At 41.0% G+C, this 72,089-nt stretch overlaps 1 protein-coding gene and 1 long non-coding RNA gene across 2 annotated transcripts in view; both read right to left on the reverse strand.

Annotated features, from left to right (window-relative positions):
* Window positions 1-26,051: 26,051 nt before the first annotated feature.
* On the reverse strand, window positions 26,052-37,288 carry LOC130264970 (uncharacterized). The gene is made up of 4 exons (XR_008842537.1): window positions 37,206-37,288; window positions 36,422-36,578; window positions 31,000-31,100; window positions 26,052-26,515 (listed from the first exon to the last, which is right to left on the reverse strand). It is a non-coding gene; the product is annotated as an uncharacterized LOC130264970 (long non-coding RNA).
* Window positions 37,289-50,002: 12,714 nt separating this feature from the next.
* The window catches only part of SNX18 (sorting nexin 18), a 22,414-nt gene continuing 327 nt past the window's right edge, over window positions 50,003-72,089 (reverse strand). The window contains exons 1-2 of the mRNA XM_056514063.1: window positions 70,776-72,089; window positions 50,003-53,879 (exon numbers count right to left, since the gene is read on the reverse strand). The exon at window positions 70,776-72,089 is cut by the window's right edge and continues 327 nt beyond it. Of these exons, the coding sequence (XP_056370038.1) occupies window positions 53,626-53,879; window positions 70,776-72,089 (1,568 nt within the window). The 3' untranslated portion in view covers window positions 50,003-53,625. The remainder of the gene's footprint in view (window positions 53,880-70,775) is intronic.

Genomic DNA, 72,089 nt, shown 5'->3' on the forward strand with positions numbered 1-72,089 from the left:
GTAAAATCTAACACATAGGGGATACATGGCTAAGTGTGTCTGCAAAAATTCCATGAGAGATCAGAGAATCGTGGAATGGTTTCAAGCTGGAAAGGACCTTAAATATCTCCCATTTCCTGTTTTGCCACCACAGGCAGGGATGTCACACTGTAGGTCAGGCTGCCCAGGGCCCAATCTAACCTGGTCTTGAACATTTCCAGGGATGGGGCATCCACAACTTCCCTGGCAACATGGTCCATTTCCTCACCACTGTCACAGTAAAGAATTTCTTCATAATATTTAATCCAAATCTCTCCTCTTTTGATTTAAAAACATTTCTCCTTGTTTAATCACTATCTGCCTATGTAAAAAGTTCCTCTTCCTTTTTCTTTCTTTTTTTTTTCATAAACACTTTAAGTACTGAAAGACCTCAACCAGGTGCCCCCAGAGCCTTCCCTCCTCCAGGCTGAGAAACCTCAACTCTCTCAGCCTGTCTTCATAGGAAAAATGTTCCAGCCCTCTGATCACATTGGTGATCTCATCCATCCCTTCTCGAATTGGCAGCCCCAGAGCAGGATACAGCACTCTGGGTGGGACCTCACAGGGGTAGAACAGAGGGCAGAACCCTCTCCTCCCCTGCTACCCGTGGATGCAGTGCGTGGGTGCTGAGGCTCTGGATGCAGCCCAGGACACGTTTGGCTCTCTGGGCTGTGAGTGCCATGGCTGGGGCATGTCCAGCCTCTCACCCACAGCACCCCCAAGTCCTGCTGGCCAGGGCTGCTCTCAGTGACTTCTCCAGTCTGTACTTATGTCTGGGATTGGCTCAACCCAGGTGCAGCACTTTGCACTTGGCCCTGTAAAACTTCATGAGGTCCTTGTTAGCCCGTTTCTAAGGTTTGTCCAGGTCATTCTGGATTGTGTCCTGTTCTGTTGTCAGCTGCACATCAGTTTGGTGTCATCTGCAAACTTGATGAAGATACACTTGATCCCAGTGCCTGTGGAATTGATAAAAATATCAAAAGGCTCCAGTCCCAAGCCAGAGGGACACCACCTATGACAAGCCCCCACCTGGGCACAGCTATTGAACACAGCTCTCTGTGTCCATCCAGACAATTCCTTATCCACCAGAGAGTCCACCTTTCAAACCCTGTCTCTGTCCCTTGGGACCATGTCAAAAGCCTTACAGAAGTTCAGGTAGATGGTGTTGTTTTGCCAATGGATGGTTGCTTTTTCGACTCACAAAAACACTGTTTCTGTTTTTCATATGTGTAAGGAATGATCTTCAATAACTGCAGGTAATTCTGTGTTGCCCAAAATATACACAGCAGTAGAGAACAGGAGAATCTCTCCTTATTTTCCTTCTTCACTTTTGAGGGCTTGTGACATAAGCTGGTTTTATTTAGGTCAGTGCAAAGATTTGTTCACAAATGGGTTGGTTAATTGCATGCTTTATGTTCATAAGAATGTCACAGTACTCTCTGACCAAGGAAAGCAGAACAGGAGCTGTCATGCTCCAAAACCTCTTTCATTTAAGCTTCTGCAAGTTTTTAACTAGAACATGTCACTCTCCTACCTATTTGGTTTCTGGCAAATATGTATTTCTGGTCAGAGTATTGAAAGTTGCAGAGTTTTCCTTTTAGAAATATAATTGTAGCAGTTTCCAAGGAAAGCATTTGCCCATAAAACTCATCAGGAAAAAGACAGTAGTACCTAATGTGTTTACACATCTTTCAGCCAGTGTCTGTATTAACAATTTGTTTTGAGGAGATTTTGTTTCTCTATTTACCATATGCTGTGCTTTTCCTCCAAGTTGTCCATGTGTTTATCAGATTTCCTTCAAATGGAATTAAGTCAGATGCTCCAGGCCACTGCCTGCTGGCATTATTAGGTTCCATATCCATACATGAGCCTTATCCCAAATAAAGTACACAAAGGCAACACTTCCATATCATCATCATAAATAATTTAATTTTTTTTTTGCTTGTGTTGCATATTTATAATTGTTAAAACACAAGTCTAGGCTTTTCTATTCTCAAAGACCATGTTTAGCCATGCATTTGAAGACTGGTGCTGGATCTGAATTTGTGTACAGCTCAGAACACTCAGACAAGTCTTAAGGTTCAGGAATAGCTTCAGATAAAATCAGTTTTTTGGAAGCTCAGCTGCTTTACAATGAAGTAGAATTAGCCCTGCTGTTTCTGGCATAGAAAGGGAAGAGTCATGTCCTTTCCTTTCTTGTTTTGCTCCTTTCCAACATTACTGCAATCCCTGAGCTTCCCAGAAACATCATGACTTCTTCCAAGCTCTGGCAGTGTGTGGTAGGGAAGCGTGCCAATTTTTGGTTTGTATGTGCAGGATAAGGAAGGCACCAAGACTCCATGAAACTGCCAGCATGACACACAGGAAGTTTGTTAGAGAGCTCTGAAACTAAAAGTTTATCTGCACAAGTAACTTAGAGAGCTCTGAAACTAAAAGTTTGTCTGCACAAGTAACTTATGTTAACATATATCTTTTATTTTTTTCACAGAGTCACAGAATCATCAGTGCTGTAGAAGAGCCTCAAGATGATCTATCCCACCATAATCACCCTAAACCCATGTGCCACATTCAGGCCTCTTGAAACACTTCTAGAGGTAGTGATTCCTCCACTTCTACACTAGCAGCCCAGGACAGATTTCTCATCCTTCAGTGGCTTCCCAGCTGATGTCAAAGGTACAGACAGCCTGTGGGCAGCAGTCTGTGTTTAGTGATTAAGCCAAACCACTTCTTGCCTACTTCAAGTATTGTAGAACAGGACCCAAAAAAAGCCCACGAACCTTGGCAAAAAAAAAACAAACCAAACCAAACCAAACCAATAAAAAGCAAAACAAAAACAATATGACAAAGCAGAAAAATTGTCTCTTTCTATCAGAACAGAAAATCAAGTTAAAAACATTAACTGGAGCCAAGCAATCTTCAGTATTGCCAGAGGATTTCAGTTCATCCTATGTGTTTCTGATAAATGTGAAAGACAGGGGGAAAAGGAAGTGAAATAAAAACAATACTCTGAAAGTAATTTTTTCTGTAAAGAAAAAAGAAGTCTTCTTCTTTTTGAGAAGACTCAAAACTTTATACAATAAACTTTTGAATTAATTAAAAAATTTGGTTTCTCATGAAACAGACAAAATTTTATTATTTGATGTTTGAAGAATATTAGTGTATAAAAGTGTACATATTGAAGAGAATGATTTTCAGTTTTCATCCTGAAGAAAACAAATTTCAACATAATCCTACAAAAAATGAAGTTACAGCAAAAGCAGAGCAGGACCTTCTCAGAAAGTGCCCAGCCAGAGCACAATGGGCAAAAAGCAAATATCCAAATGGCAATTGGCTTTAAAGGAACAAGAAATCCTCATAATGAGTCTGGCTAAGCACTGGAACACATTCTCAAAAAGGCCATGAAATTTATGTCCTCAGAGATTATTAAAACTCATCTGTAAAGCCTTACACTTTCAGAGATTTCCTTGCACCTGCATTAGCCTAGCCAGCACATTTTTATTTTTTAGACCTATTCGTGAATTCTCTGGTTACTCAAAGTAAGCCAACAGATGGAGGCAAGAATCAAGGCAGAGTATTTGGTATAACCCTGTGTTTACTGGATCCCCATCTTTGAAGAGTAGGGCTTGCCCTCATGCAAAACCTCCTCTGCTGCCAGGAGCTTGTGAATTACAGAGAAGAGCAGAGGGATATCTTTTCTGTGTGAATGTCTTATTTCTTACTTTTTTAAAAATTCTGTACATATTATAATTGTTCATGAGAAAATTAATTATATTTCAACAGTATCTTAGAGTTAATCTTTTGAGGAGAAAAAACAGCTTTGATTTGAAATAGTTTTTTTCTTTTGAGGCACAAAAAAAGTAAAAAAAGGAGATAAGCTGCATGACAAAACAGGTTTTTTTGTCAGTTTCAATTCAAAGACTGCTATATGCGCTTTTTACCTTCAATAACAAATACTTAAGATACTGCATATTTTAAACACATCTTCTAGCAGGAATAGGGAGGAAATTGAACTGGAAAGAGAGAAAGAGGCAAAAAAAAAAAAGAAAAAGAAATTAATAAAAAACCCAAGATATGATGATTTATTTTTTCCTGATATTTAAGAATTTCTTTTTTGCTAGGATACTTATACAACATATCCTTTTAAAGAATTACATTGTTTGTGAATATTTTATGAAAGGGGATCTTAGATTAAATCCTGTTGAAATATTCATTGGAAAGATATCAATCAGCTCTGACAAACAGCCTTTAGCTTCATAATGTTCATTAGAGTCTGTTTTGTTATCTAATCAGCAAAAGCAGTGAAACAGATTCCATTCACATGCCAGGAAGGCAAAGAGGGAATAATTCAGTGCTGGGACACTGAACACAAGAGCTGCCTGGAAACACATCTACAAAAGTAACTGGCTGAATTCATGGCCATGGTCTGTATTTTAAAATAAAGGGGGTTATCTCCTGTTACAAGCAACATTCATTTTCCTCTCAGAGGTCACTTATCAATGTATTTGGCCACACTCCCTGCTGTTCACCAGTAAATCTCTGGAAGAACGCTTGGGCAGGCCTTGGAATGGATGGTGTCTGTGCTCCCTGCTTCCTGCTTTTGTTAGGCTTAAAGCTAAACTGCTGCCAGACTCTTTCCAGTCACAGCATACTTACTATATTGTCCTGGCAGCACTCTAAGAACTTGTTTTAAAAGCCAGAAAAACTGGAAAGGATGACAGGCACCTGTTTAGGGGCAGATCTGACATCTGAAATCACTGGTACCACATTTCCGGGGAAAAAAATTTCAGGCCTCACTCAACCACAGATAAATACAGTTTAAAAAATCTTTTCCCTGCATGTATACTTGAGTTCTTTGTTTGGGTAGCAAACACTTCAATGAGTGCTTGGAATTGTGATAAAATACATTTCAGACAGATTCACATTCAGATAAAGATAGGTATAATCAAATATAATATTCTTCCTTATTATCTGTGTGATTAATGATTCAGGGATAAAATATTCTGTGACTTGAGTGATCCCTGAAGGAACTGAGAGACTTGCAGGAAACCAGCAAGGGAAATGTGCATCAGCTCTAAGCTATGCATGACGTTTCCCTCTGAATTAAATAGCTGAAAGTGTACTTGAAAGGGTTTTCCTTGGGGAATTTTCTGAATAAGAATGAAGGTCTTAGGCAGCTTATCTTAGAAGCAAAATACTCTGACCTGGACAGGAAGAAATAATATTTACTTTTACTTCTTTGGATTTGACACTCTGGTGCTTATTGACTTATTTCACTGGGAATTTTATTAAGCTTTCAACTGCAGGAAAACAATTTTACAGTTCGTACTAAGCATACATGGAATTTTAGAAAGGAAGGGTAATAGTTATTTCCTACCTCTGTACAAAATCCTTTTGAAGTCAGTCCTTCTCTCTGTTATATTCTTAAAGCTTTTCCTCTGAGATCATAAGCATTTTCTTGAAGGGACAGGCCTGCAGTTCTTCAGAGAGAATAAGAATACTAATTCTGTAACTGAAGTGCATCCAAATTTGAAGACATGTTCTTGGAGACCATTAAAAGGAAAGTCAGTATGCAAACCCTGGCTATGCATTAGGTTAGTAACCACTATTTTTGCACCATTGGTTTCATTCTGATAATAGCTGACACAGTTAAATCAACTCATCACTTCATTCTTACACTGTCAGTGTGAAAACTCAGTCAGTAAAAATAAAGTTTCAGCAGAATGATGGTCAATATGCCATCATATGAAATGTGAGGGTAGATCTCTTTTAACTGAATAACAGAAATCTCTACTCTAGAGGCAAAAAAAGATGTACAGTTAAATACAGTAAGTTAAACTATAGGTTCCAGGGTTCCAGCAAGGATGACTCCTTCTTTTTAATGCACATTTTATTAATGCTCCAAAATACACTGCAACTGTAAAGTTAATTGAGGAGGAAACTAAACACTCATCACATAATTTTAGTGTAGCTTGTTATCCAATTCTCCATCATTGCAGAATGGCTTTTGGAAAGCAGAAGACTTTGTAACAGTGTCCTGTGTTAGTTTCTGCAGTGGTGGAAATGAAATCCCAGAGAAATGTGCTTGAAAACATCCAGTGTTTTTTACTTCACATAGAAACATTATCAAGAGGAGAAAAAAATTGAGCACCTGCTGTTGTACTGCAGGAAGTACAACACTGCAGGAAATGCAACACTAAAGGAACAATCAGTGCATGAACCTTGGTGGAAAAGTAGTCATGGCAATGAAGTAGCAGATGACAGAATCAAATCAGGCTCAAATAGCTTGGATCTGTTGGCAAGGCATTGAGGTAGTTGTTTTGCTGGAGCTGATGTTCTAGATTGCTCCTCAAATCACACTCCTATTCCATGACAAATGTTTCCATTGCCAAACTAGAAACAGTCTTATGATTTCCCTGTGTAACACGTTATACATGCAGTGTTAATGCCTTTGTAGGAATTGTTAAAGTGACGGACTTTAAACCATTGAACTTTTAATGGAAATTCTAAATGGAGGGAAAAGTAACTGGTTTTTACAAATTATGCAATTCCTGCTGTTAAAATGAGTCAATGAAAGGCCTCAGGCACAGCAATTATCATATGCAGTCACTGGTGTTTGCTTCTGAACCTGGTAAGAGGCTATGCAGCAAATTGTACAAATTGAGATTTCTACGCACCCACAGAAGAGATATGGACACTTCTGCTTATTGTGAGCACACTGCCTGAAGACAAAACAAAAGGACATATGAAGGGCTCAGTGATTTCAAGCCCAATTGCTAAATGAATGCTAAAATGAAGGTCAGAATTTTTCATGGACTGTATGGTGTGGGTGTTTCACACAGTGGGTCTCTATAAAACTCAGCCTCTGGAAAACACAACTATATTTCCTCTTGTTCTCAAGGGGCATAAATTTAATGCCACAATGGATTTTAAATGGTATTTTTTGAAGCTGTCTGGTTTGGCTTTCACAAAACACAGCTTTGGAATTTAACAGGCAGAATTTTGCATCACACCAAAGCAATCAGCATTTGACTGTTTGTCAGCAATTCTCAATTAGATATGTATTTCTAGTACTCTGAAATCTCTAGAATCTCCTAAATGAAACTAACTACAGGTACTCAATACTGAAATGGAAAACTATGTACATTCCTAAATCATACTTAGATTCCTATTATTCCTCTTATTATTTCAGACCTCCAGAAGTTTCCTGCTGACAATGCAGAAATTCCCTTCCCTCAGCATCGAGCTGGGCTGCAATTTTCCATAGTACTTAACATGCTGCTACATATTCTCATTTTTCTACAAGTACATGCTCTGGGTTTCAAGTGCTTGTTAAACACAGCCACAGTAAATTTGTGGGGAAGCATCCCAGGAGGACCTCTGGAAGCTTGAAACAAAGAATTCAGTATACAATAGGCATCTCTCACATTTTCCCAGAATAATGAGCAGTACACATGACACAAAGGATTTCTGTGGTTTGAATGCTGCCTTTTTACCAGGAAGTGAGCTGGAAAAGGCTTGGCTTATTTATAAATAAAACTTAAATGTTTGGATGCTTCTGTGATCAACAGCATGACTTGCTCAAAGTACAAGGTCGGTTCAAATTCTCATTTCCCTCATACCGTAGAACAACACTTATAATGTCAGCATTTATAACATTTTTAAAGTTTTGAAAGAAAGATGGGATCAATATCATGTCTTTCAAGATAGGATGTTGCTTAATGGTGATGTCCTATTCTGGCTTCTGCTATCCCTTAAATAATGTTGACAATAGTGTCTTTGTTTTTTTTTTAAATACCCCAATTTTTGCTGGCATTAACAAATTGAATGAAAAGGAAAAAAATACATAAAATGTGTGGGCCTGGTTCTTCTCTCCCTTCTCTCATTTTTACTGACCTGGAGGAACTGATCTCACTGACTTACTCTGCAGCTAGCTCTGACTCAGCCAAGCCTAACTTCCATTACACAGGAGAACCCCTTCCTGTACACAAATTAAACTATAAGTCCCACTAGAGGCCCAGGCAGGTAGGAACCAGAAGTTATTAGGGTGTCAGAAATGAATCCAGGGAAGGATAAGCAGAGCACTGCTACACACCAACACATCATTGGGAGTCATAAACCCACTTCCTTTATCTACAATCACAGGGGTGATTTTTGCTGTGAAACAGATAGTGCAGGGGAAATATCGTGTTCCCTTTTCCTCCTATTAGCATTCTTGATTTTCAGGAAAACTGAGGTATCCAAGGCCCTGATTCCTGCTCCTGAAGGCTTACAGGACCATGCTTGAGGCAGCAGAGTAGCTCACTGGGAGGGAAGCATGTCCAGCCCTCACATCTTGGCCACAGGACAGCAGTGCAGGGAGGCAGATGCTTCACCTCACCAGACCTAGGGTGCTTTGTGCTTGGTGTGTTCTGTTCTCTGACTGAGGACTCCAGGCACTATTTCCTCTCTCCACTTCTGCCAAGGTTTTAGCCAGTTACGAGTCACTGTCTGCCTCCAGCGGGAGAAGCTTCCTACAGATTAACACCCTCTGCTTCTCCAAAGTCCTTCACCTTGCTCTAGCCCTGCTCTTCACTGAAAGATAACCTCTATGCCATGGCTTACAGTGCCATTGCCTACAAACCTTTATGGGTTTGAGCCAAGTATACTGCAGACTAAACTGCTTTTACCCCAGCCAGCAAGGGAAGTTCTCATGCTGATTGTGCTGCAGTTTGAACATTTTGTAATTAAATCAGCATGAAACACCATGTAAACAAAAGCTGGGAGAGGCCTGGGTATAGTTCACATATCTGAGCCTGGGTGGATTCAGCATTTGGCAAAATTTTAGCTGTGGTGTGTCAGGTACTTTAATTGTATATGGGCAAGTGCTGATGTAATCCAGAACAAGAGATTATGTACAGAACAAGCAGTTATTATTTTACCAGTGTATGCTCGACTGGCTTCTATAAATACAGTAACAAACTTTAGGACACTATTTCTCCACCTTGTTTACAGTGGTTTCTTTTTTTAGTCATATCCAATAAATTAAACAGAAAATATAACATTTAACTCAAGCTGAACTACCAACAACCGCCTCTGTGGGAAAATACTTCAGAACAGATACTGTGATTCATACAGAAGCCACTTCCTTCTGTAATCAGAAAGCATTTTGACCAGCAAAGATTTAGGTCCATACAGCACATGGTCCTCGTCCTTGCTGGGGCTCCCATGGGTTTGCCTGAGAGACCACAGCACAATTCCCTTCTGGGGCAAGAGGGAGGACACACCTTCATCCTGCCCAGGTATAGGCTTGGGATGCAGCTGGGTCACATCTCCAGGAATACAGGCACTCATTGTCCCAGCATAGGCATGAAAGGAAACAGGAGTGGAGGAAAAGGAAAGGTCCAGGAAAAGGATAGAAAAACATATAGCCTGGGAGAGAGAGAAGTAGCAAATAAACATGAAGTATGCAGGCACAGAGTCCAAGCTGAACAAGATCTGTTCACATGTCTTTTTTGGGTTGAAACCACAGCTGGCCTCAGGAAAGAGCCAGTCTTGAGAGAAACAAACTATTTTAAACTGCCCTCGTGCTCCTGTCCTTTCACAGTGAGTCATGCTCTTCTGCATGCTGCCAGCTTCAAGGCTCAGTTCCCTGCTAGGACTTTGGTTGAAAATGTCTTGTGGTCTGTATATATCTGCTGACAGTGTGTCCACCTTGGCTCCTAGAGAAATTGGAGGCTGGGAACGATTGGAATATCGCAAACAATTGGGGAAAAAAGTCCTTGAATAAGGAAAAAATAAAACAGAAATCACAGGGTTGCTAGGAAGTGCAAAGTGCAATGTCAGCACTGTTTGCCTATTGGGCCAGCAGAGGTAGGGGATGAGAATGACTCCAAGCCACAGTGGGAGTTTTTACTGAAACTGTGAATGGTGTAGTTAGAGTGGACCCTGAAAATGAGCCAGCTTTTTAAAGAGCAGTACCACCCAGAGAAAAACAAAGACCAGACCTTATCTCTGGAGTTCTTTTCATGGTGTGTATCTGGGTAGAGGACAATTTGAAGTCAGATTTCACATCATCCCTTACATTATAAAGTATTTTTCAGTTAAGTCCTGAATGGGGCAGGATCAGTCACATGGTTAGTTCCAGTCAGAGCATTTGTTCTGAAATAATCTCCTGTAGAAATGTTGGTGCATAAAGAGCTGAAGAATGGGTTTGCCAAAAAGCAAGAAAATAAATGTCCTGACTCCTATGGTACAGCTGCCTTTGCATGCAGTCAGTCCCTGCCAGTTTATACAGTTGACACTGTTAAATCATCTTTTAAATTCTGTCAGTTTTTGTACAAATCTGACCTCATCCTTGTCCCCTGCCAGCACCAAAGAGCTTCTCTATTTACCCTCTGCTGATGCAATATCTAAAGTCAAAAGGTTTACAGTAAGAGATTTAAGATGGAGGGAGAATAAAAACCAGTGCTAGTACAGCAACTTATGCCCCAAACATAGTTTAAGGCAGTTTGCCACTTTAAATAAAAATCAATACCCCTTTGGATGGTGTAATCAACTTTTGGAAACGTTCAAGGTGTGCCAGAGCCCGGGGCTAGGATCAGGGAGGGTGCAGCTAGCCCTTCCCTAACCATTGACTTGCAGAATTAGTCCTGCTGCTCACAGGTCCATAGTGTCACACAGCCAGGAGGCACAAGGAAAGGCTTTTGAGCTGTGTGTAAATACAGAATAAATGCAGGCTCTGCAACACTCCTTTTACATTTATATGTTTAATTAGAATGTGCAGTTGCGTCTTGGGGAGTGCAGGGAGGAAACCCTGCACAGGAGGGACAGAACATCAGAGAGGTCATAATGGATCTAAGGTCTTTATGAAGTCCTTAATTTTTCCATGATTTTTAGATTTCAGGATGCTTGTGTAAGTATCCCTCTTTGAAGATTATGACCAAGAGCTCAGTATGATGTGACCATGTGACCATTTCTTTCAGAAGTAATCTCTGAGTAGTAAGTGGGTGTCTTTTTTTCTTTAAATTTTTTTTTTTTTTTTTTAATTTTTGCTGCCAGGGTTGCTTGGTTCCAGCCATATAATTTTCTTTGGGAGCTGGCACACTGGAAATACATCACACTTCAGGATAAACACAATAAATGAAATAACATAACTGGTTTCATATGTGTGTAATATGTGGCAGCTTTCATTAAGAGGGTGTGGCTGAGCAGCAGGGCATCTGGCTGCTCTGTTTGCCCAGTTTTAGCTCCACTTCATAAATTCAGATAAAATCATGGAGTGGAAGCAAAGCATGCCTGGAGAGCTGGGGGAACCCAGGATCCACTGCAGCAGTGGCAGAGGCCTTTTTGGGTCACAGCAAGGCAGTGCCAAGCCTCAGAGATATCCATGGAACAAGCAGACCTCCTCAAGGAGCCAAGAGAGGCTCTGTGCAGTTTATTAGAAAGCCAAACTGCTGGAAGTCCTTAGAGCAAGAGCAGAAAAAAAGGGATAAGCACTGCACTGTTGCCGTGCATGGGAAGAGGGGGAGTAGTGGTAGGGATACTTGTTTTCAGCTGCTCATGCTGGATTTAAAAGCCTTTTATTTTAATGTGCAATTTTTAGTGCTTTTGGAGACAAGACAAATGCTTTTTGTCTCTATATTGATGGTGTTACTGTAATTATATTTGCACATGGGGTTTACAATAACAATGTAACATTCTGAATATTCTAATGGGTTTAAATTAACTTGTAATACTTGGAAGTATGAGAGAAATCTCTTTTTGAGGTTCCTGTGCTTCCAAGAGCTGGAAAGAAGATGGTGATGAGAGATGAATAGTGCTCCAATGTGCCTCTCCCTGCCCCAAACTGGATCCAGTGTGCATTTTTCAGACCATTTGATTAACTTTCACTCCATCCAGACCCTTAATTCCCAGATCACCAAGGCTGCAATTCTGCAGCCCCTCCCACCCCAGGAGTAAGGCTGCACCACTCAGCCCTCTTTGCCCCCAAGCCTTCTTCCATACTCTGCCCCAGTTAAGTCTGTCCCAAGTCCTAGCCTGGCTGCAGCTTTTGGGTTTCCCCGCTGCTGCCTACCAAGATGCATCTGGTGAGCTGCCCCAACCAAGTTTGCACAGAGAAGGTTCCAAGAACAAAAGGTAGAATACAGGCAGAAAAAGGAAAATGCTAATTTTAGTCATGTCAGTTGTGGAAAGGTTTATAGCAGGTTCTTTATAAAGCTTTGAGATTTCCTGAAACTTTTAAAATTTCTTCTTTGAGCTACACCTTTCACAAAATGAACGATCTTTCTGCAACCATTTATGTATCAATCATATGCCAACCACCTATCTTAGTCTGGCAAACTTTTCCTGCAGTGCAACTTCCAGTAAAACTTCATGTTAAACAGAACAGAAAATGTTTTATAGATGTCATAAACCCCCTACTTTTTTACTTTAAGCCAAACCACAGTAACTTCATAAAATGAATTATTTTTCCATAATGCATCAAAGATACAGATATCAATAGAGTGGAAAATAATCTGATATGCTAATTGCAAAAAAAATAGAGTGCATGTAATCTGTCTGATATGTAGCACAAAATTTGTTGTGTGTCAAAAATTTTGAAGTAAAAAATGACATTGTCTGCACCACAAACAGTATGTGAATCTAACAAAAGCCATAATGTGTATTTGGTAATTAATTTATGTCATTGTAGAGAAGTTTTTCTGTTGTTGCTGCCATTCTTATTATTATCTTCTTATTACATCAATGTAATACTTGGAGCATGTATATTTTCTGATCAGATCATCCTATTGCTCAAACATGTTTCTCACCAGCATCTTGTTGTAAGTCATTGAACTTTTTACTTGCTTTGACTCTTTTTAAGAGTGTAGGAATGATGAATAATTAACTTCCTTCTGATGTTATCTTACTCCACACAGGTCAAGTAGATTGTCAGATTTTTCTTTTCTCCCTCCTAACAAGGAAGTAAAAGGGAAGGGAAGGGAAGGGAAGGGAAGGGAAGGGAAGGGAAGGGAAGGGAAGGGAAGGGAAGGGAAGGGAAGGGAAGGGAAGGGAAGGGAAGGGAAGGGAAGGGAAGGGAAGGGAAGGGAAGGGAAGGGAAGGGAAGGGAAGGGAAGGGAAGGGAAGGGAAGGGAAGGGAAGGGAAGGGAAGGGAAGGGAAGGGAAGGGAAGGGAAGGGAAGGGAAGGGAAGGGAAGGGAAGGGAAGGGAAGGGAAGGGAAGGGAAGGGAAGGGAAGGGAAGGGAAGGGAAGGGAAGGGAAGGGAAGGGAAGGGAAGTTTCAGGGAAGGGAAGTTTCAGGGAAGTTTCAGGGAAGGGAAGGGAAGGGAAGGGAAGGGAAGGGAAGGGAAGGGAAGGGAAGGGAAGGGAAGTTTCAGGGAAGGGAAGGGAAGGGAAGGGAAGGGAAGGGAAGGGAAGGGAAGGGAAGGGAAGGGAAGGGAAGGGAAGGGAAGGGAAGAATACTTTCAAAATATTTTTAAAACCCTTTGTGGCTGAATTGCAAAATAGTGAAAAATTCTGATCTCTTTTCTGAGAAAATTGGCTTAGCAAAGTAAAGGTAAAAAATTCAGCAGAAATCATGATTTACACTGAAAGAAGAGGTACAAAATGCTCACATGAGAAACTTTTCAAATCTGCCTTGTTACCCAGGCCTTCCAGTGATTTTGTTTGATTTTTGTTGTCGTTCATAAATCTGTGAAAGACATTTATTAGTTAGTATAAAATCCTTCTGAAATTTCTCTCCTTCCTCTGCAGATTGGCGGCTGCACAAAAATGTGCCAGTGATCTTCATCACCCATTAATCAAGTGCATTAGCCACAGCTGTTCATGACACTCCAGCCCTTCACCAGTGCCACACATGAGTTTTACCTTGGGTCTAATCCCCCAGTTCACCCCTCAGTAACTGCTTCTGCAAATGTGCTGGAGCAGAGCAGAGCCAGACACCCTGCAGGCACAGCAGAGTTGTTATGCTGTGCCCCAAGCTGTTTCTCACTGATGCAACCACTGACCTGCTCTTCAGAAATATACAAACCACAGCCTTTCCCAACTCTTCATTCTAGGTAGAAATATGTTAGCACACACTGGCTGGGTGTTGTTCCCTGGAAAACAAAAGGCTCCAGGGATCTTCTTTCTCAGCTCCCTCTAGTGTGTCACCAGATTGTAGAGATGAAGTCAGTAAGTTTTTCATATTCTTAGCCCTAAAAACCTCAGCACAGCTGAACTTTGCCCTGTCTTAAAATGCTTTTTCTCTCCTTGGAGCTTTTAACATACTAAGCCTTTCAGTTTTACACCAAACCTTGCCTGGACTCATAACAGTGCTCCTTCAATGAACTCCTTGGCTCAGCTGGAGTCAATGACCTAAGTCCTCTGGCCTGCAGGAAAGGCAGGATTTCAACTCTCATTCTTGCAAACTTTCTTCATTTTCACTGTATCCCTTCATCTTTATTTTTCATGTCCTATTGCTATTTCCTAAACCTCCTTCATTACTGATTCATATAAATTTGCCTCAAATTTTCTATTTCCTTGGCATTTGTTGCTCTTCAGATGCTCCAGTTATAAATTTTGTATATGTGCTTGCTGTGAGTGTCTGTGTCCTGTATTAAATGAAATCAACAGAGCCTTTTTGCTGGCTGAGTACATCTAATGCAAAGTTTCACTTCAAATGTGTGTGTTTGCTCAGCTCCCTGAACAGGCTGACTGTTTGTTTTTAACACCATGCCATGCCCATGCTCATATTCTTGCTTGAATGTTGACTTGGGATTTAGGCCATTTCAGGATAGAACATGGAGTAATGGGCACAAACTAAGAGGAGTGGGAAGATTTAGGCTAAATATAGGAATAAATTCTTTACTGTGAGGGTAGTGAGACACCAGAACTGGTTGCCCAGAGAAGTTGTGGATGCCCCATCCCTAACAGTGGCAAGGCTGGGTTCGACTGGGAGTTGAGCAATGTGGTCTAATGGGAAACATGGGTCCCCCCATAGCAGGAGTTGGAGCTGGATGATCTTTAAGGTCCTTTCCAACTCCTTATATTCTGTGACTCTATCTTTTCTAAAATATTCTTGCTTATGAATGCAAACAATTCAGGGAATTTTCCTTCTGAATGAAAACTGAGCTTCTGATAGCTGGACCCACTCACATTTGCGGTCCTTGCTGGCCAAGTGATGCAACAGGCACAGTCTCACAGAGTGACCTTTCTCTGTTGGGAGGATGCCTATGTCTCCTCTTCTTCATGGCCCTTCAACTGGAGATGATTAAGACACCATGATTTTGAGAGGACTGTTTGATGTGTGAATTGTTTGACAGGCTATCCACAGGATGACAGTATGTGTCCTTAGTGACTGCTCCCTGGATCTAATGTGTTTAAAGCAGCAGCTTGCAGCTGTGCTCCGGAATGCTAACAAGTAACAACGGAAGAGAAATACTGCCAGCCTGAATGGTCTCCTGCTGTCTCCCCTGACAGGGCAGAGGTACAATACAGAAAGAAAGATTGATTCAATCAGTCTACTGGCTGCTGGGCTGGGCTGTAAGCAGCTCCTTCTCTAGATGTAGAAAAGATGCTAATGGCCATTTCCACTTAGAATGTACTTGTTATCTTGAAAACTGCCAAGCTGGGAAGCACTGCCCTTCCTGTTTTTTCTACATGAATTTACACCATAGTGAGGTCCTAAAATTTCTTTGAAATGCAACTAAAAAGTTTCTCTGTATTGAATCTGTGTTCTGAGTCTTTGAAGGTTCACAATCACCACTCCTTTGGATAAGGAACTTGCTAACACTGGTACTCTTTGAAACTTGAGCCTTCAGATTGTTGACTCATACAGCAGTTGGCTTAAAAGAAAAGGCAGTTCTGTAAACTGTGGGTTTTAGTTACAAAAATATCCCCTCCCTCCTTGCAGGGATTAGGAAGAAGGTTTCTCACTACCCTTCCTCACCAACATTAGTGTTCAGCAGAATGGTCCCCATTCAATTCACTTCATACCTGCTGTTTTTGCAGAGTTCTGATGCTGTTAGCATCTCTTCCAGCCTTTCTAAATGCAGTGGTAGAAAGCAATGGTTTTCTTTGGGGCATGGGATGTAATAACCAGAACTGAGCTGCTGTCTGAAAGCACAGTTAGAAAATGGAATTTGCAAATGTTGTCTCTTGTGGATGGAGTTACGACAACATTATTTTGAATCCAGCCTCTCAGTATCAAATAACATCTTGAAAACCAAGAGCTGGATGAAGGATCTTTTGGAGGATATATGCCATACCTGTCATGCATTCTTAAGACACATTGTTCTAAAAATATCTCAGGTCTAGATGATTTTATCCTAAACCTGTGGGTAAATGTACATGCATCCAAAAAGGAATAATGAGAAATCTAATTTTAATTTTCCTTTGAGAATAAATATTATCAGTGATAAACCAGTCACTAGCAATTAACAATTCATTAAAATTTAATCCCCTTGAGTAGATGGTAAGATACTAGATATGACTTAGGATAACCATATCTAGACTAAGAAGCATAATCTTCTTTACTCCTTCCCTGTCAGGTGTGTTTGACAGCTCATATCAGATTTTGTAACATCACTTTGGCTGTTTTTAAGCTTCCCCTCTGCTTCCAAATTGGAACTGGCAAAGACTGGACGTGAACAAATATTCCAGCATTGCTGTGGATTGCAGTGCCAGTGGTTCTTGAACAATAGAGTTCCCTGCTGAAGAGCTAACACAATTGCTTGGTGTCTCTCAAGTCCTGTTTAACTGGTCTTTTGGGAGTGGTCCTTGTGGTCAGCCACCTCCCTAGTGGTCCAAGCCCTGCTTAGGAGGGAGCAGGCTGGAGGAGCCTGAGCAGAGCTGAGAGGCAGCAGCTGATCAGCACAGCAGCCACGCCAGCAGCCTCAGACTGACGCCTGGCCCTCCTGCACTTGGCAGAGAGGCTCAGCCTTTGACTCATCTTGTGACAACGTCCAACGGCTCATGTGGTTTGTTTGTGCAGCTCTGATACTTAAAATCAGTTTAATAACACAAAATCTGTATCCTTCCATCCAGACTGACCTCTCCATGGGAACTGGAAGGGTGTTTGAAGAATACAGCTCTTGCTGTGGACCAGGGGTTGGTGAGGTCACATCTGGAGCCCTGTGTGCCCCCCAGGGCTCCTGGGCATGGGAAAGGCACCAACCTGCCTGCAGCAGGGTCCAGCAAAGGGCAGTGAAGGTGGCTGAAGAGCCAGAACATCTGATGAGCAAGGCAAAGCTGACAGAGCTGGGGCTGTTCAGCCTGGAGGAGAGAAGTCTCAAGAGGGATTTTAACAGTGTGGATAAAAATCTGATGGGGGAATCAAGGCGTTGAGTTCCCAGCTCCTCTCAGCAAAGCTCAGTGAAAGACAAGAGGCAACAGACAGGATCTAAAGTGCATTAATTTCTATTTAAATACAAGAAAATAACTTATTTAACCAGAAGGGGGTCAAGCACTGTAACAAGTTATTGAGAGATGTTGTGAGTCTCCACCTTTGGAGGTACTCTGAGCCTTTCTGAACAGGGCCCTGGACAACCTGTGACCTTTTCCAGAGCAAGGGGTTGAACAGAAAAATTGCCAGAGATATCTTCTAGACTCAAGTATTGCTTACAAAACACATGATCAAAACAGGAAATCTACGATATTTTTAACTTATTGGACAGACAAGGATATTTGCTGTCTTATGTATAAACCTCTTAGATCCCTAAGTGGAAAAACACCCAATTTAGTTGTGCCTCTGAAAATTACATGTGTACAAAATACAAACATGGCACGTATTTTATTCTTTAAAATCAGTGTTAGCCATAAATCCTGTTTGGTTTCTATCTCTCTCTCTCTCTCTCTCTTTCTCTGTATCTCTGTCCTTGTGACAGAATTGCTCACTGTGACCACCATTTTCAACCTCAGAAGAAGCCACATCTCCCCTGCTGTGACAGGTGATGACAACTAACCTGTGGGACTTCTCTGCCCCAGCTTGACCTCTGCTCCCATGGCCAGCAGCAAAGAGTCCTGCCCAAATTGAAAGGGGCAACTTCTGCAGTGGGCAGCCCTTGTATCTTGAAACAGCAGCAAGTTTTACTTCTCCTAGTCTTAGCCAAATTTTCTCCAGTAAAAAACCCAGAAGATTTTGAAGGCTTTAACATGTGAGCACGTTTTAATAAATTAATATCTGGGGGACTGAAGCTGACTTGAGGTTGTCCCTCAGGTCATAGCTGAAGGTTATAAACTGAAGAGCTGCTGTGGTTGTCATGTACACAGGAATGAGTGACACAAAAGAGCAGGAGCTGCCAGGTCCAGAGAGATGGTCACAAGGAAAAACATAAATTGTATTCAGGAAAAAATACAAGCTATAGGAACTAGGAAGACTAATCCTGACATTAAAAACAATGCAGTTTTGTGTAGGAAAAGGGCGAGGATAGAAAATCTTTTAAATAAAAATCATGTGCTTTTTCTCTGTTTTCCCTAGAGGTGGTGGAGTATTTTCATAAATTTATGACTAATTTTTTAGTTCTGGATCTCAAGCCAACTTTTCAATTACCTAAACCTTTTAGTATTTTTAGTAAGATTACTATATGAATGTTTTCAGCCAAGTTTGTCACATGCATGAACTCTTTTTTTTTTTGTTTAACATCTATTATTCATGAAAGTTTACAAAGTATGGTTGAGGAGGCAAATAAGGAGTTAATAGTTCCTTCAATAACGAAAAAAAAAAAGTATAATTGATGTGATAGGTCAAATCTTACCCAGACTAGAACAGAAAATAAAAATTTCTTTTAGAAAAAAATGCCTATCTTTAGATTTCTAAAGATAGCCAAGTCTATTTTTAGACTTCTTCTGTAAAAACATTATGAAAGATGGGAGGGTTTTATGTAATTAACTGGTGGAGAGTAATGGGGCTGTTACTAAAGGGAAGTGACAGCATTCTGGTATTGCCTGGCTGAATGTGAATCTACTGAGTATGCCAGTTCTTTACTTAATGATGAACTACTAATACGACTTTGATATTAGTTATGTTGCATTTTAGATCAATTCTTTAATTTTTTAAGGTCATTTTTAGAAATTATAGAGTTCTTAGAGTTAATCCTGTGTTCTAATTTTCATCTTTTTTCTCTTCTTACTTCTTCAACTCCAAATAGTCATTTGGAGTCTTTTAAATCTATGAAGCTCTAAAAGCAACTTCTTCTCATATTCATATTGAAGTAACTCAGTTGTGTTGAATCTTGAAAGGTTTTATTGAGTATTGTAATAAATTAAAGTCTTGTCAGATGCACACAAATATTTTCCATAACACTAAGGATTGTTATGGTGTGTAATAAATAACCGTGAGTAAATAGTGAATTCTCACTCTGAAAAAAAAATCACTCTGTCATTAAAAACATTACTGGACAAAGCAGTAGTATCTTACAGTAGGCTGTATCTTGGCAAAGCTACTTTATGGGTTTAGTTGTTATGTAGCAGAGATTTATTAATTTCAGGCTTCTTGGTTCCCTGCTTTTCATTCTTTTTGGTATTTAATACTATTTCTAGCAAACCTATTTCCAATTAAAAGCAATAGTTACAAGGGAAGTTTCCAGTTCAGAATCTTCATAGGTACCTATTTCATTGCTTTTGTATAAAAAAACTATGCTTGAGGGCTGTAAAATTTGAACATCTTTAAACAAATTTAAAACTAATTTTATCTGTATTGTAGTAATATATGATCCTTATTTTTGATTGCACTCACAACTCATATATTTACTGTTAGGACATCCTATATTCCCTTGCTAAAATTCTTAGTGGGGAACTTATTGAACAACATGGTAATTCAGAAAACAGAAAAAATGTGGTAATATGTGAAGCCTTAGGTGTTGCTGGCTTTCTCAAATAGCCTCTGGGGACTATACATCTTGGGGCAATCCTCTCAGCTGTGTTTGATTCTCCCTCCAAATCTCCTTAAAACACAAACCATAAAGGAGAGTGGTGGGACCACTGAAGACATCTGTCTCCCTCACTCCCACATGATTAAATTGAAAGGACAGCCTTCTCAGCTTAGCTGTCAAGGGAAAGCATTTTGTATAATGAATTCAAGACCCTGGTATTTTTGCAATGTGAATAGATGCCTCACAGCAGGGAAAGGTTTTGCTTGATTATTTGTGTTTTTTCCTTGTTGACAGTGTTTCCAAAACCACACTGCTGTTTTGTTGATGGTCGTGTTCCAAGCCTATTAATTAATCCTCATGGTCCAGCAGTGCTGAGATGCTCCAGCCTTGTACATGGCTCCATACAAGCCCATAATAAAGAGCTGAAAGTCTTTTTTCCTCCTCTGAAATTACAATAAGTGAATAGGCCCAAAAGTTGGAAGGGCCCAAGGCAGAATAGGCAATAGATATGATTATGGCCTGTTCAAGCTTGAGCCCATTTTTGTGGGTAGCCAAGGCAGTGGAGAAGTGGTGGCATGTTTTTGGTACATGCCCAAAGGAATCACACCCCTCAGCCCCAGGTGGACATGCTGCCAGCAGGACCTGAAGTGTCACTGTGACATTGCTGTGGCTAGGTGGAGACAGTGTAGGTTTAGTATACATCATGGCTCTATCTTCATTTTGGTCCTGTAGACATACAAATTCAGGCTGCAAAATAAATTGGATGGATTTTGCATGCCAGCTGTCTAATACTTGCCAATATTTTGTCACCTTTGGTGGAGAGAGAATTTAAGGAGGAAAGCAAGGCAGGATGAGGAGAGTGATGGCTTGATTTTAATCACAGCTGCTTTCTCTCCACTGCCAGGTGCATTTGGCAGGTTAAATCCAGGGTGTTGAGCTGGCAGTGGTGCTGCAGCTGTGTAATTTGCTCTGCACAGAGCAGTAGGGCTGTGCCAGCAGCTGGGATGAAGGGAAGGTGGATTCAGAGGGGTTGAACCAGTAGCAGGGGTAGGAAGTTTAACCAGCAGGATGCAGTGATCCACTGTGAGTCTAAGCTCTAGAAAACAGAACATCTTAATTTACAAGGGAAAAATAAGTTAGTAAGTATATTAGAGATATTAATTGGATCACACCTTGTGTTGCTACACCCTGGGAGCAAGTCCCTCCTTTGCCAGCAAGGGATGAGCACCTTAACTCACATAGGGGTCCCTTCCTTTTGCAATTACTTGATTTACAGTGAGAGTTTGACTTATGCACTGCTTTGGTGTTAAAAGGTGTTTCTAGGATTTAATGCAAACAGAAAATTTCTTGCAACTTACAAAATCCTTAAAAAAAAAAGAAAACATTGCTTTTGCAAAGATTAATAGAAAAGAAATGATTAGTGATTCTTCCTTAACTAAAATGATCAGACTACAGAAGCCTTTTTTTTTTTTCTAACATTTTCTGTGGTAAACTGCATGTTTTCTTGAATATATTTTTGAATAAGGACTTTCATAAATTTGAGAAGATTAGGGATTGGTTGCCAAATGTCCTTTGCAAGGCGTAATATGGAGCCAGCTCTTCTAATGTCAGGTCAAACATTAGTATAAGGTTTTGCTTTTTTTGCCCATTTTTGTGGAAATGATCTCGTGGATGTGGAGTCTGTAAGAGAGAAATCATGTGGCCTGGGTCACCTTACCTTTGGCAAATGCTTTCTTAATATCTATTACCCTGAAAAATATATTTGGGATTCATGCTAATCAAATCATGCTAAGCCCTTATTATGTAGCTCTGCTGCATCATTTTGTGATTCATAATGTAACTGGCATAATAAAGATGGAAATTTTTAAAGTGCACCTCTCAAAAACAATTACTAGCACACTACACCCTCTCTCACTTGCATATTGGCCAGTTCATATAACTTCCACTTGAAGATAAAGCTCATTTTTCCTGGAATCCTCCAAGTTCCTGTGGACCACACAAGCTACTTGTAAGAATATACTAGTCCCAGAAGGCCATCTGTCTCTTCTTTCCCCCAGCCAATTCAGCCAGGTTTCCTGATAAAGGGTGTGTGAAGTGTCAGCAGGACCAGCTGGAAACCTGCATGACAGCATCAAGACTGGCTCACATGCTTATATTTTGCTTCTGTTGACAGTATGAGTGGGAGAGGGACTACAGGATTCTGGTTTTGGAAGTCAGCAGGAGAAGTGACTGAGTAAATGTTGGAGTCAGTGAGTCAGGGGTCTCTCTGAATTCTTCAGAGAGAAATCAAAGTGCAGGGATTGAATTAAAGTCTTTGGATGGATTGAAGTACATTAAGCCCCTCACACATAAAGTAGATGTTTAAGTAGAAATAAGTTAGTAACTTTTAGTATGAGCTGTAATGCTTTTAGTATGTGAAAGGTATAGATTCCACAGTAGCAGTACAAGTTCTAGTGAAGGCTGAGAAACATGCTGATGTTTTCAGCAAGAGGCTCCAGGCCAACAGTGGTAGACAGGACATAGACATAATAGAGCTATAGTAAGAATATTGCTTACACTTTTCAGATAGAACAAGATAAGTTGTATGCATAGTTGTATGGGTAACCTAGAATGTTAAGAAACTAGAATTCTAATAGGTTAAGGAGTGGTGATCTGAGTTTGCATCTTAGCTTGTTGGAAAAATCCTATATGAGTATGTACTGGGGGAGAGTTGGTGCTTTTAGCCATTCTGGCTTTTAGCCTTTGGCTTTTGCAAGGGCTTTTAGCCATTTGCTCTTGCCATTTGCCATTGCTTTGCTACTGCTTTGCTATTGCTTTCCTGCATGCTTTTGAGACTGATTGCTTTGTAATAAGATGTGCTTTTTAATAAATAATCTTTTTAACTATTAGGTGCTTTGCTTATTTAGGAGATAATCCCATGAAGTTGGAGCCAAGAGCTCAAAGTAGGAGCCCAAGAGCTCTGGAGTTGGTGCTCATGAGAGCACCAGAGGTCAAGAATCTCCACAAGTAAGGACTGTGGCAACTTGATTGAAGAACATCAGTTCTCAAATAAGTGTAGCAACTGATTGTGCTGTCCTTACTTTTCATTCACTAAAATGTCCTATAATTATAGACTATGCTGAGTTGGAAGGAATCCTCATGGATTATTGAGCTCTGGCCCTACACAGAACATTCAAAGAGTCACACTGTGTGCCTGAGGGCATTGTCCAAATGCTTCTTGAACTCTGTCAGGCTTGGTGCTGTGATCACTGTCCTGGGGAGCCTGATCCAGTGCCCAACCACCCTCTGGGTGAAGAATCTCTTCCTGATAACCAACCTAAATATCCCCCAACTCAGCTTCAGGCTGTTCCCTTGGATTCTGTCACTGGTCACTCAGAGATCTGTGCCCTCCTCTTCCCCTGGCAAGTTGCAACTGCAAGGAGGTCTTGCTCAGTCTCCACCCTGCTGAACAGACCAAGTGACCTCAGCTGCTCTCTTATGGCTTCCCCTCAAGGCCCTTTGTCTCTCTTGCCCTCCTTTGGATGCTGTCTGATACTTTAATAACTTTATTATCCTGTGGCACCCAAACTGTCCCCAGCACTGGAGGTGAGGCTGCCCCAGTGCAGAGCACAGCAGGACAATCCCCTCCCTTGCCTGGCTGGTGATGCTGTCCCTGATGCCCCCAGGACACTCTTGGCCCTCCTGGCTGCCAGGGCACTGCTGGCTCATGTTCAGCTTGCCATGGACCAGAACCCCAGGGCCCTTTCCATGGCACTGCTCTGCAGCCTCTCATTCCCCAGTCTGTCTGTACATCCAGGGCTGCCCCATCCCAGGTGCAGAATCTGGCACCAGCTCTTGGTGAATTTCATATGGTTGGTAATGGCCAATTCCTCTGATATTTAAGATGTCTCTGAAGGGCATCTTTGCCCTACAATTATGTGTCATTGTCAAACCTACTTAGAATTCCTTTGAGTCCTGTGTCCAATGTACAACATATTGGTATATATTTAATTTGATTTTTAAAATTGCTTCTTTTCAAAGGAAGAATATTTAATAACCTCAAGAACAAGAATGCCAGAACAATTTCTTTTATCTCCTACTGAATTCCTTGTCGGAGGAGCAAATTTTCTAAGGCAAGGTCTGGTTGTCAACCCATATGCTGCTTAGGAGCAAATCTCTCCATATAAAAATTAGTTCTGCATTAAATGCTTTACCTCAGAAGAGTTCTTGTTTCTTTTCAACTGCAATATTACAAATGAATCTTGAAGCAAACACCTAAGCCCTTGAGGAGTGCTGGAATTTCAGGTACATAGTTATTCCCAGTGATTTCAGTGCAGTAATTTCAGGCAGCTTCCAGCTCAGCATGACATGTTGCAGAATTGTTTGTCTGAGGTAGTTAACCTAGATTTGAAAAGGGGTCGGCTTGCAAACCAAAGCTTGAGACCTTATATTTTTTAAATATGTTTCTTCTCAGCATTGCTCTTTCTTCAGGACAAATAATGATGTGAAATGATTCTTACTTTTGATTTGGAGCCTAAAGGGGGAAACAGGAAATCATTCAGGTTGAAACGGCAGCATGATGGTGCGGCCACAGTGCAACACTCCTGTGTGACCTGCTGGGGTGGGCAAACCCGACTGCACAGGGCGAAAATCGGACTGGCCCTGGGCTTCCTGCCAGCCAGGGCAGCCTGGCTGCTCTTTGGGAGCAAGCACTAAAAACTGACTAATTTTGTTCCACTTTACAAGATGGTGCCCTTTCCTGACAAAGCAAAGTTCTCAGGAAAAGCATTTATTTACCTCTTAGGCAATTCCGTAAAGTAAGTGAGTTCTACAAACAGAATAAAACCTGTCACTGGGTGAGTGTTATTGAGCTAGTACTGTTACCATTGGTGTTGAACCCCTATTTACTAGTACTGTTACCATTGGTGTTGAACCCCTTTTTCCCCTTTTTCTTCCCCTAGCATTACTCCATCTCACCTTACTTGTTTTACGTATTAACTAAATTGATTAGTAGAGAAAGATTTGAGCCAGCTGGATTTTACTCTAACTGGATTACCTCACAGGAATGTGCAATCCATCAGACTGGCTAAAGTAAACACTATGCTGGGTCACAGTCTTCCTGCAGCCCAGCCCATCTAGAATCCTGCATGAGATCACTGAAATCTCTAAGCAGATTACATGCTTACCATGGTAATGCTGGGAGATGTTCTGGTAACAAAACGTTTGCATCCAGCAATCAGCCACTCTTGCCTCAGCCAGCCTTGCTGCTGGGAGGAGGAGGTGGTGTGGACTTGTGCTCTTTAGTGATTTAGAGCATTCTCTATCTAGAGGCAAGGCACATTTTGAAATGGGATACACCTTCTTTGGTTCTATGGACAGCTGTTTTATTGCTTTGAAATACTTTCAGGGATGAAGTTATTTTTTATTCTTCTGTCAACACAAGCCAAATGTCAAAGGTGTGAACGATGAAACAGCCACAGATATAACTATAGTGGAAATCTGTCAACATTGCACTAGCAACAGGTATTATCATCGTGGGTGCCAGTCCTGTCAAACCCTTCTGTTCAAGTATGGATCTCTGCTTGCCTCTGTGAGCCCTCTGACAGGAGCCCTTTGTGAAGCACCATCCTATTTTAGCTGGTTGATGGCCTGGGATTCTCACTCCAGTGGGGAAAATCCTGTTCTGGCCCTCCAGCTACACCAACCACTGTGAGTGAATTCATGTGAATCATTAGCCCTAATTCACTAAATTGCCCTTAAATAATTCCTACCAGCTGTACACTGCTCAGCATCACACCTCAGTGTCTGTGGAACAGACTGTCTGCTGTGGCATGGAGAGGGTCAGAAAGCCTCTGTGCCACATGGGGCTCTTGTGGCTGCAGTGGGGATTTGATCCTTTATTTCTGGTTGGAGACTGGATGTGCTGAGCCCAACTGGGACCATTCAATGGCAGTTCTCCTCTTCCTGCCTCTGGGGCTGTCAAGGCAGCAGCTTCTTTGTGTGGTAGAAATACAAATTATGCTTCTATTTCAGCCATCCAAAATATTCAAATATACTATACTGAAAGAAGACATTTCTATTTTATTAAAATAATTTTAAGAATTAATACTTTCCCCCTCCTCTTTAAATGTAGAGAACTACATTCGGAGTTAATCTGGAGCAATGAGAAGAGAGGCAGAAAATCTCTTTATATGTTGCTGGAGAGACTTCATGGAATCACTCTGAAATGTATAATTGTAACAAAATGGTTTATAACATTTATAACATGAACAGAGTACACAGGAACTGTTTAAAAATGGAAAAAATGTAACTTTCTAATTGTGTTTTGGAACAGCTTTCAACAAAGTATATTATATTGAAACCAAAGAGCCTGGAAAATGCTTTGGAATTTTATTCAGAAGAAAATTCAATTTTTTGACTTTTATCCAGCTTAAAATAATGTCATACTATAAAATGTGAAACACTTTTCTGAACTAGAATTTCCATCCTTTGTATGGCTGTTGTTGTATTGTCCATGCCCTATTTAAGTTCAGAAACAGGATGTGAAGACTGTTGCAAGGTCAGTTTTAGTTAACATGTACAAGGAGAGTTTATTCTTCCATGCATTCAAATTTCCTAGTCCTCTTCTTTTATTAGTTTTTCCAGCTGATGAGAGGTTTTCTTCTGATTTCCTGTTGGGAGGGAAATTCCACTTAAATGTGGAAAGAAGGAGGTCAGAATGGGAAGCCAATGCCAGAGTAAGGAATAGGTATCTTGTCAGTATTACACATGTGGCAGGGAAGGACTTCAGTTCTTCATAAGCAGCTGTTCCACTGGAGACATGGTGTCAAGCTCTATTCTTCCAAAATAATGTGTGTTTCGATGTGGGGCTTCAACACTGTGTGCCTTATCTTTCCTCTGCATGAAAGCCTTTGGATTCGTCTACTGTAGAATTTCAGCCTTGTGACACAATCTCAATTACATTTGGACAGGCAAAGAAGTGTCATAAAGCCTTACCCCAGTTTCTCCCCTTCTGAAACAGTCCTTGTGAAGGATGCCATGGTTGAACCTCAGCTGGTAACTCAGCCCCATGCAGCCACTTGCTCACTCCCCCCACAAGTGGGATGGGTGAGAGGACAGGAAGAGAAAAAGAGAATGAACTCATGGGTTAAGATACAGACAGTTTAACAGGGGAAGCAAAAGCTGCACAATTAATTCACTGCTTCCCATGGGCAGAAATATGTCCAGTCACCCCCATGACAGCAAGGCTCCAACATATATAGTGGTGACTTAGGAAAACAGACACTGTCATTCTGAGCTTCTCACCCCTTTCCTCCTCCTTCTCCCAGCTTCACATGCTGAGCATGCCACCATATGGAATGGGATACCCCTGCAGTCGTTTGTGAGCAGCTGTCCTGACTGCGTCCCCTCCCAAATTCTTGTGCCTCCCTTCCACCCCTGAAGCCTCCTGGCTGATAGGGTGCAGTGAGGGGCAGGAGAGTCCTCAATTACTGTGTGAACACTGCTCAGCAATGACTAAAACATCTCTGTGCTATCATCACTTTTTTCAGCACAAATCCATACAAGCCCCATACAAGCTACTGTGAAGGGAACAAACTCCATCCCAGTAATTAAAAGTAATCTGAAATTAAGATTTCTCTGACTCTCTTATCAGACTATACTTATGAGGTGTGTTTCAAAGCACACTCATCCTTGCATCTGTATTTCCTCACCTGGCAGCCTATTTCTATGGACATTGGTCATTGCAATTAATACATAATTCAAAATGAAGATATGCAACATCCTAATTCCTTACATTAATTGATACAAACTCCTTGGAGATGCCCCAATTCCTTCTGTCTTTCATTTAGTGCTCAAGCATTGTGTCACCTTTTTCTGCCCAGGTTTCCAACTATGGTTTCAGGCAGCCACACACCACCCCACTGCTGCTCCTGAGATGCTGCAGTGGCAATGGTGTAACACACACAGGAACCCTCTCCTGCCCCACTCCCCCTCCTCACACATCTCTCTCCACTGTGGAGGATGCCTGAGTGTAGATTCTACAGGGGCCTCTGCTACAGCAGCCTTCCAGGGTGCTTTTGGCAGCTGCTGTGCCTTAGAGCAGCCATACAGAGCAATCAAGTCTTCAGAGATACCGGGCGTGCAGCAGTGGGTTATCCAAGATGAAAGTGCTGCTGTGGAAAAGGTACCACTGCACATCTGGGTTTATGTAACAGGGTATTGTTTCTGAAGTTATACACTAAATGTGCTTGCAAACCTTTTGTATGATAAAGGTGGCTCCAGGGAAACAAATCTGTGTTCCACATCTTTTTAAATCTCCCTCTGTAGACTCTCAATTGATAGAGCATAAACACTTTTAATCTGCTCTGAAATGGAAAGCCCAGATTCCTCATCAGGATGATTTTCTGTTTGTGCTCTCTGCTGGTCTTTTTTCTCTTAGCTATTTTCTCCAATACCAATTCAATACATATTCTAAATTACATGGAAACTCTTCCCTCCCTGGACACCTCAAACATTCAACAAATAGTACACATAATCAACAACATACCATCCAATTGCCAAAAGCTGACTATTATTCTGCCTGATCAAATCACAAAATCCCCTGTGTCTGTCTCCTATCTGGGGCATGGATTTAAAAGGCAGCTGTATTCTGACTTCTATTCATTTGTTTGGAGGATTGCACAAGCCATGCTAACAATTACATAAATCAGCCTTTGTTTAATGTTAACTGATAGTCTTTATTGATCACTGGCCAAACTTCTTTTTGAATAATCTGTATTTAGTTCTGTATTTAATAACTCTTCTGGGTGCTATTATAAAAACCTGACCTATAAAGTCCTTTAAAAGAGTCATTTTACAATGTCCTTCCTCAAAATACAGCTCATTGCATTAATTTCCAAAACCACACAGAAACATTCTTTAAATTAGTATGAATCAGATGGAACATCAGGGCTTTTTTTGATCTTTGACTAATTTGGTACACTATGGGAACAGTGTACCCACTGACTCTCCCCATCACTGGGATAGCCTCAGTGCACACTGGTGCCCTTGCCAAGATAATTGCATGTCTTTGACCATGCTCTCCCATCAGGTTCTTTCTCCTGTTCCACCTTGTGGAACGCAGGAACAAGATGGATTAATGGCTCATCATTTTTACTATGGTTATTTATTGCTGCCTTGCTGTGTGGGCAAAACAGATGCAGAGAGATTTAGAGTACAAACACCAGCTAAGCCATGCAAAGCTGCTTGTGGATCCCTGAGTCAGCAGCATCCTGCTCTGTGTCTGGATGCAGGGGGAGAGAGCAGCCTTGCAGTCTGCTGACACATGGCTCCACAGCTCCGGGTCCACATGTGCTCTTGCTCCTTGGAGTGGTCCTGCTGCTGAGCTGGCAGCAGGGATGGAGTGGGAGACTGCTGCTAGGCCACCATTTATCCTGTCTGATGCACTGTCAGTTAAGTGATCTCAACCAAATATTGTAGAAAAACGGCTTTCACAGTCTGTGGGGAAATGGATCCCATCTGTCTTTGAGCAGTGACATGCCTCATCCTTGCTTATGAGATGGATTCTTTCTCATACCAGATGTTATGCTAGCTAGGCTTGCCAGCTAGAAACATTTTAGTGGTTTCAGAGGGACTGTCATAGCTCTTTGCTCAGCTGAATGGTTTTGTCTACCATAGGCAGGATTTAATTAGTGTTGAAGACATTAAAGAAGAACTAGGGAAATACTACCTTTATTCTTGCTCTATAGGAACAATCTGATACACGTTGGGTCTGCTGAGCTGTTTTAATGAGATTGCACTTGCATGTGAGATTTGATCCTAGGACACTCTTGATCCATCAGCTTTAAACTGGTAGCCAACAGCCAGTTACTCATAAAGATTAAAAGCTCTGGTTTATTCCAAGCCTGGAAATAAAGGAACTCCCTCCAATTTACTGTGTTTCCTCACTTCTTCCATCACTCATCTCTGGCAGAAGTGTTAGTGTCAAGACTCCATTGACATTTTCCATACCTCTGGTCACAGATGTCAGAACATTAGAGTTGTTTTGAGACAGTTTTGGTGAAAATATTTAGAACAGAATAGGAAAATTTACTTTGGGAAGCATCTTTAAGATCACTGAATCCAATCACTTATGTAGAACTTCCAAGGGCATCAGTAAACCATGTCCCTGGACTTTCAATATACATTTGTGAGAGTATTGATTTCCAGTGTATTCTCTGCTCTACATTGATATTTTCAAGGAATGGAACATTTCTGAATGACTGGGGTCTTCTATTCTTTTAAAGGAATTCTACATATGCCCCATTTAGACAAGGGTATGTTGGTTTTGGCACTCAGGTAGGATAGATTTGGTTAAGTCCAGTTTGTACCTCATTTATACTGATAAATGTTGATAAAAAGTTTGCTCACCTGAAGCAAATTTATTGATTGGCCAAGTTTGGCAATTAGCATGTCATAGTTTTCTGGAGCTATTGTGCAAGGCTGGGGGATGACATACAGACACAGAAAAAATTGTATTTCTTTCTTTCATTTCTTTGGGACATAAGCTAGGATCCAAATCCATCCCTGTGTATTAAACTTTCATGGCTTGTTGGAGTGTGTTTTGGAGATAGAAATCTGTGGCTTATCTTATACTGCAGATCCATTTCCCGTATCGATTGCTAAAGCTAAGAAACTGGGGAAAGAAATTATTTGTTCTTCCTATTCATACCTTTATGCTAAAGAGACAAGCAACTGTGCTAGCACTTGTTTGTGCAGGCGGTGCAGTCTCACCCTGCCTCTCTCTAAAGAGCACAGAGCAGCTCTGTGAGTGACGTGGAAGCACTCCTGGCAGCTGCATTTGTGAGCAGGTGTGCGAAAGGCACCTGCCAGACACCTCTGCAGGACTGTGCTGCCCCCAAACCTGGCTGCCCACTCCAGCTGCCGCTCCTCATGGGGAGAAGAATGCTGATGTGAGCAGGGGAAAATTGCCTGTCTGGCACCATTTTGACCAGCAGCTCCCGTAAGCTGGGCAGACTCCATTCTGACCTGCAGATCTGCTTGACTCCAACTCGCCTGCTTTGGAACCAGATTGTCACTGACCTACTTCTTCTCTGTCCATGGCTGCTTTCTTTACTGCTGCCATGCCCTGGCACCCCACAGCTGCCTTTCCATCTGCATGGTAACACAACTTACCCCACAACAACACATTCAGCTCGTAATAGTTATCAGCTCATTTCCTTTGTGGAAAGATCACCGTAATCCGATGTGCTCCCTCTGATATTTGGCAGCTTTACCTGGTCAAAAAAGCAGGGAGAGGAGTTAAGAGAGCATCTCTGACTACAAGGCCAGATATTTTTGCCTGTTGCATACAGTTTTCATTTCCCCCCGCTAATGCGGGAACCAGCCAAAAGAATTCCTTCTTATGCCAACTTGAGTGCATTAAGAAATCATTTAATGCAGTGTTCAAGTTTGGCCAGAGCTGTTTTGATTTAGTAATGTCTCTTAAAAATGCATGCCAAAGTATCTAGTTTTCTAGTAATAACTTTAGCCCTGGCAATATGACTTTTAGAACAAATAACAGGTTTTAAAATCTATCATGAATGTGTTTGCAATTAGTTCATTTTTATTTCAGATTTAAGAGGAGGATTTACTTAAAAGATACAACTAGGTTCTGGACAGGCAATAATTAGACCTATATAGCAAAATAGGGATTTGCAAATGAGAGAGAAAACAAGCAATTGTCTAATATAAGATATACAGAAATGTATCTGTCTTTATAGAAAAATTATTCTCTCTAGCACTTTTATTAAACTCACAATGTAGCTGAGCACTATCATCTTTCTGCTCGTCTAATTTGAAGTGATTCTTTAACACATTATTAGAGATTTAAAGTGTGAAAAGTTCAAGAAACATTCAGATTGGGATTTTGGCTAGGGAACTTTATTCTGAAAAATTCACGTTCAGATTCTCAGTTCCTGAACATTTAACTTTTTGGTTTTGGAGATATTGCCAGCTACTTCAACAAGGGAAGATTCCTACTTCTTTATTTTTATTTCTTCTTATTTCAGTGATTATACAGTAAGGAAAAAGTTTCAGGAAAACATTCTTTGTGGGAAGTAAGTAATGTCTGGCAAGAATAAAATGTGCTATCTTAACAGGCATTTTGGAGCAATGAAGTTATCCACCAGCCTATTAATATCTAACCTACTATCGCTGTGTCCTTGACGGTGGTTTTGGATAATGTCTGCCTTTGAATTGCTTTTTGTCTTTTTCTTTCTTTGCTTTCCTCCCTCCACCCCTGTGTGGTCACTTTCCAAATCATGCATAAATTCTCAGTCTAGGATACCAAGTCAAATCCATGTTTCATAAACAATACAACTCTTCAAGATTTTCCCTTTATTAGGGAAAAATTCGAGCCCCCTTAGTAGCTAACACACAAAATATAAATTCCTGCTGAAATAACTGTACATTCAGGAACCCAGCTTAGTTATTGCTGTGTCTGTGAATGTAATTTTCCCTCATACACTCTTGTCTGCTATTGTAACATGAACACTGCAAAGATTTGGGAAGGTGTTTCTTGACTACACTGTTTATTTAATTATTTAAATTTAATAATGAAAAATGAAGAATTTGCTGAGTACTCTCTTTAAAACAGTGTCTATTTTCACAGAGGAGCCTCAGTTTGGACAGCAGCCAGTCTATTAATGCAGGAAACTGGTCAGCTTGTATAGAATATTTGCAGTTCCTGCAAGATTCAAGTTCCACTAAAATGTTTCCAGTACATTGATTGCAATACTAGTGAAGACCTCACATTTTTCTCTTTCATTTAGTTGCCAAAAAGTACACATTTTAGTTGTCAGCAAAGCTTACAGTAAATGCATCACAGACTCTGCCTTAGTCTGCTATATCTGATTGTCTTGGTGTATTTGTTCTATTTACAGAAACCACAGATATTTCCAAGAAACACATAAAACAGGAAAAATATTGAAAGTGTATATTCTTGGTGGAAGTATCAAAAATGAGACATTTCACTGAGTAAATCAGCAATTAAATGTGTCTGGCAGTTTTCACACACTGTTAAGGACTGCTGGTGCTCAGCCTGCAAAGTGACCTCCCTTTCTTGCTCCAAATGCAAACCCTTGCTCCAAATGCAAACTTTATGTATTAAGAATCCTGTTACAGTTTTAACAATGATGTGAGTAACATGGTCTCTGCAATTCAAAGCATGTGGGATCATCTCAAATTTTCATTCAGTTATAATGCTCATTCACAGCTACTCTGCTGGAACTGGAGTCAGCTCATTATAAACCTGATCTCAAGCTCAATTCCCTTGCCAGGAGCAGACTTCTTATAGTGACTCATGGGAGAGCAAAATCAGGCTCCTTGAGCAGAGCCTGAGATTTCTGCATTTTTGAAGAAGCATCCCAATATTTGGGACTGCCTTAAGCCCAAGAAAACATTCTTCATTTCTGTGTTTGGCCCTGGAAACCCACTGTTTTTAAAGAGACCCTGCTTATGGATATGTGCAACAGGTCACTACTGAACTCTCAACTCCTTGATATCCACTGAGACATCCAGCTAGTACAAACCTTTCTGAATTTAAAGACAGGCTAGCTCAGCAATGCAAGGAAGTGCAATGCTAAAGCAAAATCTGTTTTCAGCGCAACATTCCATACATCTCAGCTGAATCTTTATGGAATGGCATATCAACTTTTCAATCCAGTATTTTATCCCACATAAAACTTGGACAATGCTGTCAGGCACATGGTGTGATTCTTGGATTCTTGGTGTTTGACTTCAATGATCTCTGTGGGGACCTTCCAACTCAGGCTATTCTTTGATTCTGTGATTTACTTGGTATTATCATGTGGTGGCAAGTCCCTGTCTTGTGCTTCAAAACAGACAAATTCTGTTCAAATTCTGTTCTGTTTTAGCTGGCATTCACATACTTTTACACCTAATAGAAACACTTTTTTACTGATAGATAACTTTTTGGGTAATAATTTTTCAGAAAATTAACAGGGTGTTAAAAAACTAATTTAAAAAAATTTAAAAAAACTAAAAGCAACTTTGAGATACAAGGAAGGAAGAGGTGAAAACTTCTATAAAATTAATGTAACTGGAGAAAAACACGTGCACTTCTGGGGATGCAACTGCCCCCATTATGCCCTGAAGAAGCACCTGAGAAAGATTTTTGATATCCCAAACCTTATGAGTTATTGTTCAGTTTCCTTTCTTCCAAGTGTTAGTTGCTGCATTTGTAACACTGATTCTTATCATTTTGGACCATCATGATAATAACTCCACTAGGCCCTCAAAATTTAGGATATGGGATGGGTCTTTCAAATCTAATGGAAATACATGGAAGATGCTTGTCCCAGAAGCCTTAAATTAGATTTGCAAAAAGGACAGAAGACATTTTTACCTCATTTTGTGTCTCTTGGTTAAATCACAAATTTAAATTCAGTGATTACTTATCTGTCCAGATAGAGAAATCACTAGTAGGCCCCATATAAAGGTAAATTTGGAGGGTTGTTGTTTCAGTAAGGAATCAAAAATACATCAGCCATAACAGAAAGGATTCTATGGCGGTCAATGGAAATAAATCCAGTTGGAAGCCAATCACTAGAGGTGTTCCCCAGGGGTTCAGTGCTGGGACCAGTCCTGTTTATTACTGCCATCAACCATCTGGACAAGGGCATTGAGTGCACCTTCAGTCAGTTTGCAGATGAGTTGGGCAGCAGTGTTGATCTGCTGTTGGGCAGGAAGGCTCTGCAGAGGGATCTGCACAGGCTGGATCATGGCTGAGGCCAATGGGGTGAGGTTCAACAAGGCCCAGTGCTGGGTCCTGCCCTTGGGTCACAACAACCCCAGGCAGTGCCACAGGCTGGGACAGAGTGGCTGAAAGGACCTGGGGGTGCTGGTGCCAGCAGCTGAACATGAGCCAGGGTGTGCCCAGGGGGCCAAGAAGGCCAATGGCATCCTGGCCTGGATCAGCGATGGTGTGGGCAGCAGGAGCAGGGCAGGGATTGTCCCCCTGTCCTGGGCACTGCTGAGGCCACAACTCAAATCCTGAGTTTAGGAAGGACATTGAGATGCTGGAGTGAGGGAAAGAGACCAGAAAAGGGCAATGGAGCTGGGGAAGGGTCTAGAAATTGAGTCTTATAAGGAGCTGCAGAAGCAGTTTGGGTTCTTTATCCTGAAAAAAAAAAAAGGCTCGGGGTGACCTTATCACTCTCCACAACTGCCTGGAAGGAGCTTATAGCCAAGTGGGGGTCCGTCTCTTATGCCATGTCTCAAGTGAAAGGATAAGAGTCTTAAATGTCTTTAAATTGCATCAGGGAAGGTGTGGGAAAATAACTGGGGCTAAAATTAGAGAAAACATGGAAGTCATATTCACATTCTAGCAGAAGTTATAACAGTGCAGAAATCATAGGGTGAAATGCAGATGCTACTTCCTGAATGGGATTATTCACTTCCCAAGTGCAACTGCTTCACAGTGAACATCATGCATGATGAGTCACTCAAGCCACCCTTAAATGCAAAAGCATTTGCAATGGGGAGAAGTAAAAGAAAACTCCATCATAACTTCTGGGATGAGTCAACAGGGTGAATCTGTCCTTTTCCCCATAGGGATGCCTATTGGGTAAGAATTGCACTTCATGCATGCTGAATTATTACCTGGACTTAATTTTTATTGGTGATCAGAGCTGGTCTGTGTGTTGCTTTGGGTATATTTTTACAGATAATTACAGACAATTACAAATCTTTGAACTTTATCATGCCGTAATCTTCTATTATATTAATAAAGAATGTATTCTGTAAACTGTGAGCATGAATCCTTCACAGGTTACAGCAGTTTCTGGCAGCAGGTAACACACTTGACTGGTGAGACCTGGGAGGGGGGGGTCTCTCTTGAGCTGTAATAGTGTGACCCTGAACAAGCTGAACTGCCCTCCAACCCAGGAGGAGTCACCATCTCTGGAAGTGTTCAAGAGATGCCTGGATGTGGCACCTGAAATTCAGAGACAAAACCTTTCAAAAGTCAGTACAGATGCAGATTACAAGTTTCAGGCTAGTTGGTATGTATTTTAGCCCTTTGCACCAAATCCCGAGGCAAATGGATTTTTTTTGAGAAATACATCAAAACCCACTATACTCAGAGCAGACTCTGAAGATACTGCTATAAATTCTGGCACTTTCTCAAAGCACTGTGCATACAAGATATGGCAACATACACGTTGTGTAATTAACTTCTGAATCTAGGAAACTGCAAATCAGTACAAAGTTAAACTGTGTGTACTTTTAAAGGCAAACAAATAGAAAATTTGTGCAGTGGATATGCTGCAGGACATTTCATTGTGAGCAGTAATCAGAATAGTGTGCGTCTTCTGGTGATAATTATTATGCATAAGAGTTTATTTTGCATGAGTAGCTATTTTCAAAGTACAGAGAATGAATGTGAATGTGTGGAAGTGTGTACACAGGCATTCATAACTTGAAATCATGGTCCTGATATTTCAGACAACAGAAAAAGCAATATAAAATAAAGGCTTATTCCATTGCAACCTTGTTCTGTTTCTGCTAACATCCTTGTGTGCTCATTTCTACATACCTACAGCAATCTGAGCTTATCTGTTTGAGTAAAGCCCTCATTTCTGCATGGTAGCACAGTTCCTCCTTTATGGCAAGTTGCTCAGTGTGTGGGACTCTCACAGGCACAGCAACTCTCAGCAGACAGCAATAGTAGTACTATTAGGCTGGAAACTTGCCTTTAAAAATATAAATATACAGTTATTTCCTGGTAAAACTACCATCAGATGGTATCTGTAATTAAAACCTCTCTTCCCACATCCATCCCCTTCTGCCAAAACCGTGAAGATTTTTCCAGTGTTTCCTGCCATTTCAAGCTGTTCCCTGGTCCTCTGATGTTTATGGCTGCAGAATAGTGATTTTCACAGTTAATCTCAGTTTAATATATAAACATATCATTTCCAGAAATGGAGATGCAAGCCTTTCAGACATGGTCGAAATTTCCTTTTGGTGACCCTAACATGACTTCAGCATGGTGCCTTTACTGGTAAGAAAGTTGTATTTTTACCTTGAGATACTATTGTGGGTACCAGCTCTTGAGGCAGAACCAGTGAAAAGACAAAACACGTTGTCCTCTGAGATTCAGGCCAGGTGTCTCCCACGGCTGTTTAATCTCTGCCCTCCCATTGACACGGTAATCATCATAATCTGCTTTCCTCATAAAATGATTGAAGTTAAATTTGTCCTTTTCTCCTGTGACTCTTACTCCAATATGGGCCAGGGTTGGTGGTCAGTGTTAGGGATGGCCCAGACAGACCTGGGCCAGAAAGGAGACAGGCAGAACTCAGCAGGAGGGAGGTGCTCACCCAAACGGAGCAACAGCCATGGCTTTCCAGAGAGGCTCTTGACTGGAAACACCTTGTTTCTTCAGGAGAGAGCGTCTGCAAAAGAATTTACAAATTGAAAATATGACCTAGCAAATCACTTTTAAAGGGTGCTAGCTTCAGTGTAGCCATGCAGTCAGTGTCAGTAGGGCAGTGAGCTCAGAGCACTGGCTTACCTTGTTTTAGGCAACCCCAAGTTGCCAACAAACATTTCACCACCTTCTGTGTGGGAAATAATACACCATTATGCTCAAAATCTTCTTTGTGGATTAAGAGAAAGCACAACACATATATAAATAAAGCCAAGTATTTATTGTTACTGCAACAAAAATCTTAATGGTCTACTGCAAGAATCACTAATTAATCTACAATTCAAGAATGTGGATGTTAATATTGCAGGGGAAGAGAGACCAAGAATGCAGTTAGAACAATTCTGCACAGTAACAATCTCAATCATAGCAATAATAAAATTTTCATGCATATATTTAATATTTTCTACCCCTTTCCTTGGACATATGCTCACCCTTCCCCTTTTCCCTGGACCTTCAGAAACTCTGGACCAACTGGAGAGGATAAGAGTGTCAACCATAGCCCCTGGAGTCACTCACTGTGAGGAATGTGATGGTCATTGCATTGGATTCTTCTTCCTTCCCCGATATGCACATGGGATAAGGGGTTTTTTTCATGTTTTCCAAAGCAGTCTTATACCTTTCTTTTGCTTTCCTGGTCTATGGCCTCACTTTACAAGTGTATTTACTGCACATAGTGCTATTTATGTATGTTAGATATTATTTCCTTGTTCCCTTTGTTAGCTGTAAAATTAGATTAGTCCAGATCAGGATTCATATTTCTAAAATGGAAAATTGGTGAGTCTCCAGTGCCAAGCCTGTGGTCCACCTCTTACTGTCCATCCCCCTAAACCTCTGTGATGCACTCTTATCTCTACTTCTCAAATCCTCTCCTGTTATACCACACCTCTATTTCTTTGCCCTATCTTGTGTGTTAGTCCTAGACATCTTATTTAACACAGCACCACTACTTGCTGCTGCCTGCTATATGAAACCATGATTGTATCCTGCAAAGATAGACACAAGTAGAGGGAACTAGCCATAGGCATCTGAGTAACTGGAGGCTAAACAAAGCAAAACAGAGCTGCAGGCAAGTCAAGAGGTATTGAGACAGAGCAGACCTGAGGACTCAGTCCTGAGGGCTTGGAAAGCCCCCGCAGAGTTCATGGGTTCCTGCTGGAAGGCAGTACTGCATTGCAGAGCCACAGGGTTACACAGCAGAGAGGTGTCTCTGCAGATATTTAGGTCTCCATAATCCCTGTCTAATAGCAGCACATTCACAAAGAACTCAAAACATTTCACAGTCATCTTCCAGCCATCATGTATGTACAGGAACTGGGAAAGCCTTGGTTTTCATTTAAAGCTGCTGGGTTGTAGGAGCAGCTGAGGTCACTTGGAGGAGACTGAGGGGAGATCTCACTGCAGTTACACCTTCTCTGCTCTGTGGTGACCAGCAACAGCACTGAAGGGAATGACTTGCAGTTGTGTCAGGGGAGGTTGAGGTGGGATATCAGGATATCAGAAAAGATTCTTCACCCTGAGGGCTTTTGGGCACTGATCAGACTCCCCAGGGCAGTGGTCACAGCACCAAACCTGACAGAGCTCAAGAGGAGTTTGGACAATGCTCTTGGGCACATGGTGTGACCCTTGGGGATGGTGCTGTGCAGGGCCTGGAGTTTGACTTGATGATCTTTGTGGGTTCTTTCCAACTCAAGATATTCTGTGATTCTGTGAAAACCCATGTGGTGAATTTCAGTGCTGTCTACAAAAGGTTAAGCACAACTTCTGTTGCCAGAATGACTGTGGGTTAAAATGACTCCTGCCACTGTTGTGCTCTCATGGTCTGGGATGTTTGTGGGGCTGAAATATCTGGTGTCCTAAGTTTACTTTAGATGTGTTTTCTATTTCTCAGTCACACGTCCTGCATATATATTTTGGCTATTGCTTTTTGATAAGTATTTTATTGTGGCTAAATAGAAATAATTTCAAAAGTTCTTTCATGTTGTTTCATCCTTAGCAAGGACAAGTTTCTATTTCCAGTGGTTTAGCATACGAAAGAAAATTCTATGACTTATTCAGAAATTATTAAGACTTTGCTTTTTCCCAGATTGTCTGATCAGTTTGACTGATCCAGTATATTTAGGGCACTTCATGTGAACAGGGTTTAAGAACTAGAGCTGGCCTTCCCATGAGATGGCAATCCTGTACCTCAGGGTACAGTCATTGCATCCTGTACCTAATGTCAGCCCAGCTCCCAGTGATTAGCCAGTTCTGTCTGGACAGCAGCACAGTCCATTTGCAGACTCCTGTAAGAGTTCCCCCAAGCTGGACTCTGCCTCCCAGTCCAGCCAGTGGCACTGCCTGGCACTGGGAGCTGCTGAGACCAGCAGCCAGACAAGGGGAGAGCAGGGTCTGTGCCCTGGGATGCCCATCACTGACTTCGTGGGCAGACAGCCAAAATACCCACTCTGTGTGTCTGGCCAATTCTCCTCTCCTCTTCAGTTCCTGTTTTAGAGGGATGGGATGGGATGGGATGGAATGGGATGGGATGGGATGGGATGGGATGGGATGGGATGGGATGGGATGGGATGGGATGGGATGGGATGGGATGGGATGGGATGGGATGGGATGGGATAATGGGATAGGATAGGATAGGATAGGATAGGATAGGATAGGATAGGATAGGATAGGATAGGATAGGATAGGATAGGATAGGATAGGATAGGATAGGATAGGATAGGATAGGATAGGATAGGATAGGATAGGATAGGATAGGATATAGGATAGGATAGGATAGGATAGGATAGGATAGGATAGGATAGGATAGGATAGGATAGGATAGGATAGGATAGGATAGGATAGGATAGGATAGGATAGGATAGGATAGGATAGGATAGGATAGGATAGGATAGGATAGGATAGGGCATCAAAAAGCACCTTGGAAAGGCATTTTCATGGCCTGTCCTGGCACTACAAAAACACTAAAGAAAGAGGAACTGCAGTGCTTTCCAAACCGATCCCCACCTCTATTCCTCTGCATCTTTGTCAAATGCAGAACCCAAGTTTGCAGAGAGTCCTTTACATGTCTTAATAATCTTTCAAAAATGTTTAAACAATTCCAACTCCAGCTGTACTTACAGTTGGCTTAGATTTTTTTTCATACCAAACATATTTAACAGAGGCTGCATTATTTTACAGCACATTGGAATTTCAAATAACCTTGATTCACTCTCAATTATTCCACTGCTTTTGATATATCTTATACATAAGTAATTCAGACATGCTGAACATCGTGCACTGTTGTTGAAAAGTAACATAAAGAAAGGGAAAAAAAAACATTATAAAGTATTCAAAGGCTTCACTTTTTAAATTACAACACAATATGTGAAAAGACCTCTAAAAAACTCACATTGTAACAGATTTGTATGTATTTAAACATCAGTTCATTAAAAAAATAATTCTATTATAGTCTCTTTATTCCACCTCAGGAGACTTTAAAAGGTTTCTTGCATTCTACAGTTGCCCTATAATCACATTTTCAAAAAATGAATTCAAGACTGAAAATATAATTTATTACCCTAGAGTCATATATAATGTGGTGATTCATCTCATCTAAAAGCAGCTGCTTTCTTTGTAACCTTTCTAAGTAGCATTCATTTCCCTGCCATGAGCACAATTTACAAATTCATCCCAAGGCTCAGATAGCATCATTAGCATATATTTAACAGTAGCAGACAGTGAGCAGCAGGTACAAATGGCTGGCTGATGAGCTAATATGCTTTGGGCACTCTTCCAGCTTGAATGATAAGAGAGAAAATACAGTACTTCAAAGTCTGTGAGTCACAAAACAATTAGCAGAAGAGAATGACAAAATGACCTAAATACTCAGCACTGAACACGGGGTATAGGTATACTGACATGATGTTTTTAATTCTAGTTAACACATGAAACTATAGCCTGGGTGAAGAGATGCATCAGTGTGTAGAGACTCATTTAAATATCTGTTTGTTTCTTCATGTGTTTGTGTGTTTTGTGGTTTTGTCTATTTTGCCTTTTTTTTTTTTTTCTTGTGGTTTGAGGTGTCAGTCGTGAAGAAGTAGGCATCATCAATGGAGACAATAAATATCCAACAGATCATAGTTAGAAGATACCACTGTCAACAGGATTTGAATATTTTCATTTTATTGAAGGGTGTCAGTTTCCTTATGTATGTAGATAAATTAATGTACAAGAACTAAGCAAGTGTGTTTGTTATAATTTATTTTCCTCCAGCCTGAAAGTAGATACCTGATATTGTTACTCACTGACACCCATGTCAGCAAGCACTGACACAGGCATAGAGTCCACTTCATGCTGACAGTTAACCTTCTAATATGTTACAAATACGTATCTTGAAGAAGATGAGAAAGACTGTGTTGCAGTTTACGGTTTACCCTAATTCAGCCTCATTTTCTAGTCATTGTGACAGTCAAAACCTCGTCACTGGTTTCAGAAGTGCTTCCTGCCTGAGCTAGCACCATGCAGGATCACCACAATTCATGTGAAATATTGGCTATTTTATCACAGCGGATCATTCAGCGGGACCTGGATAGGCTTGAGAGTTGGCTGGAGAGAACCCTAAGGAGGTTCAACAAGGGCAAGGGCAGGGTCCTGCACCTGGGGAGGAATAACCCCAAATATCAGCTCAGGCTGGGGCTGCCCCACAAAGAGCAGCTCTGCAGAGAAGGACCTGGGAGTCCTGGTGGGTGATAAGTTGACAATGATGCCGCTATGTGTCCTTGTGGCCAGGAAGCCCTGGGGGATCCTGGGGTGCATCTGGATGTGTGTGGCTGAGGGAGGTGATCCTGCCCCTTGCTATGCCCTGGTGAGGCCACATCTGGAGTCTCCTGTTCTCAGCACCAGACAGACAAGGAGCTACTGGAGAGGGTCCAGCAAAGGGCCACAAAGGTGATGAGGGATCTGGAGCATCTCCTTATGAGACTGAGGGAGCTGAGACTATTTGGAAAAGAGAAGAATGACTGAGATGCACATAAATCTAAGACTACAAAAGCACCTAAACATCACAAAGGCGAGTGCCAAGAGGATGGTGCCAGACTCTTTTTGGTGGTGCCCAGTGACAGGACAAGGAGCAGTGGCCAGGAACTAAAACACAGCAAGTTCCACCTCAAGATGAAGAAAGCTTCTTTACATTGAGGGTGACACTGTAGCAGACTGCCCAGGGAAGTCATGGAGTCCCCTTTGCTGTGTATGTTCTTGTGTCACCACTCTTGGTGACATTGCCTTGGCAGAGGGTTGGACTATATGATCTCCTGAGGTCCCTTCCAAGCCTAATAAATCTGTGATTCTGTGAAGGACAGTTTAAAGGAGAACAAATAGCCAGCATTTCCAAATGAGTCCAAGTTCAAATGCACCTTGCACTCTGAATTCCTAAAGAGAGACTCTCAGCTTAGCTGGTAAGTGTTGGGTCTCACCCTTGGCATGTAAGTGTTGGGACTCCACCCTCCGAAATCATGAACTCTCCTACCTGAGAAAAGCCTGCAGGATCAATCAGAAGTAATTGAACACAGTTTTAAGTTTTCAGTTTCTGGACACTGCACTTAGGAGGCAGATGCATAATCTAGACCTTGCTCTCCTTCAGGTAGCCTCTAGTAATACCATTATAACTCTAAGAAATTCAGGTAGAGCAAGGTCCAGAAAACCTGTGCTGATGAATTTTACATGCACCTTAAGCAATGAGGTATTTGACCTTACGAAGACCTGAGCAACCATAAGGGAGGTGCAAAGTGCATCTGCATTGCATCAGTTCCAAAACAAACATGAAAATGTAAGTAGTTATGGAATTGGGCACTTTCAGGATTGAGAGAGGGCTGATGAAGATATTTTAAATATATAATCTGAGAATTAGATGCCTCCTTGAATGCAGCCCCAAACTTTCTTCTTTTGCAGCTCATGGCAGCTGCTCATATGCTGGGTTCACTATACCCTGGGACACCTGCTTTGGCCTCCTCAGTGTTGTTCATCAGGACTCTGAGATAGGAAAAGCCCACTTAAATTATCTCCCCACTGATAGAGATCAGGTTCTGCTCACTGTCAGACTACGAAATTACAAATATTTGAGCAGGAATTAAAAATGAGCCAGAAAGAGTTCAAATTAACCACTGAAACAATATTTCAGTGACAGCTATTCACAAGAGAAAAAAACTATCTGACAGGTAAAATCTTGACAAAAGTTTCATGAATTTTAATACAAGTTCTAAGAATGGAGCCAGTCCAACTGACTCAATGTAGATTTCAATGTAGAAAGGATACAAAAGTTTATACAAAAATAGAGTTGTTTCAGATATACATGCCTGATGCACCAACAATAAAATAAGAAAATAAGAAAAAATTTGAGTCAGCCCTGTACATAAACATGTAGATAACATTGCCAATTAATACAGATCACAGACCCCACATAAGAGTTTAATTTTATCAACCTGTTTTTGCCTGATTTCCTTTGTTTTTCTTGTTTCTCCCTCGGGCAGCAGAGTCAGTGACTGGGTGGTGGGAATACAGTTCAGCAGAGGGTTGTGAGCAGAGGATAGCATGGTATGGTGTGATGTCATGAGGTGGTGACACCTGAGAACCATGCTGAGAACCACGTAGGCTCAAAAAGCCTTTTCTCACCCTGGCTTTTCTGGTTTTGGGATTCCTGTGGATAGGCAGCTGCAGCTCCTACTGGGAATCTGACTTATACTAGAGCAGTGTTAGCCTCTAATCCAGTTTAGAAAAGATGCTAGGAGTGAGAAAAATTGTTCAGATTTTGTATAAATTCCAGAATATACAGGAAATTATTTGGCATTTTTTCTGTGCAAAAATTTTCAGACTAGTTTGCATGTGTAAGCTACATATAGGAATTTAGGTATTAGAGCTGCATTCCTCCCTATGCAAACACTGGGCATTCTTGTTCAGTATTAATCTTAATTTTATTTACTTTATTTCAGTATGTGAGCAAATAAGGCTAAATGGGAATAGCATGAATCCTGAATAAGCACATGAAGATAAGGTTTTAATGTGGTTTAGCTGATCTACTTTAGATCTATTTTGAATGAAATTTTCTGACTATCCAAGCTGATAACTGTTTAACGTCCACAAAGAATGCAGATCCTGTAAACCTAGCTTAAGGTGCCTGGCTCATGGAGACGACTTCTGCATCATGCGACTTGACTCCCTGAACAATTTGCAAACACATTTCCCAAGGGGAGAAGCAAAAGAACATATAGAAGTAGTCAGTGGCTGGAATGAACACTGGGGTCATAAGCACACAGGCCCTTGAGAGCTTATGTTCTTCCTGTACAGCTTCAGATGAAAGTTTTTATAGCATGGGGACTAACATGCCCAAGTACCCCTTGGGAGGTGGGCACCTACAGTGTGTCCTGCTAAGGAACAAGGTAATGCTGAGCCCTGACTGATGCCAGTGTGAATGTCACTGCCTCCTACACAACATCCTGGAGAGCAGAGAAGTAGTTTCACCCCGTGTAAGGGAATCCCAGCTCCTTTGGCCTCAGAGATTCAGGAACATACGCCTCAGGAACAAGCGTCTGTGGTAAGTGTGTGCCATGGCTTGTCCTGCCCCACTTGTCTCCGTGCAAAAGAATGTGAGGGAAGTTGTGAGATGACTTTGAAGCCCTTTGAGCATTTACTGGCAGAGGTTCCTCCTGGCAGGGCTGCCCCTGGGTTTTAGACCAAGCAATAATGGTTCTAAAGAGAAAGTAGCCAGAACTGCCTTCTGCAGGATACTTCATCCATGGGGCATTCACAATTCAAAATGATCCAAAGAGAACCCTGCAGCATACTTCAGCTTCTCTCTCTTGTTGTCAACAAACAGCTCCACAGTCTGCACTTTGACTGTGAGGAAAGACACAATTATTCCCCCCTTTCTTCTCATCTTCCTGCCCCAACAAGTTCCAGACAGGCTTTCCTTACCACACTGAGCAATGTTGCAAGGTGCAGAGTCTGCCCTTTATCTGGTTCCTACTGTGAGCAGTTGAAATTCTTTCCTCCCCACTCCCAGGCACAGGGACTCATATTGCTCAACTCCTTCAACCAAATACACTCCTTAACTGTGGTTCAAAGTGTGAGCAACCGGTTCTTGAACTGAGACACACTTCCTTGTTGTTGCATATGCTGTGGGGGTATGGACAGCACAGCCCAGAAACTTACCTATTTGAGACACTGAGAGACTGAATTGTTGTTGCAGACAACCACCTGAGGGAAAAGACCAGCAGGATGGGACAATCTCACTACTAAGCTGCTCACCACTGCATGATGATGCATTGGCCACATTCTTATGCAAGGTCTAATCTGTATCATCGCAGCTTCATTTTTACATCTGACTTTCATGTCACTCAAAACAGAGCTTAAAGGCACCTTGCCACTCTATTTGCCCTAAAGCAGAGATAAAGCTGTCTTTCAGCTACAGCTTCTGAATGTATGTTGCCTATGGAATGGTTCAAGCTGTCTGAGAGCAACTGCCTAGATTTATTCACAAGTGACTCCCAGGGAAACAGCAGCAAGAAGAAAAGAAACTGCGTACACTACAAATTTGAAATTAAAGATACTGCCAGAGAAGGTAACTGAGCTTGAGAAGGCATGCTTTTCTTACCAACTAGCAATTCTTCATTAGCACATCCAGTCTGGTTTGCATTAATCTATTGGACAGACTGTTCCTGCACAGCAGTTACCCATGGGCACAGAGCAGACCTGGTACCACACTCTGACAGCAGGGCCCTTCCCTGTGATGAATTTGCTTCACAGGTGCAGAATAACGATGCAAGCAAACAAGGTTATCCCAACACTTACCAAAGTTCTGAAAAACTCTTTCTATATTTCTCACAGTTACATCTACCCTTGATAGATAAGCACTGGCACAGAGTTGATACAGCAATCGAATCAGCAGCATGGTCTTAAATTCCTTTGATTTAAAAACTGGGGTAGTCTTCTCGTCTGCAACATTTTGCAAAGCAAAGCAAAATGAAAAATATTGAATGTGGCAGCACCCTGCCAGAACAGCACTGGGGGACTCTGACAATTATTATTTTGCAAGTGCTGTTTTGCAACACTGTTCACATGTTTGCAACCAGAAATTGCCTAAGAAACTGAACTGCTGTTTGTGGCTCTTTCTTCAGTCACCTTAGGAAGCACTGGGGTGGAGGTGATGGGAATGGCAGCCCCCTGCAGGACAGGGAGCCAGTCAAGTGCCCCTCAAGGACAGTGAAAGAACTTAATGTCTCCGGCAACCCTTACCTGAGGGCTAGTGACTTACAACCTTATTTCATAATCTTCATATTTAATTAAAGAACTGACTCTTGTTTTTTTCCTAAAGAGAAAAAATAGCATGGGGTATACCAAAAGAAATACAGTCGCCCTAACTCATTAAACAAATCATCAAATAAAACTTTGTATTGCCTCACCTGTCTCTACAATTTTTTATGTATTTATGTCGTGTTCCTCCTGTGCAGCATTATTTTCTCCATAAAAAATTAATTGTTAATCCCAGTTAAAATGCTTGACAGAAAAGATGAAATTCAAAATTCCTGATTTTATCTTTTCACAGAAGGGTTTCATGATTCTTGGAAATGTATTTTAAAACCAAAGCAGTATAATTCTTCATTTCAAATGATAATGTCATATTCCCAAAAACAGGGGATGGGTTTTGATTAAAATTGCAGGATAGAGCTTTTTGACAGGCAACTTCAAAATTCTGTATGTTAGATTCAGTTGTAAATGAGCACAGGAGGGGAATACTCTGGGCTAAAAACTTCTCAGTTGATGGAGGGATGTAATTTCAACTCACTGAGCCTGATATTCTTCCCAGTGGAGTCAAGCAAAAAAATCCCATTGATTTCAAAGTGGAACTAAATTAAGTGCTTAGTTTTAAAATGAGTTGCCAAATGGCAAGCCTATCAGTCAATCAGTACAGGAGATGCCTCTTAACTTTAGAAAATTAGGAGTTTTACTGTATCTAAAAGTCATTCATATTTAAATTAACTCAGGATATGTCTGAGCTTTGCTGCCTACTCCATGAGTCTAAAGTATACTGAAATCACATTACTTACAGACATTACACAATTTACTTTTCTACGTATAATTCTACACTGCACTGTGTTACATTGAGAAATTACTGAATCACATAGCAGCATATCAAGCCTTAAGAAAAGCCAGAAGTAAGTTAGCCCATGTGCTAATTCAGCTTTCCTGTGAACATACATCCAAAATGTGCTCCAGTGACATGATTCTGTGATTCATCTGAGAAGGCCTTTATCGTTCCATTAGTGGAATGAACAGTACCTGAGAATCCTTGCTACTCTACATGTGGCCCAATCCCTTATTTCCTAAATAATATTCACACCTCCTTCTGAAGGCTAAATATTATTTTTTTTCTCAGGAGGGATTTTTTAAAACAGATCAATATCTAAAACCTAATTATACTTACATTTGCAACATTCCAACAATATGATCTGGGTTTACTATTCCTGTTTTGCTACTAATGGATTACAAATGTTCTCCAATTTGTGCTGGCCTGCCTAAAGAAATGAATACCTGATTATTTTTTTCCAGACATCTTTGCATTTTGAAGCATTTCCTTTATGCAATGCAGAATGTGCATAACCTTCAGTGAAAATTGTGAATTCCCAGCACTTCATTCAGTGTAAATCCTGGGTTTAAACTCAAGCCTACACAAAATGGTGAGGATATAAATGATTAATCTCACATGGCTTATATTGCATAGAGCCCAGGCAGAGACAGGGACAGTCGAGTTCTCTGAACACCATTCTGCAGGCTGACAGCCACCCGTACCTGATCTGCGCCGGTCTTTCTCACCACGCAGAGTACAACTGATTCTGCAAAAGAAGTATTGATCAGCCAGACAACAACCTCCCTGAAAGACCTTAAGATGATTAGGACAATGCTTTACATCATGTGCACTTAATCACGCAGTGAAACAGCGCAAAAAGTTCTTTAACCATGTCTCATGAGGTATCTTGATATACTATTTACCATTAACAACTTAAATTCTGATTTTTCTTTTTCTTTTTTTTTTTTTTACTGAATTATTGATCTTAGTATTCCTTAATACAGTGGGTTTTATGTGCACAATTTCCTAAGTTGATCTCTTCCCAAGAAAAAAGCACATGACAGAACATGTGAGGCTACACGGACACTCATGTGCTACCCGACTGGGCCTGAATTATGGCATCTCATTCAGCCCCGAAATCTACAGCTCTTCAACAGTTTTCAACTGCCCATGAGACCACCAAGAAAAGAAAGTAACTTCTAACGATGGAAACAAAACATTGCTGCCCTCATCACCAGCAGAACTAAAGTTACCCATTTTCTGCCTGCTCATGATGGTTATTTAGAAACAGCAAAACGCCTCAGATGCTTTGGAAGCCCAAGGTATTAATTAGGCACTGGAAGAACAGGCTTTTGTAGTCACAGGGCCTTCTCTCCTCACCATTTTCTTATCTTCCTGCTCCTCTTCAACTATCTCTGACATCCACCTTGTTGTAGCTGCCAGGCACAACATCAAACCTGTGTTCCAGCTGCCTAAAGCGCTGGCAGCACCGACAGCTTCTTTGCTCACTTTGTGGTCTGAGGGGTACAGCCCCACCAAATAAAGGGGAAAAAAACTACAGACAAAGCCTGTCACTGCTGATTTAAGGTTAGAATCAAGATTGCCTGGCACAAAGAGGAGCTACAGAAAATACGTCTGTCAAAACTGAGCACAGTAGAGCCCAGAGAAACTTAAGTATAACTCCAAAACAGATGGACAAATTTTCATAGGCTGTGCAGAAAGCACATATAAGGTTGTAACAGATGATGAGTCTGCCAAATATCAAGTCCTTTCTCCAAAGTATGAAAGAACTAAAGATTTCTAGCCAAATTGTTTACAGAATTTAAAATGAAAACTTACTTTTAAATCTTTTTATGAACTCCTTTTGAGAAATAGCCAAACAATTCTCACTTAAGCTTCCCAGAATTCAGGTTGCAGCAGACAACCAGAATGAAAGATGCTAGCTGGGATGGTGAAGGTCTGGCAAAATAATCAGGTACTGCCAACCAGGTCTTGCACCAAAAAGATACCTGTGCATCACTAAGTAATGTAGGTATTTTCAGTGCAGGAAGCTGATTAAAGTTTTCTAAAACCAAGCCAATTTTACTCACAACATATTCTTGTTTTTTTTTTTTTCCCCAGGTTCTGTTGGTGCTTGTCTTGTGTGTTTCATTACCACACAATTCTTCTAGTTACCCATCTAAGCTGTACAACACTTTGTACAACACTTACAAATGAAGCATACCATGCAACTGGACCCTGAAAGAAGGTAGCAAGAATGTAGAGAACATGAACAAATCATAGGGGCAACTCTCTTCTGCAAGTATCACAAAAGAAAAGGGATAGGAATCAAACACGTAATAATTTTAGTATGCTGTTAATTTCTAACTATAAACACTACAATTTGAACAGAAATATTATTCACACTCCACTTGCTGGTGATTCTACATAGATATATTACCCTGATGGGCTCATTTTAGTTTTCACAGGACTGAGCACTTTAACAATACCTTGGAGGATCTTCTTGCAGATATCAAACCCCAACAAGCATTCCTACTACTTATCAACACAAAAACTGTGATGAAACAAAAACAAAATCACATGAAACAAAAGTGTTTATGATACAGAGCAAATTTGCTTTCTTTCACATTTATTTATTTAAATGGTTAGATTTTCTTTGGTACTTCCATAGTCCCACACAATATACATTCACATTACTGTTAGAGTACACTTGGATCCCAGATCACACCACTCAGTAGTCAGTCAACCATAAGTGGTCAATGTCATACTCGATCCAAATACAATTAATACTGTAGTTATTGTATAGTGCAGTAAGCATTTATGGAGTTCAGGCTACCTACATAAAATCATAGAATATATGAGCTGGAAGACACTCATCAGGATCATCAGATTGAACTGCTGGCCCTGAGGAAACTGACTCCTGACAGGAATCCCCGAGTCACATCATATCCCCAAGAGCATTGTCCAAACATTTCTTGAACTCTGTCAGGCTTGGTGCTTGGACCACTTTTCTCAGAAGCCTGTTCCCATACCCAAACATCCTCTGGGTGAAAAGCCTTTTCCTAATATCCAACCCACATCTCCCCTGACACAACTTCAGACCATTTCCTTGGGTCATGTCACCAGTCACCAGAGAGACGAGATCAGTGCCTGTCCCTCCTCTTCCCCTCATGGGGATGCTGAAGAGCACAGTAAAGTCTCCCCTCAGTCTCCTCCAGGCTGCACAGACCAAGAGACCTCAGCTATCCTCCTATGGCTTCCCCTCCAGACCCTTCAACATCTTCACGGCTCTCCTCTGGGTATGTTCTCTAGCAGTTTATTGTCTTACATTGTAGCACCCAGAATTGCCCCCAGCACTGGAGGTGAGGCTGCCCCAGTGCAGAGCAGAGCAGGACAATCCCCTCCCTTGCCTGGCTGGTGATGCTGTCCCTGATGTCCCCAGGACACTCTTGGCCCTCCTGGCTGCCAGGGCACTGCTGGCTCATGTTCAGCTTGCCATGGACCAGAACCCCAGGGCCCTTTCCATGGCACTGCTCTGCAGCCTCTCATTCCCCAGTCTGTCTGTACATCCAGGGCTGCCCCATCCCAGGTGCAGAATCTGGCACCAGCCCCTGTTGAATTTCATATAGTTGGTGATTGCCCATCCACTAATTTGTCCATGTCTCTCTGTGGGGCTTCTGTGCCTTTAAGGGAGTTCATAGTCACTCCCAACTTAGTCTCATTATCAATAATACCCTTTGAGTTCTGTGTCCAAGTGATTTATGAAGGCCGTGAGGATCAAGCTCCACGGAACCCCACTGGTCACCAGTCTGATGCAACACCCTTTACTGTAACTCCTTGTGCTCTACCCATCAGCCAGTTCAACTTCAACTCTAATATCTGAGGAAAAGAGGAAAATGCTAATACAGATACAGACTTGAACCTTTCTGTACTCTGTAACAATTCAAACCAGGATTCCAGTCATCACTTTCTGGTACATCAAATTTAACGAATTACTATACCTACTTTTCCTGTGCCCAAATAAATTCACAAATGAAAAAGCAAGGTGAAGGCCATGACAGTTTATTAGGGAAAACTGTACCTGTCTGATAATGTTGTAAGAATACATATCACAGCTTAATTTCCTTCTGGATATGAACATGTCATTAATACTAATCTCTTAAAATAATTCAACTGAACCAAGATCAATTTCTGAACAGGTCTTAATACCTCCATGTAGAATCAGTTTGATTGTAACCTGATCTAATTACTGTAAAGACATTTACTAAAACAGTATCTGGCTTAAGCAAACATTAGCCATGGAAGTCAGCTCAAACCTAGCTCATCACTCTGTCACGTAATTAAATGACATATGGCAAAGCAGAACTACTGCTGGGAAGAGCTGTTAGGGGAAGTGGTGAATTTTGAATGTAGAATGAGACACCATGAGGAAGGTAAAGAGCAAGTCAGTCCTATGACTGTGGTCCTTATTTTATGGTCAATCTTGCTTGCAGAACTGTTTCAACAGGCTGGAAATGGAGTCTTTCCTCACTGATTGTCCTTTCTTTCACAAACACTTCATTATTCTGTGTTTTACTGCTTTATGTATACACTAGAAGCACCGCCAAACACAGCTTGTGCAAAACAGCTATCTCCAAACATTTGGGGATGAATCTTAGAACCAAAACTACATTCTTACATATTATTCCTCTGAAACAGAGGTGTAGGGTTAAACTACAGAAACTATACATTTCACTCACAGTGAAAGAACTGCACATTTCTGCTGCATAGGTGAGGAATGATTTGTACTTAACGGTAACTGTTGCTCAACTTCCTTTTCCAGGCTTTCATTTGTTTAAGCTATTTTTGATTAATTCAACTAAACATAAAAAGAAACATTTTGCTTCCTCACTAAGTTTTGTTATTTTTGTTTAGGAGAAAAAAGATAGGATAAACAAAACCTGTCTTTCATACTGACCTATAAGAAGGAAACCAATAGGTAAGAAATACAGACTTCAGACTTAATTCAAGGGAAATAAGCCATAAACCTCTTTAAAAGATAGTGTTTACATATATATAAATGCACCCTGCTTGTCAAAAATATTTATACAAAAATTAAGACAATTGTTAATTCTTGAGTGTTACAAACATAAAAGTGCCACCTGTTCTCCAAGTCAGTTCAGCCAAGACTTCAGACCATTTATATTACTGAAAATCCCCGAAAACTTTAAACTTAGTAAACTAATGAATCACAGTGGAGTTTCAACTCAGACAACTGGCAATGCAGATATAAGTCTGAAGCTAAACTGAATCAGCAACTGAACAAAGAGCAAATAATTTGAAACTTAAAAAAGACGTTGCAGCCACATAGCATGCATTAATATCCCCTTGATATATGCAATTTTTATTAGGCTAGCTCTTCAAATTTTCACTTACAGTAATGCTGTATACCAAAAAAAAAAAAAACAACAAAAAGAACAAACCAACAAACCCCACCCCTCACTGTATTATTTATTTCAGAAAGGGAATTAAGTGGTGTATTTTTGTACATGTGCTTAACATCCTAGTACATGTAACAAGTAGTCTCGATTTCAAGGGAAAGTGTGAATAAATTTAACTTTTCCCTTTTGAGCCAACATTTGTAATAAGAAAGTACTTGCTATGCAAAATGGATGGCAGCTGATTTTTTTCCAGTCAGTGTGAGGTTTCATCATCAGTTCTTGTCATAGGTATCAACCCTTCATTCATTTAATCATAAAAATGTGACTTACTAGAAAAGGAATAGAGTCTAAAGGCACAGAATCACATAGCTGCTCTAGTAGGAGTCTGTAAACAGAGAATTGTTTGAAGTTAGGAAATCCAAATCTAGGAAAGTAAAAAGGCATCTGAAGCAGGCTTCTACCTAGCCAACTTCCTTAAATACCCAAAGGGCTTTGAGGTCTACGAAGTATGCACTAAGATATTTCAAAAAGCAATAAGGCAAATAGTATACTCATTATTTCAAAAAAGTTACAATGGTGTAGGCATACACAGTATAACTTAGTTACAATGCATGGTACTGTTTCTACTACATAGCCCTATAACTGTTTCCTTTCTACATAATCGGAGATCAAACCCGGGTTCCAGGTGAACATAAACCCATCCTTGTACCGCCATTTACCACTGGCAACAGCTCTTCAGCAGCATTTGCTTTGCTGCCTGGGTCACGTTCTTGCTGAACAAGTCCACAAATCAGAGACTAAACACTGTCATACTTGTGAAGAGCTTCTTCTAGCTTTTGTGTCACTTTTTGAAAAAAGAGTATTTGCTGTTGTAGGAAATGCTGCATCTGTGATTTAAAGTCCCTCACACGAATTTTGTGGAAATGATTAATTTCTGCAAGGGTTGCAAAAGAAATAATGTTACAACGTTCTTGAATGCCCTCAGCTTTTTGGAGCTCCATCTTCCCCTCTTCCACGTGCCGCTTACTCTCCTTTACTTTGGTAAGGGCTCCTGTGTAAAGAACAAAATGAAACAGTTGAACTGTGAGGACTCAACTACTGAACTTTAACAAGTGATTTAATAACAACGATTTGTATAAGGCTTATTCTCAGTGTATTTATAGGTGTGCATATACATATGCGTGGATGAAAAGGAATTAAACAAAAGCTTTTTCATGTAAAAAAAATCACAAACCAGTGGATCCTGTTTAAAAAATAAAACTCAACACTTTTTTAAGGCTTGAGCATGCAAAAGTTACAGATGGTGTCTTTCAGAGAATAAGTAATCACTATACCAGCAGAAGAGTTAATGAAAGCATGACAAAACTAGTCAAATTAATTAAAGCCTACATAAATACCAGAAAAATAACCTTGTTAAGAACTGGACTGTGTGAAATATCCCTTTTCCCAATCCTTGTGAAACATCAAAATATCTTAATACACAACTCTCAATATATGTTTTTGCTTTTACACCAGAGGTACTCCAAAACTAATTACTGATTAATAGAGAATCTAAAAGTTTATCTCAAAATCACAGATGCCCAGGTAGACCTTACGCTTACACAGTGCTGTAAAAAGTAGTAGAAAAGCAGAGTTATAAAACTGACAATTCTCCCAAGCAAGTAGCTAATTGAGGCACCCACATCCTACAAAAGCAAAATATCATCCTAAAGAGACCTACCCAAAGCAGACCCATAAAATTACAGAATACCAAGATACATCTTAAGACATTCATATTCTTGGACTCGGAGCAACTTCTTTGCCTTAAATATTACATACTTACTTTATTCATATAACTAAACCAAATCAGACTAGTACAGCTTTTATCACCTCACTGGATTCTTGTCCCTTTAAATATTTGTAATGTCATAACTCTCCTTTCAGATTACACTTCTTTCATGTGACTACAGGGTGCTGCCTGAAGGCCAAGGGCAGTGCCTGTCTCAGGGGCTGCGGGGCAGAGGCAGTGTTCCTCACCTTCCTGGCTCCCATGGCATGACAGTGCTAAGAGCTTGGCACTGGTGGCTTCTGCTGACTGACCTCATCAACTCCTGGCCCCAAAAACACCACTGAAAAACGTTTTCCACATGCAGTGGTGGCAGCAGGGACACTGTGCCAGAAGATCTGTGTGTTGTCCACTAAGGAATAAGGAATCTGTGAGATAGCGTATGATCTGGAAAACACTTAATCTCTTCTGCAAAAAGAACACTTCTTTCAACAAATTTAGGCCTTGCAAAAAATTTTTCTGCGCTCTGTGGGCACAAGAGGAATCCATGCACAGCTGTGAAAAACTGAAATTTGGGACTTACTGGAAGCCAGATGTAGCTGGTTAAATAAACATGACAACTCTTCAGTTATGATGTGGGAAGCAGTTTTAGATGTTATTTCTATTTTCTATGACCAAACTGGAAAAGAAGTACTGAAATTCACATCAGCAGCTGAAAGCATAATTAAGCTCTGGAGCATGTATAATCTTTAGATTATTTTATACCAATAAAAACCATACATTACCAAACATGACTGCTCTCCAGAGAGAGGAGGGGAGAGGAGCGGAGAGGAGAGGGAGAGGGAGAGGGAAAGGGAAAGAATTTATAATTAGTGAAGGAATCCAGTGGGAAAGTACAGTACAATCATTAACACTACTTTATGAATGCATATGGATGGTACTGGTCCTGTAGTGGAATTTCCTTTAAAAACTGGACAGACTACAACCAGATGTCAGCAATAAATGACAAAGCTCCCACATACGCTTATGTATAAAGCTATACTTTCATACTGCTTGGGTTTTTTTTTTTTAAATGCCTTTAAATGAAGTTTTAATTATTAGTAATATAATTAACATTAAAATAGAGGGGAAATTTTATCTTATTTTAGGACAATCAAAGAATTCTCCCTAAACATACAGAAAAAAGCCACATGTTTTACTTCAAGAAGAAATTAATAATTTGTTTTAAAATGTCATTTTTTAAGCTGTTCAGCATTGACTGAAGTTTGCAAGACTTAGTTTTGCAAATCCAAGTAAAAAAGTGATTAGTTTTCATGGCTTTGAGAGCAGATTAAGTAATAAAAAACTCCCAAATTTTGTCCAAACATCTTTCCATAATCTACATTTTTTGTATTTTAATCTATGTGAGCAAAACTCTGAGCTGGAACAGAGATGTACTGATGTAGAAGGTTCAGTGATTCAACCTATAGTAAGCAGGAGAACAGGGAACTGGGGACTAGAGAACAGCCTTTTGTGCACATCCCTCTTGAAGAGAAGGGTCTTGTGCAGAGATGCCTCACTAGGTGATGGCAACCCCTAACAACTCCCAGCTCATAACTCTGGACCTGCTGCACCCCAAGCTGTATGCCATGAACCCCTCCAACTCCATCCTCACAAATTGATCCATCACACTCAGTGCCTAATCCAGCACCCCACAGCTCCTGCTGCCACCCTTGTGGGATGCTGGGGTGAGCAAGGCCCACCAGTCTAGAAGTACATCTGCAGAAATTTCTCACAGTTTCCGATTTTAGTTATGTGAATATCTAGTATTGGCTTGGGCCATCAAAAAAAGCAAGAGGTATTTAAAAAAAAAAAGGCTGAATCATAGCAGTCCAAGAAAAGGCTAAAACATATTTTAGGAAAAAGAAACAGAAGGAGCCACCTCCCAATGTACATTAGCTCAAGGAAGCCTCCTGCAGAGTACATGCCTGGGATAAATATACACCAGTGCACTGTTCCCAGAGGGATGGAATACATAAAAATAAATTCTTGGGCTTTTTTTCAATCCAGACGTACAGATTCTGTTCAATCTTGCTCATGCCTTTAAAGACCTTCTGCCAGGAGTCACTTTTCAGTGATCAGGACTAGCTTTCAAACAAGCAAAGAGGGTCTGGATTAAAAATGATGCAAAAAACTGTGCTACATCTATTTCTGTTCTTAAAGATGGGGGAAAGCTTATATGAATGCTATTTGCCATTGCCCAAAGCCTTAGAGTAAACAGACTCCAATGCTCACTAAGAGTTTAAGAGACTCAGATTTCAGTCCCTGCTTTGAAATATGATACTTTTAACAAGGGACATTTGTGCTAGCAAAATTTGTACTAGTGTATTATACTAGAAGCCAAGAAAACAGGGACAATGTAGAGTTCTCAACAGAAATAAATAATTTCAAGCCATAAAACACAGTGTACTAACAGCAACTTAAATGGGTGCTGAGGAGTTATAAGGAAAAAAGAAAAGCATGACAGTAAGCTAGTCATGCAAACATGAGATTGCTGTAAGGTAGGAAGAATGATATACATTCAGGGGAAAAAAAAATTCTGAACCTGAAAGCACTAAGTTTGGGTCAAACAATCTATTTTAACATCATCCACAGTTTTATTCTAGCAACAAATGTTTTGAGATTGTATGAAATGTCAGCTAAGGATAGGTATGGACCCATACACTCATTCCCTCGACACAGGAAGTACATGTGTACTCCTATGAACCCATGCTGATGTTTATGTGTCTTCAAGTCCAAATCACAGCCTGCAATGTGGCCAGAAGGAAGAAGTTTTGGGCTTCCTCTCTTGCAGACTGCAATCCAGACTGCTTTTCACTCAACTCCTTAGTCTCCCTAGGAAGGCACACCTGCCCTGTGCCACAGGTGAAGCTGTGAAGAGGTGAAAAGGGGAGGATGGTACATCATTAGCAGGTATCTCTGCTCTCTTCACAAAACATCCAAACATCAGCTCTCGAGTGCTGCATGCAACCCACCCGAGTGAAAAATCAGCTGTGTCCAAAGCTACTTATCCACACAAAGACTAGTTCAGGGCAGGAGCCCTTTTTTTTGGCTCTCTATTGGCAGTGTTTACTACAATGACATCTGTTTCATGGCTGGGCTTGCTCCACTCTTAAAAAATACAACAGCACATTGCTGTAGCAGCAGCAATTTAACTGCGTACAGTAATGCTGCATATGGATGAAACATGAAGACATTCAACACTGCTGAACACAGCACCTGAAGCACTGGCAGGCACCTGTTGAAGTCACTGGGGTCTGAAATTCACAGTTTGTCTCAACAATCCTTAAGTCACCAATATATCAAAGTCTTCAGTATCTCACTTCAAAATATTCAACTTGAAAACTCACCCAGCTTGAAGGTGCCAGGTTATTTTTTTATATCCTATGATTGTAATGCCTTTATCATTGCAGCTATTAAAGTATGTATTCGCTTCAGTGATGAATTATACTAAAACAGAGCAAACACATTTTTTATGATCTCTCAGCAGCTGTACCTCAGAAATCTCGTGCAAATAAAATTATCTATGCAATAAATATTTCATCTTTCTATTATCAGCAAGTTACAAAATAACATTTTGTGCAATACCTAGTAGAAGGTAAAACAACATACATTTCTATACCATTCATCTGTCCAACATATTAACTACTCTAATAGGATGCATGATGTGTCCTTCAAAGCACCTTAATGAAGAGAGAGCTTTGAACTTTTAAAAAAAGTCCCTTTATTTTTCTTGTAAGAAAACTAAGAAACCATCTCTAATGGAAATGGAAAAAAACATATTCATGATGCTGCTTTCATAAAAAGATGCAAAACCAGATAATGTAAATATAAATATTTTCTTTTTCCTTATTTAATGATGAGATTATTTAACTACAGATCTTTGGTTAAAGATTTGAAAAAACAAACTCTGGGTAGCTCACGTGCATGGAAACATTATTTCTAATCCAGCAGAGTGCTGCCAGAACAAGTTGGTCTACATGGTTGTCTCGCTTACTCCAGATCTAGCAAAGATGTTGTTACAAGATGTCTCAAGTGACTAATCCAATAAAAGAATGCAAGTGGCCTGGGGAGAGAGATGATGCCTTAGCTTTATCAGTGGCTTAGCTATGTGATCCAGGTCAGCCCTGGGTTACACAATCATTAGCTCCAACACAGGGAAATTGCAGAAGCATTTCATGAGTGTCCTGGTTTCAGCTAGGGTAAAGTTAATTTCTTGTCAGTAGTTAGAGTGCTGTGTTTTGGATTCAGAATGAGAATAGTGTTGATAATACACTAATATTTGGGTTTTTGCTAAGGCGTGTTATTCCAAGTCAAGAACTTTATTTTCCTCCCTCCTAGTCTCATGCTCTGCCAGAGAGGAGGCGCACAAAAGAAAACTGTAAGGGAGAATAGTTGGGCAGGTGATTGGAAGTGACCAAAGGAATATTCCACACCACAGAAGTCATGCCCAGGTTATAAACTGGGGAGAGTGCCTTGGGGTGAGTTTATGATACTTGTATTCCCAACCGTCTCTTCTGTTGGCGTTGAATATTGAGTTCAGCAGCTTTAAAGACTGGTTCCAGGAATGAAGGGGAAAGAAAAGGTGCAGAGTTTGTTTTCAGATCCTGCACTTGCTCCCCCACATCCTAAACAGACTGTGTTGTCTGCAGTGGACAGAAGGAGAGAGCTCTCTTTTAGTCTTAGTTAGTTTCTGGCTAGCTGAGGCAAAAAGCTCCCTGAACTGTGGTTTTTTGGTTTTCGGGCATTTTTTGTTTGTTTGTTTGGTTGGTTGGGTTTTTTTTGTTTGTTTTTTGCTTTGGGGTTTTTTTAGTTTGGTTTTGATTTTGTTTTTTTTTTTCCTCCTTTCTCTTGGAATTGTCTGAACCTGCTCTGGACTGAAAAGCCAGAAGGGCACTGGGAGCTCACACCTGTGGGCCCACCAGGCATGGCCTGAGCCGTGGCATTTCCCAGCACGGGAGAGGACTGAGAACAGCTTGAGTGAGCTGGGCTGTGACCCACAGAAGGCACTCCTCTGAATCTGTCATCTCTTCACAGCAGCAAAAGGTTTTGTTGCTTAGTACTGTTCATTTTTGTGCTGGAAGGTGCTTTGTCCGTTCAATAAAAAGTCTTTTTTACACTTCTCTCCAAAGAAATATTTCCCCGAACAAATTAAAGAAGGAACTACTTTCCTAAAAAAACCTGTTCACAAGTTTTCTCCCAAATTTGCCCTAAACCAGAATACGGAAACACAGCAGATCTGGGCTTGGGAAGGGGAATCTGCCATTGGTGGTGAGCAGCTGCATTGTGCATCACCTGTTTGTTTCCTTTTTATAATCACTATTATTATTTACCATTATTATTGCATTTTCCATTAGTATAAATTATTAAACTGTTCTTATCTCAACATATAAGTTTTACTTCAAGTCGCCTCCCCATTTCACAGAGGTTGGAGTGGGGGGAAAGAGAGGAAGGGGTTGACCGAGCAGTTGCTCGGTGCCTAATTTCCAGCTGTGTCCAACCATGACAATGAGATAACACACAGCGTGAAATCCAACTCTGAAAAAATCCCCAAACTTCTCCCTCTCAACTGAAAGTGAAATAGTTTGCAACAGAGATTTTGCTACATTGACAGATTATTTTCTTAAGAATGCTCTGAGCACTGATTAACAAAAGAAGCCTACATTGAGATTCTGCAAATTCTTTACATTTTCTGGCCAAGATTTATAATGGAAAGCTGCATAATAGGAATCTGCCTGAAATTAAAACCAGAAGACTTTTACAGTAGAGACTGAACTAAAAGAAATGTCACAGGGAAAAAGTACCATTACAGTTATTAATATCGCAGTAAGTTGCTTTCTAAAAATCTGGTTTCACAGTTTTACACCAAAAAAGCAAGTGATTTTCAAAACCAAAGGCAAAATTCTGCCACTTGCTTTCTGTAAGTGCTAACACAATGGTTTTCAAACCCAGTCTTTGCATTTAAAAGATTATATTCTTCTCCCTAAGGGCACAAAACCATTTTAACAACATTCCCTTTTCCATAGTGAAATGTCAGAAGTATAAAACTTACATAAAACAAACTGCAATTACTTTGGTGTTATAGAGGTTTCTGTAGGTAAATGAAAATGGCTATAATGCTTTTAGAACTGCAGCCTAATCATAGTTAAAGAAGCTAACTTTGCTTTTCATTGTTTTGTTGCCCATTGCCCAAAAAAAGCCCAGAAAACATAACACTATCCTGTAAATTTAGGTGTCCCACCCCGAGGGTCTCTCTAGGCGTGAGACCTCCTCAGAGAGGACATTCAGGTGGTCAGGAGTCTGGCTTCTCTCGGAGTTCCCAGCAGGAAAGCTTCTCGAGATGACCTTGTGTTGTTGCAAGGCTATTTATTTGTCTTATCTTCTGAAAGGTTTCAGTCAGCCCGACACAGGTCTGCTCTGCAAGGCGATCATCACAGAACTGCCCACGGGTGGGCTGTGCCAAATCTTTTATACCTAAAACTACGTATACAATGTTTACAGACTCTTTCCAATGCCATGCAATCTCTTTACAATGTCCAGTTCTGTCCCCATACAATCTGTGGTTCCCAGGATGCATCCCCAACATGGATGACATGAAGAAGAAGGAAGAAGGAGCCCACCACACCCAGGTTCCTCCATCTTGACCACATGGCCCTTAATATAAACAATCCAAAAATCTACTTATTCTACATTCTAATATTCTAATTTACACTATGCTACCTCTGATGTTTTGTGATTCTTCCCTCAGTGTTGGCAAACTCTCCCAAGGAGCTATATCCAGCCCCTGCAGCTCTTGGGCACAATTTGGGGGTCTCAGAGGGGTCTGCCATGGGGGTTTTTGCATCCCCAAAGGAGTCAGGGAGATACCCTGGACTCCCACATTTAGGTTTATAAATTACAACACTCTGCTGACATCTAGATCAACACTGACTACTATTATTAAAATCAGACATAATTATTTCTTTTTTCAGTTATCCTGCTGCAAAGCTTATTGAAAGCTGACAATAAAAAACAACATTCTTCAGTTCAAAATGAAGTCACTTTTAAATCTATACAACTCAGGAGCTCACACATAAAACTGTCTTTGCTAGATATTTCAGAATGTTAACTAGGTGTAACCTCATCTGATGGTCTAAACTTAAAAATTTATTTAATTAACATAAACCAAATTAAGAATGATGCTAGAATGCATAGTGTAAAATGTCAGTTTTTCAAAACTATCAGAGTTACTGGGGGTCTAACTAATGTCTGATATTTTAAAAATTTTAAATAATATAATTATTAATATCTGACTAGACTCATGAGCATACATCTGTCAGTGTACACAAACAGAAGAAGAGCATATAGAACTGATTTATTTATCCAAATCTAAGGACTGTAATCATACCTGTGCATGTTCAGAGAGTGTAAAATTATTACACTACTGAAAAAATATTTAAATTTTCACATTGTCAATGTGCATTTCAGTTCCAGAGTACCCCAGAGGAATCTACAAGCTTTGGTGTGCAGTACCTCTAGTACAAATGTTTTGCTGGGCCCCGCTACACCACACTGCTATGTGAGCAGATGCCACAGTTTGCCTTTGGAGGAGTTGATAACAGAAAATGAGAATAACACAGTCGAGTAAATGGAAGAAATAGAATTACCATTTTAATGCATCTACAGCCCCACAGAATGCCACTAACAAAATTTCTAAAAACCCCAACAAAACATAATGCTAGGTAGCCACACAGAAAAAAAAATGTGTAAAATGAGATTAATATTTTTCGTTCAAATCTCGAATGCAGAGATGTGACAACTGTTATCTTCTGATGTATTGCACACTAGCAGTCCAATAAGCAAACAAATGACCTAATTTTAGGCACTAAAGCATGTCTAAACTGTGTTGGTGAATAGTTTTGACTTCACAATCACCTACAGTAATGTCTGAAACGAAGCCCACCTGGAATCATTTGAAAATAAAATCCAGTTAAACTATGTGTACAGCTGTCCATTATCACCAATATAATATTTTGCAACACAGCCTGAGAGGCAAATGCTAACTAATGCTGGGTTTGCCCAGTTCTACAGCACTCTGTACTTTTTGGCCATTTAAAAGAGTTTTTCTTTGGTGTGGTTTCAGCTGGCAGTGCAGATTAGGGAGACAGAAAAGAGTGAAACATAAACTAGGCTGTTGACCAGAATACAGTAAATTTGCCCCTTAGAAAGTATGCCAAGTTTTTCAGGACTACACTTGAAAATTTAAGCAATTGCAATTTGCAAAAGTACCAAGATGAAACCTTTCAGTCATTTTTAGTACTTCTCATTAGTTTACATCTAACTGGGGTATCAAACAAGCTTTTTAATACAGAACTCTGCTTTTCCAGAATTGGATTTGGTCTATTACAGTTTGGTTGTCACAGGTTTTGAACACTAATTTTTTCCAATTAGGATGCTAGGAAGAAGCATTTTATGTTAGAACAATGCTACAGATTTTTAACAGCTTTTGTAAATGTCCTGTTCATGCTGCTGACTCCAAGTCAACAACCATCAAAAATTATGCTGTCCATGGACAAAATAAATTAATTTGCAGTAGAAATGGCTAACAACAAATGAGCAGAAATGTCTTGTCCTCCATCTCCAAAATGGATTTGAGCACTATTAGATTAAATGCTGACTTCCTTCAAAAATTTTGTAAGATTTATGGGATGTGATGGACAGGGGAAGACAGATAACACTTTGTATCAACAACCATACACTACTACTGAGAGAAGTAAATATAAATGCAAGTTCCACTAACTTGGAACTACTTTATTGGGGAACAATGAAACATTTCCTTTTCGATCTTGTTTTCTGTTAAGGCTAAAAAGGAAGCAAAGAACAAATACAACTTACAGTGTTGGCTTATCTATTATCACTACTGTCCTAAGATGAGCAAATAAAGCAGTTTAACATAAATTCATATGAAAAGAGTCAAGATGCAAATGAACTGCAAATACTGGTTTACTTTATCCTAGTATCCTTTAATTGCCCTCTCTCAGATTTCTGAATGCTGAAGTTTCTTTATAAGAACATAAAGAAGTAGAATTCCTGTTGCAGGAAAAAATACTCAAGGCAAGCCATCGTTAATGCAACCAATTACAATATTGTTATATAATACAAAAGCAGAACATGTGAAAATTGTAATACAACACTATATTCACATTATGGAAAGGAAAAGCTTCTTTAGTGTACTGCTAGTAAGGCAGCATAGCTATTCAGGCATATAAAGATTCAAAATCACAAAAATTCTAAAAAAATTAGAATAAGTTGCTTTTTACCATTGGACAACATAGCAATGAAAACTCTGAATCACAGGATGAACCTGCTTTCCACATTGTTAATGAATGAACTGCATGTAGGTACAAAAAGGGTAGTTTAGTTCATTATGATTACAGAAGTTGTCCACCCATGATGTGTACTTACTTAAAACAAAGGCTGAAAACAACACACTTCTTCCTGTTCTGCTACAGTAACCACCCAAAATCACTGGCAAGAACTGAACAGATTGTTTAAATGTTGGTGGATTGTTAGGGGTTTTTCTTCATTTTATTTAAGTCCTCATGGCTATCATGAAAGATACAAACAAGACTGCATAAAGCATGTGCTATTTGTTTACTCTAGTCTGCTGATAAGGCTCATGTTTGGGGACTCAGGCAAATACAATTTCTTATTTTTTCAACCAAAATTTTCAAATTCTGTGCTATTTGAATTAGGCAATTTCAAATACATAACGTGCCAACTGGATAACTTTATACGGTCTGCACTTACTGACTTGGCATTTCAACTGTTCAAACAATGTCTAACAATGAAGTCATGGAAAGACACTGGAAAGGCTGAAACATGTCCTTGTTTCAAAGGTGACTTTCAAACTAAAAAGTCAGTCAGCTTGTTTGCTTTTGGTAATTTGCTAACATAGAACTGGAAGAGTTCTGTGAGCTTCTTTCTATTTTCTGTCTACCAATTCTTGTCTTCTGTGTTTGGATGTAAGCTATCAGCCAGACTAGGAGCACCTAGAGGTTCAGGATAACCATCCCACTATACAGACTCTTCATACGTCACTCAAAAGACACTCATACATCACTTTGTTTTTGAAATAGAATGACTTCCTCTTTCTACAATAAAAATTTTAATTCTTCAATGACTACACTGTTCTGCTACTCCCTAGTTGCTCACAGGGCCACCCCAGTAGACAAGGCCTTAATGGTGAGCACATAGAATGGGGTACTTTCGGTGATCTGACTAAAAATCTTGATGCAAATTTATATTTATTTAAATATGCACTTGCCTGCAGTCAAACCTAGAGGTGTGAGCTCCAATCTCAATCCAGAACTTCTTCTGTTACGACTAAGAGGGTAGACTGGACAGACTTTCTGGTGTGCAGTAAAGCATACAGTCTCTCCCATGGAAGGAACAGCTATGGTCTTCCTCTGATACCAGCAGGTTTTGAAAAAAAAACAATCCACTGGTGTTTTATTAGCCATGAAATGTCTCTCTGTTACTGAAGTTGTATGATACCAGACTAATTTCAAAAGGTAATAGGAAAAAGACCCATCACAACAGCATGAGTCTTGCTCCTCAAGAAAGCCAAAGAGATTGTGGAGGAGTGGAAAAGAAGAAAGAGCCACACATTAAAAAGACTCATGCATCTTTCAGGCAAGATAGGCCTTTATTTCCTCTTCCTGTTTAATTTTCTTCAAGCAAAGCCATTCTCAGTTTTAGTTGTTTACTCCGTCCTCTGACTTCACACCGACTGAGGCAGCTGTAATTTTATACAGTTTTTAAATGTGAAGATTCTTTCACATTTTAGCTCCATTTCCTTGAGGTTACCTTCAAATATTGTGAGATAACATTAGGTAATGCAGCAGCAAGCAGACAGTGTTACATTATCACTGTAACAGCTATGGGGAGGCTGACATGGCAAAAAAATAGAAGTCATCCTGGAGTAGTACATCCTTTCTCACCAAAACTCTTACACAGATGAAATGTCCATCTCTTTTTACTGCTGCAAGGGTCATCTGGCTAGGATTACATGCCTAACTCTTACCCAGCAGCTACTGGGGTTGAAGCTCATGCAAAGTGTATGCATTTGAGGGACAGAGGAGGAAAAAACCCTAAAAGGAAAAAGAGAGATGCGAAAAACCATCTCTGCACAACAAATTGAAGAGCTTAGGAAGTAAGCATGAGAGCATGAGAGAAAAGCACTGCTTTTATACTGTGATATAAAGTTTTAGGTGCCAATATTAACCAGACTGATTTATTCATTAATTCAAATACCTGGGGGGAGGAAGGAGAAGGAAATGGAAAATGTTAGAGAGTTCCAGGTTTCAGTGCTGTTTGGGTTTCCTGGTGCTTTAAATTTTGATGCATTTCCATCTGGATAGATTCTTCACCTACAGTTTTGTAAGACATTCTAAAAACACAGCAAGTGCATTCTTTAAAGCCTATGTCTAGAATTAAGTTTGCTTCACGTAAATAAGACAATTTGCCTTATTTTACTTTTCACAAACAGTGACCAAGAAACAATTAATCATTCAGATATTTTTAAAAATAATTCTCTTAAATTCTGGCAAGCACATTCTCAGGCAACATTTAGACCACTTTTTCAAATCTCTTTCGTAAAAACCATAACCAGAAGTTTGTCAAACATTATCATCATAATGTTAAGAGAGAAGAAATCTGGAAAGCAGAGATGAAACATCATGTTAGTCAGTATCTCTTACACCTCCATAAATCACAAGAGTCCAACTATAGTAATTCCTAAAACAAAACTTGAAAGAAAGGAATCCAAAACTCACCCAACTTCTCTACTCTCACTAAGAAAATATGAAGACAGAAGACATAGACAAGAATGAGCTAGGAAATTAGCATATGTTGTCTACAATTCCCACAAGTGCATGAATTTTCTGAACTTGAACTTGCATGGGCCTGCAGTGAACATTTGTGTTCAAGATTACAGAAGTAGGAAGATTACATCAAGTTGAGCAAAGCTTTAGCAATTAATACATAGAAATTATTTCACCAAGAATGCCTAGGGAATTTCCCAAAGCAGATCTTAAATGCATAAAAGAGAAGGTATTATCTATTACAAATGGGAAGCTGCCTTGCTTCTCAAAATTAAAAAAAACGGAACCAGTATTTCTTGAAAGATACACCAGTTCTACAATAGAAAATTACAAAATGCATCTTAGTTTTTTGAGCCTCTGGTACTTAATATCCCTCTTCTGCAAATATTTTGCTGGAGGCTAAAGAAAACTATGTACAAGTGTATCTGTCTAATATGCATCTTCCATTCCAAAACCCCACGTAAACACACAAGAATATTTTCATGCAAGCGCATTAGAAGAATTCATCTACAAGGGGTTGAGGGCTAGAATTATGAAAGTATTGGGGTGTTTGGAAGCCTGAGACAACACACTGCCATCGTCTGCCTTATCCAGACACCAGTTTTCCCTAATCACTTAGTTTTCCAAGCAAACCTACAGAACAACAAGTTGTTGTTAGGGATGCCTGCCTTGGTACTAATATGCTCCATGACAGCCTCAGTGGGACTCTCAATCCAAGTATTTCCAGATGGAAATGTGACGCTTCCAATTGGGCACTCTCTTTGCTGTAGGGCTCAATTCAATGAACCATCAGATCTGACCTAGGGTGCTCCTGAAACCAAGAAAGGTCTCAAAACATTGACCTGTTGATCCTTGACTGGCATGTGGAACAGAAATGTTCAAATACTTCTCTGTCTCTCCTGTAGCAGGAACTTTAACTCTTCCTTCCCTACAGAAAATTCCTTAAACACCAGGAACTCAAGATGAAAGAAAAGGAGTCATTTAAAAGAAAAGAGGAAAAAGAATCTTCTAAAGTATCATATTGAAGCTCTTGCCATTTCACAAAATATCAATTAACAATATTAATAAGATAATGAACAGTTTGAAAATATTTCCACAGTTTGTTGGTACACATTTTACACTAATTACACAAATCAGATCATGTACAGTGTCCTCAGCATAGAACACAGAAAGATCTGAATCCCAAAATAATTAAAAGCACAACAGTTAACATACTTTCCTGGTAAGATGCAGACAAAGCAACAGCAAGGATTACATAGCTTTGGTTTATAATTCTAGAGAAAAAAACAAAGCCCACATAGAGAGAAACTTTTATCTCTGTGGCTCTTTTTGCAGAAGTTGCAGAAACTTTTTAAACAAAACCTCAGACATGCAGAGTTCTCAGTCCATATCACGAAACGCACTTAGAAATCACGTTCAGCAGCTCTTCAGCTAACTGCAGTACAGCAAAAGCGTAACAGGACAAGACAGTTAAAATTATAGAATCACAGAATATGCCACGTTGGAAGACACCCACATGTATCACTGCATTCAACTCTTAACTGTACACAGGACATCCCAAGAGTCATGCCAGGGTGCCTAAGGGTATTATCCAAATGCTTCCTGAAACCTATCTAGCTTGGTGCTTGGACCACTTCTCTCCTGTGGGCCTGTCCTAGTGCCCAAAAACTGTCTGGGTGAAGAATCTCTTCCTAATATCCAGCTTCAACCTCCCCTGACACAACTCCAGGCCATTCCCTTGGGTCATGTCACCACCAGTCACAGAGATCAGTGCCTGCCCCTCCTCTTCCCCTCACAAGGAAGTTGCAGGCTGCAGTTAGGTCTTCCCTCAGTCTCCTCTTCTTCAGGAAGACAAAAAGACCTCAGCTGTTCCTTATCAGGCTTCCCCTCCAGACCCTTCAACATCCTCATGGCCCTCCTCTGGACTCTCTCTAGTAGTTTAATGTCTTACATTGTGATGCCTAAAACTGTCCCCAGCACTGGAGGTGAGGCTGCCCCAGTGCAGAGCACAGCAGGACAATCCCCTCCCTTGCCTGGCTGGTGATGCTGTCCCTGATGCCCCCAGGACACGCTTGGCCCTCCTGGCTGCCAGGGCACTGCTGGCTCATGTTCAGCTTGCCATGGACCAGAACCCCAGGGCCCTTTCCATGGCACTGCTCTGCAGCCTCTCATGTCCCAGTCTGTCTGTACATCCAGGGCTGCCCCATCCCAGGTGCAGAATCTGGCACCAGCCCTTGGTGAACTTCACACAGTTGATGATTGCCCATCTCTCTAATCTGTCGAGGTCTCTCTGCAGGGCCTCCCTCCCTCTGAGGGAGTCAACTGCTCCTTCCAGTGTATCACCTTAGTCCCCTTCCAGTCCTGAGTCCAAGTCATTATGGAGCTGTAGAAGAGAACAGGGGTAAGGATGGAGCCCTGGGGAACCCCAATAGTGACAGGTCCCCAGTCTGATACCTCCCCATTCACTGTAACCCTTTGTGCCCAGCCCATGAGCCAGTTCTCACCCATTTCATAACGTGTTTTGTCCAGAAAGATACAGTGAGAGAGGGCAATGAAAGCTTTACTGAAATACAAAAATATCACATCAGTTGGCTTCCCTTGATCAAATGTGTGGATTACCTTGTCATAAAAGGAAGACCCAACAAGCAGGACTTTATTCTCATGAAGCTATGCTGGTGTGACTAAGGACTGCATTGTCTTTCAGGTGTTTTCCAACACCTCCCAGAGTAATGTTTTCCATGATTTTACTGGGCACTGAAGTGAGACTAGCAGGTCTGTTGAAGGGGTCCTCCTTCTCGCCCTTCCTGAGAACTGGGAGGCAGCTGGGACCTCTCAGGATTTCCAAGACTGCTCAAAAATTATTGAGAGGAATTTTGTAATGACATCACCCAGCTCTTTGAGGATTCTTGGATGAATCCTATCGGGCCCATAGATTTGCAGGGACCCAGCTTGATCTGAGAAGGTCGACTGGTAAGTGATCATTCTCACACTCACGGTCCTCCACCTCTACACAGGCATGTTTGGGTACAGCTGCCTTTGCTCTTCCATCCTTCTGTGGTCCAAGGGAATATGATCTTGGGGCTTATCCAAAGCAAACAATACATTTGGATTATGTAGCAAAAAAAAGAGCATAGTCCTAACTCCAGGGTTTATAATTTTAAAGGCATAGCCATTTAATCAATGTATCAGTCAGGCTGCTGCTTCTGCCACTTGTAAGGGCACTTTGGTCTCATTTTACTGCTCAATGAGGTTATACACTAGAAAACAAAACCCTTGAAGAAAGACATATCAACTCTATTTTTCAGATATTTCTTATTAAAAACACAGTTTCGTATCTGTTGACTACACAAACAGGTATTTTATAAACTATAGGGACAATACTATTTCTCAAAACTGGCAATAACCATCCCAGACAGTAATTTTAATACAAAGCCTTTATGTTGCAAGAACACTAAGCAGTTCATATTTTCATCTGAAGTTAACAGATTGGAATTGAAAAGCTGTACCTTTTTAAAAGTACTCTTAAGAGTAATAAACCAGCAATATATGGAGTGCAAAACATGACTCAGTCTTCCTCCAGTTTGCTGTCCTGTAACAACAGTAACAAACACTCAACCCACACAACTAGTAATCTGAACCCAGAAAGTGTGTTTCAGATAGAAAGATGCTGAAAGGGTAACAGGTGAGCAACATCTGTTCATGACAATAAGGGCAAAGGTTGAACAACTAAGAACACTGTAGCAGACCATTACTCACCACAAGATGCTTGGCTGACCAAAGATGCCCCAGCAGCCTTAAACATCTCATCAGACTAATGCTGCAAAACACACACCTCCATGTGCACCTTGAACAGGGTGGTCAACCAGAGGAGTACCTGCATCCTCATATTACCTCATATTCATTACCTAACAGACAAGACAGTTAAGATACCTCACATACCTCAGAGTAATAGATGTTTCCATACCATTTGATTTCCAGGGTTTGTAAACAAGCTCAATAATCTTTAATGGCAGTTTAGTTAGACATGGTCGCTTTCAGAGACAGCAGCCAAACACAGCAACCTCTGACCAGCAAAACTCCCTACGTTTAGGCCTCTGGCACAGAACAAAATTGCCACTGGCGTGCTTTTTGTATTTCTAGTGAGAGTTTATCTGAATAAACACAGAAAGATTGAACACAAGGCTAGCCAGCCAGGGCAAGTTTATACTCTGGTTCCTATATGGGTTGCATACCACTGATACACAAAACTTAAATTGCTTCAGGAAACATAGGGTCTTACCTTTCTGCACATGGATGATGTCTGGAAAGTTGGCCAAATGACCCTGATATAGGGCTAACAAATCCATCACAGGATCTAGGTCCTGCCGGGGCTGATCTGCAAAGAGATCCCCGATGGCATCATAGGCTTCTGCAGTGAAGGCTATGGCTTGGTTGAGGCCAGCTGAAAAGGCCTGCTGGTCCAGCTCGAATGCCTGACTGAGGCACTTGAAGGAGTGCCCCACCTTCTGGTATTCTTTCTTGAAACCAGTGACTTGTTTGCGGGCAAACTCGTTGGCTGTGTGATTAAGTTGCAGGGCACTCTCATCCATCTTCTTGGTGAAGGCTTTGAAGCCATCCACCTGGCTCTCCACCTCCTGCAAGTCCAGGCTGGCCCCAGGGCCTGTGGGGACACTGATGGTCAGAAAAAAGTTGGCACCCACCATCTCGTCCTTCTCAGCCTTGCGCTTGCCCTGCTTCCAGGCCTTCTCATCCGTGCTGGGACAGGTGAGGAAGTGCTGGAAGGCATCACACTGAGCCAGCACGGGGTGGCTGCACATGTGGTCCATCCACCAGGCCAGGCCTTTGCGACGTTTAGAGATGAAGTCCTCCTCAAAGCGGCCAGTGGCCTGCTTCTCAGGCAAGTGGGGCACGGAGATGACAGGGAACTTCTCAGCGAGGCGCCCGTACAGCCAGTCAAAGTGCTTGTAGCGGCGGTGCACCTGCTGCCCGGTGTGGCTCGGCACCAGCTTGTAGGCGATGTAACTCTTCATGCCCTTGAATTTGGTCTGTTTGGTGGGGTCCTCGATGGAGCACTGGAAGGGGTAGGGGTTCTCTTGCCACTCGGGGCCCCTGGGGCCCAGCACCACGCACAGCTTGTCCCCGTCCTTCACGAAGCCCGACGCCTCGCCCAGCACGAAGGCCTCTCCGCCGGACTTGACGAAGGTGGAGAAACGATTGAGGTTGCGGCTCACCGTGGCCGAGCTCTTGGCGGCGCCGCCGCCGCCGGGCGGGTGTGGGTGTCCCGGTGGGTGCCCCGCTCCGCGGGGGCCCAGGGAGGGCTCGGAGCGAGTGGACAGGCGGTACCGGCCCGAGGCGCCGCCGCCCGCCGCCTCATAATCGGGGTAGGAGCTGCCCAGGGCGCCCGGCTCGTCGGCCACCGTGGAGCTGTCGTCCCAGTCATCGTCCCAGTCGTCATCGCTGCCCTGGCTGGGCTGGTAGGAGCCGCCGTAGGGCGGGAAGGGATACCCGGCGGGGGGCGGCGGGAAGGGCTCGGGCGGGGGCTGCTGCGCCGCCGGCTTGAAGGCGGCGGGGGGCGGCAGCGGCTCGAACCCGC

This window comes from Oenanthe melanoleuca, chromosome Z (genome assembly GCF_029582105.1).
Source record: "Oenanthe melanoleuca isolate GR-GAL-2019-014 chromosome Z, OMel1.0, whole genome shotgun sequence".
Lineage (NCBI taxonomy): Eukaryota > Metazoa > Chordata > Aves > Passeriformes > Muscicapidae > Oenanthe > Oenanthe melanoleuca.